General features: G+C 32.9%; 2 protein-coding genes and 1 non-coding gene across 8 annotated transcripts; 1 reads left to right on the forward strand and 2 right to left on the reverse strand.

Annotated features, from left to right (window-relative positions):
- Positions 1 to 6919: 6919 nt before the first annotated feature.
- On the reverse strand, positions 6920 to 15591 carry LOC103492062 (protein BONZAI 3). Of its 5 annotated transcripts, XM_008452256.3 has the most exons (18): positions 15220 to 15434; positions 14990 to 15107; positions 14636 to 14829; positions 12753 to 12800; positions 12412 to 12557; positions 11864 to 11912; positions 11713 to 11769; positions 11414 to 11590; positions 10803 to 10937; positions 10649 to 10710; positions 9892 to 9988; positions 9698 to 9812; positions 9333 to 9409; positions 8819 to 8956; positions 8526 to 8690; positions 7734 to 7847; positions 7464 to 7560; positions 6920 to 7365 (listed from the first exon to the last, which is right to left on the reverse strand). In XM_008452256.3, the coding sequence occupies exons 3-18, from the start codon at positions 14798 to 14800 to the stop codon at positions 7220 to 7222; spliced, it is 1788 nt and encodes a 595-aa protein (XP_008450478.2). In that variant the 5' UTR covers positions 14801 to 14829; positions 14990 to 15107; positions 15220 to 15434; the 3' UTR covers positions 6920 to 7219. The 5 variants fall into 5 exon arrangements, with proteins under 5 accessions (XP_008450478.2, XP_016902432.2, XP_008450473.2 ...); XM_017046943.2 differs by lacking the exons at positions 14990 to 15107; positions 15220 to 15434 and adding an exon at positions 15443 to 15591; XM_008452251.3 differs by lacking the exon at positions 14990 to 15107.
- Positions 15592 to 31516: 15925 nt separating this feature from the next.
- TRNAL-AAG (transfer RNA leucine (anticodon AAG)) lies at positions 31517 to 31597 on the reverse strand. Its single transcript has one exon. It is a non-coding gene; the product is annotated as a tRNA-Leu (tRNA).
- A 4491-nt stretch (positions 31598 to 36088) lies between these two features.
- LOC103492079 (probable serine/threonine-protein kinase PBL17) lies at positions 36089 to 60547 on the forward strand. 2 transcript variants are annotated; one of them, XM_008452275.3, is made up of 7 exons: positions 36479 to 36628; positions 38386 to 38553; positions 42067 to 42365; positions 52729 to 52864; positions 58907 to 59043; positions 59259 to 59382; positions 59725 to 60547. In XM_008452275.3, exons 3-7 carry the CDS (start codon positions 42069 to 42071, stop codon positions 60099 to 60101), a joined length of 1071 nt encoding a protein of 356 aa, XP_008450497.2. In that variant the 5' UTR covers positions 36479 to 36628; positions 38386 to 38553; positions 42067 to 42068; the 3' UTR covers positions 60102 to 60547. The 2 variants fall into 2 exon arrangements, with proteins under 2 accessions (XP_008450489.2, XP_008450497.2); XM_008452267.3 differs by lacking the exon at positions 38386 to 38553 and having other exon boundaries at positions 36089 to 36628.
- The last annotated feature ends 498 nt before the right edge of the window (positions 60548 to 61045 follow it).

Below are 61045 nucleotides of genomic sequence, written 5' to 3' on the forward strand. Positions count from 1 at the left end.
AAGATAGAGGTATGTGGGAGACTACTGAGAGGATGTTGGGTGGTGATGTCAACAAGATAACCTGGGAGCAGTTCAAGGAGAGCTTCTATGCTAAATTCTTCTCTGCCAACCTGAGGTATACTAAGCAACAAAACTTCTTGAACCTGGAGCAAGGCGACATGGCTGTGGAGCAGTATGATGCAGAGTTTGATATGCTATTACATTTTGATCCTAAAATGTAGTGAGGGATGAGGCTGCTAGGACCGAGAAGTTCGTTAGAGGTCTCAGACTAGACCTCCAGGGTTTCGTTCGAGCCTTCAGGATAACCACTCATGCTAATGCACTGCGCATGGCAGTCGATATGAGTCTGCACAAGAGAGCTAATCTGTCCAAGGCGGCAGAAATAGGGTCAACCCCAGTTCAGAAGAGGAAGGCTGAGTTACAGCCTGCTATAGCCCGCAGAGGAACCTGAGGTCATGAGGTCTTTTCCAACGACATCGCCAGGAGCTTACTGCTGCACGAAAGACTTTGAGAGAGCTATCTGCCTGTCGTAGCTGTGGGAGATCTCATGGAGGTTGTTGCTAAAGAGATAAAAAGCCCTTTACAGCGGAAGAATTACAGAGACCAATTTTAATTAGAACCTTAAAAAATACCAATACATTAGCAAAATTACAAAAATAATTTATATGGCTAAACATGCTTTGAAGAAAATACAGAGAAGAAGAACTTATTATCGTTGACGACTCTGAATCTACCAAATACCAATTTGGGCACCACCACTTGAAAACCTTGCTATTCTCAATTAAGATGGCTTATGGGAACCAAAATTGGATTAGGGAAATGTTTGCAGAGAAAAAAATTTCTAGAGAGAATGTGATGATCAAAACAAAATCGCAGAACTCCTTCTATTTTGTTACGCAAAGAATTCCCTATTCTTCAGACGGAAGAAGTGGGAAGTTGAGAGAATAAATGGGAATGTGGAAAAACCACCCACGTTTCCTATTAACTTAATAATTATTAAATTAATATATATTAAATTAATTAATTACTTTAATTTAATAATTAATTAAATCATATTTAATTAATATTTTCGTTTAAATCATATTTAAATGAATATCTCTTGCATAACCTATAGTTTTAATTTAATTAAATCAAATTAAACTAAACTATTAATTAATTCTCCAATTAATTAATTTCTAAATTAAATATCTTATATTTAATTTAATCCATAATTTGAATCATGTTCAAATATAAATTTCTCTCATAACCTATAGTTTTAATATGTATCACATACAAATTAAATTTTAACCTATAGTTTTAATATGAATCTAATTCACATTAAATTAATATTTGAACTCATTCAAATATTTTATTCTCTCATAATATAATTTTGAATCATATCCAAAATTAAATTTATATAATAAAGTCTAATTAAAATATAAACTTTATATTATAATGCATCTACATACATTATATTAATTCCCAAAGTAAATTTGAACATTTCAAATTACAACCATTATATTAATTCCCAAAGTAAATTTGAACATTTCAAATTACAACCAATATAAATAAATCTCATTACTCTTTATGAGCTAGGAATGTGACCTAATTGACCTACAGATCAGAAGCTACAACGATATGAGATTAATTAGCTAAACTCATTAACCACATTAATCAATATTCGTTAACTGTATGTACACTCCACTAAAGACTCACAGCTGAACTCTTCTCACTGTAGATATATTTATGCGTCCATGGATATAGACCAATACCAGTAAGTTAGTCCTTTACAAGTGTTCGTAACACCAGCTGGGTCAAATTGTCGTTTTACCCCTGGATTACTTCTAGTCCTTAAATATCAGTGCTCCTTTAATGAACAACCTGTTTATGGTCCAACCACTAAACAGAAACCCCTCTCGTGCCATAGAGAGGGTAAGGCCCTTTGTTCAAGTTCCGGAGACACCATTTAAGGGAACACTTATCTACTTACCCTAAAGGTGGGAATGAGTGAATTCCATCTTGTGTGATTATGTTTCCAGCTCCCCATTCGGTCTTATCCCCAAAATGATAAGCATATTGAGTCAGCAATTTGGCCACTCTCACCCGCACAAATCAAAGGACAATCTCTCGCAAGCAGAAGTTCATAATACACTCAGGATTAAGACTAAGTCACCTAGGTCATCCTAATGAAATAGAAATCCAACTAGTTAACGGAGTTACATCTAGTGATTACTATTTCGTGGTCCGGTCTTATGCAAACTCATTGCATAGGATACCCTCACTCACATGTCACATACATGAACGCTTGGATCAATGTGTTTGTATCAAATACAAAGTGAGCCGTATCCATAGTGTTAACAGGATAAGTTACCCAACCTTAACCCTATACTATAGACCATTTAAGCTGATCTTGAACATTGATCCCCATATGTCTCTACATACTGTTCAAGACTCATCAAACAGCTTAGTATGTTAGTTTATTGGATTTAGGTTATTAAGACAAAACTAATAATATAATCAATAACACTTATTGAAATTATAATAATAAAACACTTTATTAATAACGGTCAATTGATTATATTTACTATCTACGAGTTTTAGGACATTAAACCCAACAGTTACCTCATAGTTGACTCAGTTGCCAGTGCAGTCGACCTTGAGACAGAGGATTATTGTTGCTTAGCTAAATGATTCATATTTGGTTTAGAAGTGTCGCCTGGTAGAAGTAGGGCAGGATGAAGAGTTCTCTATGTCCTTTGATAGTGGACTTATGTTTGAGAGGCGTTTGTGCGTCCCAGCAGAGAGTCCAGTTAAGACTGAGTTTTTTACTGAGGCCCGTAGTTCCTCATTCTCTATGCATCCTGGCAGTACGAAGATGTACCAGAACTTGAAGCGAGTGTACTGGTGGCAAAATATGAAGAGAAAAGTGGCAGATTTCGTTAGTAGATGCTTAGTATGCCAGCAGGTAAAGGCACCAAGACAGAGGCTAGCAGGTTTGTTGCAACTCTTGAGTGTGTCAAGGTGGAAGTGAGAGAGTGTGTCGATGGATTTCATTACAGGACTGCCTAGGACTTTGAAGGGTTATACGGTGATTTGGGTTGTTATTGACAGGCTCACAAAGTCAGCTCACTTTATTCTAGGGAAATCCACTTACACCGCTAGTAAATGGTGACAGTTATATATGACTGAGATAGCGAGACTGCATGGAGTGCTTGTAACTATCATTTCTAACAGAGATGCTCGTTTCACTTCAAAGTTCTGGAAAGGGCTTCAGCTTGCTTTGGGCACGAGGTTAGATTTCAATACAGCCTTTCGTCCTCAGACTAATGATCAAATAGAGAGGCTGAACCAGATTTTGAAGGATATGCTGCGAGCTTGTGTTTTGGAGTTTTCAGGGAGTTGGGACTCTCATTTGCATGTGATGGAGTTTGCCTATAATAACAGTTACCAGACTACCATTGGCATGGCACCGTTTGAGGCTCTGTGTGGTAGGTGCTGTAGATATCCTGTATGTTGAGGTGAAGTTGGTGAGCAGAGAATGTTAGGCCCTGAGTTAGTTCAGATTACTAATGCAGTCATACAGAAGATAAGAGCTCGTATGTTGACAGCACAGAGTAGACAAAAGAGTTATACTGATGAACAGCGTAAGGATCTCGAGTTTGATGTAGGAGACATGGTGTTTCTGAAGGTAGCGCCTATGAAGGATGTTCTGAGGTTCAAGAAGAAGGGGAAGCTAAGTCCACGTTTTGTAGGGTCATTTGAGATACTTGAGCGGATTGACCCTGTAGCTTATCGTTTGGCATTGCCTCCAGCATTTTCTACAGTTCATGATGTATTCCATGTCTCTATGCTGAGAAAGTATGTTGCAAACCCGACACATGTAGTTGACTTTGAGCCATTGCAAATTAATGAGAACTTGAGTTATGAGGAGCGACCGTTGAGATTTTGGCAAGAGAGGTCAAGATGCTTCGTAATAGAGAAATTGCATTGGTTAAAGTTCTTTGGCGAAACCATGGAGTTGGAGAGGTCACTTGGGAGAGAGAGGATGACATGAGAGCCCAGTACCCCGAGCTGTTCGAGAAATTTTAACGCCCCAAAGTAGGTAATTTTAAGTTTATTTATCCTAAGTTAAATTTTGGCAACTATTGAAATTTTTGGTTTTATATGATTTAAATTGTGAAAATCCTTGATTCGTGGAATTTGATTTAATTAGATACTTTGGAAAAATATCTAATTAATTGAGTTTAAAATTTATGATTGTTTTAGTTGGTTTTAAGGTAGTTTGTGTTAGGAGATTTGTATTTGAAAGAATTTTAATTAATTATGTGTTTGGGTATATAATTAATTGAACTTAAGGCTAAAATAATTACATTATGAGGGTAATATAATTATTTAAGGTTATATTTTATTTTTTGGAAAGTTAAAGGTGATTAGATTGGAGAGAAAGGGAGATTTTGAGTAAAAAGAGGAGATTTGATGCGTTTTAAATGAAGTGAGAGAAGATTTGGTTGGTTTAATTGGGAAATAAGGAAGAGTGAAAGAAAAATAATAATAATTTATTATTATTATTAAATAGGCCTCGGGAAAACCACCCTTCATCATCTCCCTCATTAAACTCTAATCTCATAAACCCTAGCCCCAAGGACTCGTCGTCGCCGTTGCCACTTTTCTGTCCATCAGCCATCGCCGTCGACTCCGCCCGATCTCCTTCATCCTTACCATTCATGTTTCGCCAGCATCCGTAGCCATCAGTGTTTTGTCGCTCTCCGTTAGTGGTCGTCCGTCGCGTTGGCCCAAGCCGCGCAGGTCGCCGTTGAAGCCTAGTCGCATCATGTGTGCGTCTACCTCCAGTCGCGAGCCGCCCCTGCCCGAGTCGTTTCCTCCTCCAGTTGTGAGCCACCTAGCCAATTTCTGCCATTTTCACCTTTTCTGTGGTAGGTTTAGAGTGGGTTTTGGGTTGGTTCCCAGCAAAGATCGATTCTGGACCCTAAATAATTTAATTATGGATTTAATTGAATTATTTTCTATGATAGATCAATTGGAAGTTGTACAGTAGAATTTTCCTAAACCAATGATAGATTTGGATTCATCTTCAACTTTGGGTAAGTTGAAATAATTGGAATTTGATCCTTAAGCGACAGTTAACTAATTTATTAATTTTAGTTATTGGGTTCCCTTGTGTTTAGGACTGGGCTGTTTAGAAAGCTTGATCGTGACTGTTAGGATAATTTTATTAAGCTAATCTTTAGGTAAGAGATTTTCCTACTAGACCTTCGTATTGAAGTGAGAGCTTACATGAAATTCTTTTATTATGCTTTGATGTAGCTGGTATGCATAATATGATCATGTGTATGGTGAACGATAGTCAGGACAATCCCATGATTTTGATGACTGATAGGTCCAATTGAGATATGCTATGATGATAATAATTGAAAACGAATGCTACGATTGATACTTATGCCTTGTTTATGATGATTTGATGGTATGTTCATGCTATGGATTGGGTGTACTGTTATCGTTATCTATTAGAGTCGTACCCACATAGGTATCCCTCAGGATCACCACCTTTTTTATGATTGTGTAGCTCGACGGAATCACTAGTCTAGTATGACATAGACATGATTATGAGTGATTCGACGGGATCACTCACAGCCAAATTGTCTTAGTATTTCCTCCAGGTACACTATAGACCAGTTTTTCTGGGTGTTCCTTTGGGTTCACTGAAAACCAGATATGTTTCTAAGGGATCACAGATTGCACATGTTCGGGAACGTGCCAGTTTAGGGGTACTATTTTACAGAACTCTAATAGGAGTTTAACAGGCACCTAGCGGGACTAATAGTGAGTCTCTTATTAAGTATATTTGTATACTCACTCTTTCTTATTTAATTTACAAGCAGAGATAGAGGTAAGGGTAGAGGGAAGCTGGCAAATGACAAGAAGTGACCGTGGCGAGCCATAGGGAACACTTTTGCTTCCGTCCTATGTTATTCGTTCAGATTTCAGTATTTATGAGTTTGCTTTTGTTTACTTTCTCCTTTTAAAACTAGTTAGAGCCCGAGTTAGAATTTTATTTAAATGTATTTCTACATACTTTTTGTTTATGATTTTAATGAGTAGTTTGAGGTTTTGTTTTATTTTCTATTATTAATTTAAGAAATTTTATTTATCTTCTAATTAGAAATAATCTCGACTTATTATAAGGAATTGGGTTGTTACACTTCATAATCCTAAAGTCTCTTATCTTATTCAATTGAACTGTCATTTCTTTCTTGCTCAATATGTCTAACTTCTAGAAATATTTACTTCAAAGTCTTTCCTTATGCCTTTAATGGCTACCACCAGTGTCCAATTGGGTTTGAAATTTTGTGAAGTTTGAAGTTTTCTCAACATCACAAATAAGAACTTCTTTGGTGGGTTTTATGACCATAGATCAGTTCTCTCTGTCCAACAACAAGCCTAGGCACAATTATATAATTACAAGAATGCCCTTTCTTTAAATGGAAAAAACCGCTTTTTATTTTATACTTCTTTACTTTTGTTCTTTCCTCTATGTTCCTCACCTTTTTCTTCATTTTTCATCTCTTTCTTCGAGCGGCCCTTCATCTCCGCATTTCTTTGCCTGAAGTTTTTCTCCGGCATTCCATTCATTGCTCATCCGTTCGTTACTTCATCAGTTATTCTTCTTCATCCATTTGTTGCTTCACATTTTGGTTCTACAGCAACACCTATCTCCGTCTACCAACCCGTTTAAATCAATACTCGAATGATGATGAGGACTAGGAGGAGGAGGAGACAATGTGGGTTGACTCCGGTGGTCAGTTTTCTACTGTGATTTGCGAAATTTTAATATTATATTATATATTTGTTGACTAAACAAACAGACCTTTCTAACTAACATAGTTATAAAAATTATAACAATTTATAACAATCTTATAAGTTTGAGAACGATCTCAATCTTTTATCACTTGGAATCCAATGTCCATATATGCAATTACAAATACCCCACCATAGGGGTGATTTTGGCCTTTTGCAGTTAGCCATCACTATTTACAAGGAGGGAAAAAAAATAATAATTGTTTTAGCAAATGGAAGAGATCATTTACACTTGGGTTGAAACTATTGCTGCGTTTTCCACGGCAATAATGCAATAAGCTTTTTTTCCTTTTTTTTTTTTTTTTTAAAGCTTGTTGAGTAGAAATGATTATATATCTTATGGTGCAAAACTTAATATAATTACTCAGTTTTGCATTGAAGTTGAAGCATAGGGTTGAGCTAAATGCAAAGGAGTAGTAGTGGCGGGTTTGATATCTCTATTGCGCATGTAACTCAAAAACTGTTCAGGCAACTCCTCCAAAAGTGCTTCAACTAAAGATATCTCTCCACCTGCCATTAATTTCAACCATATCCAAATACATTACTCTACAATTTAAGAGAAAAAGTTGTTATACAGAAAACATCACTATAACGTTAGTCTAACTTACTATGTACTTCTCGCATTGAAACAAATTGTACAATATCCCTTGTAGCTACACGACCTGTAGAACTCTCCAATCGGTGTCCGTTATCCGCATCAAGAACCTATAGCATAGCACCATGTAAATATGCTTTTAAGATTCTAATAACTTAATAACCAAAGTGAGATGGTTTTCTTTTTCTTTCTTTTTTTTTTCTTTTTTTTCTTTTTTTGTTATTTTTCTTGTCAAACCAAATGGTTGGAAATGATTAGTAAAATTAAAAACATATAAAATTACCTCCATTTGTTTAAAAATTGCCCCTCCAACTCCAACTATAAGAATTGACAGTGGAAGATCAGATGCCCTCACCAAAGCTTCCGTTGTTTCTTGAAGATCAGTTAAGACTCCATCCTACCAAAATAGATCATAAAAGTCAAAAGTATTTTAAAACTAAAATTAAATCAAAACTACACTATGTAGTTTCTATTATACTCTTAGGACCTAGTAGAGAAAGAAAATGTTATTAAAATAAAGTTGTTATTATTTAAAATCCTTTTATTAAAGGGTTTAAAATGCACTATCAAAAAAGTGCTTTCATTAAAAGCTATTTTGAGTACTTGTTATACACTTTTTTTTTTTAAATTGCTCATTTTCAAAATTAAACACTTAACAGTCAAATAATTCACACCTTCAATTGTATAGTTTGAAACCAAAGACATACATATTAGAGCACACTTTGCATAATTTGCATAGTATCAAAAGAATTTTTAACCACTTTACAAGTTTCAAATTTTCAATACTCCTACTACTTGAAAAGCCATTCTTCTTAAAAGAAAATTAAAAGTTCAAAGGTTTTCACAAAACTTTAAGACTAAAGCTTAAACCGGTTACACAACTTTGAAACAAGTTGTGTATGATTTAGGTGGCTTCAATTCTCTTCTTCTCTCTACTTTTAACTTCAAAAGAGGGTTTCTTTTTCTGAAAAATAAAATATAAAATCAGGGGAAAAAGGGGAAATTTCCTGAATGTTAATTGCATATGATACAATATGCAATTAACAAAGGACATTCAAGTTGATTGGTGACTTACCGTAATAATCAGCAGCACAAAGTACTTGTTTATGTTGGCAAATAGAGAGTGGGCGGCAATTTCTGCAGCCTTATTGATCACTTGACCAAATAAAGTAGGTCCAGCCAATGAAACATTGTGAAGAGCATTTGCATATGCTCTCATTATACCTTCCACTCCTTCCACCTATTAATAAAGCTGATGTTCAATTCAAATGAATGGGAAATAAAAGCAAAGAAAAGACAGACATAAAGCTTAGAGGCTTGAAGGTTACAATATTGAAAGTAGAAGAACGAATATAGAATTGTAAGAACCTCGGGTTGAGTTGGAGCTGTACTCAAGTTGAAACAATGCGAAATGTTGCCATCCCGTGTTCTTGCGCCAAAGCCCCAAGCTGGAAACCGACAATCAGTGTTGTAAAATTGAATTACCTCCCCTACTTCCTTTATGGCCTGCCATAAGGTCAATGGTTTGAAATTCAAATTATATATATTATCTCCTACTACATCATAAGCAAAACAAATCACCAAACATAGAGATTTAAACTTTCAACCTATAGAACAAATAACAAGTTATTAGTGTATATTGAATCTTTGAATCTTCAAATAAGAAGTAAAAAAGAAAGAAGTTTTCAGAAGTATGCAAAAGAATAAAATGTCAAGCCCTTCAATAGTTGCCTGAACATCAAGATTTGCACAAAATAAGACCAATAACTGTAAAAGGCTTTTGAAAAATTAATCATTTACTGTGATAATGAAGAATAGGAATTTAAACAAAGTACTAAATTTAATTATAATTTGAAAGTACAGTTGAAGTGGTGTGGCTAACCTGCTGGTAACTATTCAAACGTCCACTACGGTCAATGTAATGCAACGAATCTGGACTGTAGGGATCTCCATTAGAAGCTGCAAAAAGCGTTCAAAACATGAATAATACACAACTTTAGGAATTCAAAAGATCGAGTTTCTAAATTTGCTACCAAATACAAAGAAGACATAAAACATGAAATGAAACATCTCTTTCATTGATTCCACACTCATTAAAATTTACTAGGATGAGGATGGGAAAGGCATCCATCCCATCTCGCCACAAACTTTAAGAAAGTCTATAACTAATGACAAGGATGACATTGAAGTTTTTACATTAAATTAGACCGAAGTAGAAAGATAATAGTTATTTTTTCTAGAAAGTACCTGTAAAATCAACAGCGACCATAAAATTAAGCTGAAATCCACTGGAAATGTAATCAATAAAGCTGAATTGTGTTTTCTCAACGAAGTGATCTACAAACAGCTGACCTTTCAGAACCTAAAAGAACAAAATTACATTCTATTAATATGAAGAAGAAAAAAATGGATATTGATTCTGGAATTATGAGAGATCAGACCTTCTCATAGCCACCATGAGAAGATGGAATAACAAAATTTGCACCACTTTTTTCTCGGTAAAGCTTTTCAAGATCACCCATCGATTTCTGGAGCTTACTGAATAGATGAAAACATACACATGAAGAAGGACGATAAGTTAATAAATTATAAACATAATCTCAAAAACAGTTACAATTTTATTCGATTACATAAACGAGTCAATTTTAAAATTGAGTCTTAACCAACCAATAAATCATACAAAATCTAGCAAACAGAGAATACTCGAAATCTACTCATAGAGATATGTTCAAACCCTAGTTATTGCGTTTGGCTACACGAATGTCGATGGCAAGCTATAAATCTTCATGTGTGTTTGCATGTTTTTTTAATTAAAGTGCTTATTAGTTATAGATGTCTAAAAATATTGTTACAAAAATTTGAAGAATGTTAAACATTGTTTTAATCAATTAAAAGAACATTGTAAAATTAACACTCATAAGAAAGTCATTTGAGAAATTCCAAAGTTGAAAGAAAAAACACATGACGTGCTTCTAGAGGGAGCATTACTCACTTTATTCCAAAAGTGCATATATACATAAGAAACAATTCTTTTCAAAACATGCCAAACACTGAGTTCAAATAAATAGAAACTTAAATAATAGAATTCCTTCCCTCATCCTAGTTTAAGGAAAATTTTGATTAAATTTTCCTTAATGAACCTACATACTGAAAAAGTAATGAAAAGGGTCTAGATATTGATTAATACAAAATAGTTACCCAATTAATTCATGATTGCCATTGCTATTGAAATTAAAGCACTCAATGACCAATGGGTTATCCTGTGTTTAAAGAAAAAATAAAAAACTATTAAAATTAATATATAAAAGAAATATTATTAAAGAGAATAAGATTCAGAAGGTCATATGCTTGCCTTGTCACCAAACTTCTGCATGCTCAAGAATAAAGGTCTCCAAACAGGATAAAGATTATCTTTAACCACTTCAGTTTTACAGATTGGAATTGAGCCTCCAGTTTCAACAACTCTAGATATTCTCAAGAAAGGATCCTAAAATAAACAATTAAACAAAGAGCATAAAAACCAAGGGAATGGAAACAAAAACAACAGTTAGTTCAACATCAATTTTGAACTATTGAAAGTGGCTTATATCACTAAACAGCACATAGTCAAATGTACTTACAAAAAAATTGAAGGAAAAAGTTACAACTGGTGAACCGTGAAAGTAACACCCTTAACTTAATTTACAAATTTTGTTAAACCAGTGGATAGCCATAAAGGTTGATGACTAAGTGGTACTATTCTTTTGTAAGACTAGTGGATAGCTATGAAGGTTTGTGAACAGGTGATACTATTTTTTATGGATATTTGTTACTTTTATCCTAAATATAGTGTAACTAGTTCCAGACATTTCTTGTTGAGTATTAACGCCGTTATTCAAGTTCAGCAGCAATATAGTGAAATTGAAAGCTTTAAAGTGAACATCAAACTTTAAACAACACGATGAAAAAAATATTAAAACATACGCTTTTAGAAAACACATCTTTATTGTCAAGATGAGAACAACGGAGTACTATTTCGACGACACTTCTTGAAGCAATTGTTTCCTCTGCTCGAACAGTGAGAGACCCACCCAAGTTTCTTGAACCTCCATGCCCATCTTTCAGACATAGAGTTAAACTACGACTCTGTTTGGTTATTATCTGCAATGCCAAAAATCAAAGAGCCAAAACAGAAATATGTAAATAGAATGCAAGAAAAAGGGACTTTAAAAAGAAAAGTTATCTTGAACCATAACTTTTCAACAACCTGAGTTTTTACTTACCTCTGAAAGAACACAACTAGCTTCTCCTAGAAAATCTTGGTCACTCAATTTAATTGTCTGCAAAACAGTATAAACAAAGGTTTAAGCTAGGAATTACGTACAAGGTAATTAATGTAAAAATGACAAAGAATGAAATGAAATGACTGTATACCTTCACAGGGATATTGCAGTATTTGGTATCAATGTCATATACACGAAATCTGAAACAAAAAATGGAAAGCAAAAAATTAATGGTACATTTGGACGAAGTACATATATAATTTGCAGTCTTTAGAAGGAAAAAATAAATGGTGACAAATTCCCAGCCAATAGTCTATGTTTCTTCCTTGTTACAAAATCTTACAATTCAAAATCTATCTGCATGTTTTATCGTGACCTTTGCTGTCACCTTCATTTTTAGTTACGAAGATAGGAATGGAGAGACATAATCCATTATGAAAGTAGAAACTACTTGTGAAAATTCTATCTCAAAAGCATGTTACAGTTTTCACTTTTCCTGTATGTTATATAAGATTTACTGTTCGTATATAAGCATTAATTAACTTTTTGAGTTTGACTTGATTCTGTGTTGATATTTTAAATTAGTACGAAGAAGAGAAATGGATGAAAACATAAATCAGTTACACAAGCACCATAAGGCACCTTTGAGTCACACACTAAATCTCATATCATATGAAAACAACATAGGGAAAAGCTTACATCAATGGCTGCACAGTCTCAAAATGGAATGCAACTGAAACTTTCTCTATCCACTGTGGATTTAGGTTATTCAAAATAACTTCAGTCCTACCTATCTCTTGGAGTACTCCATTCTTTTTTGTGTACACAACCACCATTGGATCACTCTGAAAAGAAACAATAACAACTTCAAAACCACAGTAAACTATGAAATAATACAAAAATAATAATTATTATTATTATTATAAAAAAAATTTAAAAAAAAAAAAAAAAAAACGTTATGATAACAGAAAAAGCTCTTGCTAGGAAGAAATGGAAATGCTTAAAGAAGAACATCGTTTTAGTGGGGGAGGAATTTGTACCTTTGAAGTAATATCACGATCAAGCAATTTTGATGCTGACAGAGAAAGCTGCAAAATTTAAAGTTCATTAACTATGATAAAACAAACAGAACCTATTTAAAATTCTCGCTTTAGTTCTTGCGAGAAGTTGTTATATCATAAAATAAAAATTGTTTAAATATTTGAACATTCTATGCTACTCTAATATAGATGTCACTTCACATGAAATTTAACTTTTTAAAAAATTGAAATTTAGTTTTAAACGAAAGCAACAAGCCAACATATTCTAATATGGATAAAATAATAATTTAATACCACTCCAGTGTTTCATAAACAAATTTTAATCATGTTTTGGTGGGAAGGCTTAAATGAAAATTTTAAGTATATAATAAAGATGAAATTAAAAATTCAAAAAAGAAAAAGATTCTTAAACACTTCTACTGGAAAGGTCCATGGTTTAGGAAGGCCCACATTATCCTAAAAGGCCGAGTTGCACTTTTCATGTTGCTGGGTCCTTCAGAGAATCACAAGCCTTTTAAATATATATAACAAGGAATCATAATCCATCTAAACACATTAGAATATTAAAAATAAAGTCAAAGATTCGGTCAAATGTTAAATAATAGAGAATACAATCTTCATATTTTAATAAACACTGACATTATACGTGAGGATGTTCGTGTAGTATACACGAAATAAAATAACTTACAACTAGAAAATAATAAATAAGTAAAAATAAAACAAAAAGGAGTGTACAATTCTATTCATTTAAACATGACAATTACTAATAATTCATTTAAAATAAATCTAGAAAGAGATAAATTTTATTTTGTTTTGATTGAATTGAAAAAACCACCCCAAAAGTATAAAATAATTGCAATTACACCCACAAACTTTAAATGCTAAAAATCTTCAAACTTTTACAAGATTAGACCTTTAAACTTAGAAATTGGACATCTAAATGATAAAGGCCCAACCCTCAAACTTATACCATTGTTACATTTCTTTAAGTTTGAGAAAATTGTAATAACAACTACCAGCATAACCTTGGAATGATTTGTGCAATTTTTCTTCTAATTTTCTATTATTTGTAAGGCTAAATGTACGTCTTGATACATTTCAGTCATAAACTAACCCGAGATAAAATAATAAAAGTTCAAAGGAATTTATATGAAGTAAGAAGAAATTTCAAGTTGCTTATTGGTTGGGGGCTAAGAAAGGTATTACTTGGGATACTCCCGCACTTGGAAAATATGCAGAGAGAGTTATATCGTGGGAACTTACTCCATTTGGTGTTTCTATTTCAACTTTTGATATCAGTACATGTACACGTACTAAATTACAAACTTAATTTTCCTTTTCAGATTTGCATTTATTTTGTAGTTGAATTTTAGACGTGTAATAAATATTTTAAACTAAAAGAACAAGTTCGATTCTTCTTTTTCTGTACAAACAAGATAGGAAGCAAATGTAAGTTAAACAGTTGAATAGCAATTTTTATGTTTAACGTATATTTGACAAAATAAGATTCTTCCATTCTCAATTTCCATCATATATTAGCTAAAATAATTTTAATAATATTCCAGTGGACAAATTGCAAATTGTAGGGGTGGTAATTGCAATTATATTATTAAAAAAATGAGCTCACTAGGTCATCCAAAATTTAATACTGACCCATCAAACTTATATAATTTTACAAATGATATCGGTTATTTAAATAATTTAGAGATCCAATTGTCCAATTGTATATATTGAAAATTTGGAGGTGTAATTACCATTAAATTTTTTAGGGGTGGATTTTGCGATGGTCCAATATTGATTTATGAAGTGGTACTTTAAGACGCCAAATACGAATTTTCAAAAACAACATAAAGTATTCGGTGGGCCAGCGGGGCAGAATGTACCTCAACTTGGGTGAACAAACCCTGAAGACCATGGGATCGGAAGTAGAAATCAACGGCGTCGTTCTGTCCACCGCCACTGCTGTCCGTCACGGCGTTACCGGCGCTCCGCCGTCCTCCTCCTACCGCCGCCTGTCCTCCTTTCACATCAGAAAAACAACCTCCCATATCCTCTTCTCCTCAATCCGCTCAAAAATCTTCAAACAAACAAATGGAAAATCACAATCTCGTAATAATTTAACAACTCCAAGATCCCCCCCCCCCCCCTCTCTATCGTCTCAAAAAAAAAAAAAAAAAAAAAGAGGAAGATAATCGCAATCGTTTTTTATTCCCTCGAAGAATTTCACATAAACGTACCAAAACCTCTCACTCTCTCGTCAATCGCACCCGCAACAACAATCCAACTTCAAACAAACAGAGTCAGAATCCGTTAAAGAATCGCAATCACAATCGTTTCGTCTCTTCTCCTCTCGTTCTTGACTCCGTTAAAGAAAAACGAAATCAGTAAAATCTCAACAGAAAAAAAAAAAAAAAACCCTCACTCTCAATCGCAAATGGACCGATCAAGTTCGCAAGAGCAATCAAACCTCGAAAGTAGAAAGAAATGGCTGCGGCTCCCCCCCTACAGTCAGCGATTCCGTATATAATAAAAAGAAGAAAAAAAATCCCTTAGAATCCGAATCAAAGCGGGTGTTCACGATCTACAGCGATCGTAATTATCAACTATATTACACGACTTGGATTGTCGTTGAGTAGTCTTTCCCCTAATATTTATCGCAAACAATTGAAATTCGTTTGGAATTTGGATACCTATGAAATTCCACTGCAGGTTTATTTATAAGTCTGAAGCTCAAAAGCCCCATGGGAAGCTTCTTGGAACTTCCCACCAAAATCCCTATATAGTTTCGCCAATGTCTACGTCTTAATTCTAAGCTGCCTAATATATAAAAATAGTCTCTCTATCAACTTTCAATTAATAACAATTTACTCCCTCGACTTAAATTTATTATCTTACTACCTTTAATATTTTATAACAATTTAATTTCTTTTAACTTTACCAAAAATCACTTTAGCCTTTCCATTATAAATATGTAACAATTTAGTTGTTGAGGTAGAATTTAAGGACTAGATAATTTTATAAAATACAACGTTTACACCGTAAAATAGTAAAAATTAACATTAAATTTAGATGAATTTTATTTATGTTGAGACTAAATTATTATGGATTTGAAAATATAGGAACTAAATTATTATTTGAAAGTATAGGGATTGAGTAATTATAAATAAAGTTTGAAAACTAAATTATTATTTCTATCGAAGTTTGGAGACTACAAGTGTTCTTTAACCGATATTTTGTTTGTGCTCGAAACTAATTATGTGGTTATTATTACTAACATGTTCTTGTGTTAATCAAGTTCGATTAAATCAAGCTTTTAGTCAATCGATGGTTTTAGATGATATCAAAGTATATAAAGCTCAAATAGAGATTCAATTTAATCAAGAAATTGGGATCCAATCAATAATAGTTAGCCCAAAAAAAGGTATCATCTTGTGAGGACATATTGATGATCACATATTAAAAAAGATTAAGATACTTCACACTCGTTATAATTATATGATGCTACTCATCTTATTGCTAATTAGTTTTGAGATGAAATTTCATATTATTTAATATTTGAGCGAGTAATTTAAAGATTTTGTGTTTAAACTCTTGCCATGTTTTCTCACACCACTTTTAAGTTAGGGACTAAATAAATCTACCTTTAATATTTGAAATAAATCTACCTTTAATATTTGAAATAAGCGGTGATAATGAGATTTGAATCTATTTTCTCGATATCTATTTAATTGTATGATCTGATTTTGTTTTATATCAATCTCACATCTAATAGTTGTTGTTTTATTTTTTTGAAAAATTGACATATAAAAGTATATTTTTTATAAAAAAAAATATGTAATAAATGAAAACACTACGTAAATGTTTGGTAACGTTCCTATTCTTTGTTTTTTGTTCCTTGTTTCATGTTTCTTCTTTTTTTAGAAGAAACAGTAATGCGTTTGATAACTGTTTCTATTTATTGTTTTTGAAAAAAAGAAACAGAAACAAAAATGTGTTTGATAACTGTTTCTTGTTTACTGATTTTCTTCTAGATTTATTTTTTATTTTTCACATCTACTTCAATTAAACATTAAACAAAAATATAGGTTTGTCCATCAAACATAAAAAATAAAATTATCAAAAGTTTATTCATTTAATACGAAGAAGTATCAATGCACGAATAAAAATAATAACATAAACATAAAATTATATTTATCTTTCAAATGTTGCCAAATTTGATTGGCAATATCATCCTTACTCAGGCCATTTGTCTTAGATGATGTCGATTCACTTCTTAATCCATCAATTTCAACAACCTCATCATTATTTCGTGACATCTAAAATTTAAGTTTTAAAGTAAGTTATTATATCTTCGATATTCAGAATTGAAAGAAACAAAACAAAATTTAACCTTTAACTCTACTACCTATGATGTTTTAGAGAAAAACCCACGACGAAAATTCATATTTTCACAAAGAGGAAGACGAAAACTATGGATCCGACGAAGAGGAAGAGTTCGAGTTGTCGAGGAAGACGATGAGAGGTGAAGAGGAAGACAGTGGACAGAGAAAAACAATGAGTGAAAGAGGAAGGGGATGATTATTTGGGGAAGACGATGAAGTTAAGAGGAAAATGAAACCAATAAAAATAATTAAGAAAAGGAAAATGAAACAAATAAAATAATTGAGAAAAATGAAAAGGAAACCAATAAAAATAATTGAAAAAAGGAAGATAAACCAATAAAAATAATTGAGAAAAAGGAAAAGGAAATCAATAAAAATAATTGAAAAAAAAGGAAAATGAAACCAATAAAAATAATTGAAAAAAAGGAAAATAAAAAAAATAAAAATAATTGAGAAAAAGGAAAATGAAACCAATAAAAATAATTGAGAAAAAGAAAAAACTAATAAAAATAATTGAAAAAATGAAAGAAAACAAATAAAAATAATTGAGAAAAAGGAAAACAAAACAAATAGAAATAAATTGAGGAAAAAAACCAATAGAAACAATCGAGAAACGGAACAGAAGAAACTACTTTTTTTTGTTCTCAATAATTCCTTATAAAATTAGAAAGTTTCTACCTTTTTTAATAACGAGAAACAAAGAACGTTATCAAATACCTCTGTTTTTTAAAAAATGAAAACAAAAACAAAAAACAGGAAACAAGTTAACAAACGGACCCTACATCATCCCTCGAACATTTATTTGGTGATTTTTCTTTCAAGATTGCACAACAAATATAATAATAGCAAAGGAACGCGATAATCATAACCATTTAATTATGACAACGTTGACAATTAATTTGTAATATAAATCTATTATTGAATTGTTTATTTCAAAACGAGTTTAGTATAATTACAAAAATTATCCTCAAGGATGGGAACTTTTGTTTCCCACCCCCACAATTATTTTAACGAAAACAATATATTATTTACAAGGATGGTTCAATTAGTTGAATTATTAGGCTTCAAATAAAATATATTTAAATTCTCACCTTTAAAATAGAATTGCCCGTAACAAAATGATTAAAAATTTACGGTTCCTATAACAAAACAAGAAAGATCTATGATATTATTTTTTTTCATAAATTTCATATATGCTCTTGTTGGTTTTGAATATTACGGGACAAGTTGTGTACTTCTGCATTTCTTCTTTTTCTTTTTTGTGATTTATTCATCTCCTCTTCTATATTTTCTTTCTTCGGCATTTAGATCAGCATAAGATATTATTATTTAAATCTTATATTTCATCTTCATCATCTTCGATGAGATGCTTTGAAGTTATTTTACGATTGTTTCAATATTATTCTTCATCTCTCTCACCTTTCACAGTGAGAGCAACCCCACCTCTTTTAGTAGTTTCTTTCAGTCCTTCCATTCATTGAGGAAGCGATACCAATGGGAGTTTGTCATTTCTTCATAACTCTTCATTCGTCATGCTCCATAAAGCTGTTGACGAGGGAAAAAGTCAACAAAGGAGGAAGGATATGTGAGACCATAAGGTAGTAGCTAGGCTACGCTACAACGAAGAGAATTGAATTTAATAGGATAGTCATAAGCAGAGATCACCCCCAATTTTTCAGTGATTATATCAACTCTCTTTCATAATACTCATAGGTGTCGCGCCTCTCACAAGGCGGAGAAGATAGGAAGCTGCATGGCTCAAAGATAGCTCTTGTAAAAGAGGAAGAAAAAGAAGACAAGAGAACTCGTCTTTCGAAGCTCGGAGCCTCCAGAGTCTTCCTTTCTTTCAAATTCCTCCTTCTACATCTTCCTATATCTTTTTTTTTTCTTATTCCTATGCTTTCCTCTTCTTATATCCTCTTATTATTTTAAAACCAGTAAAACATTTCCTTCAACTTATAGCTTCATTTAATGTAGGGCTTTGAGAATATCAAGATCGTTTAAATAACATATGAAGCTTTTTTACGATCATTTAAATTTCAATATCAATAGTTTGTTTTTGGTAAGAATTCTATATTTCATTATCAAGATCATTTTCGTTTTTGTTTTCATTTTCGGTAAGAATTTTAAATTGTTTAGAAGATTAGTAAAAAATGTTAACCAAGAACTATGTAACGTTGCATCTTTAAATGATTTTGTGTACCAAAATCTAAACTATCGTGTATATTGTATTGTAGGATCATTATATTTGAAGTTTTTCACGATTATTTACATTGGACTACATGCTTTCTTACCATAACCAACACGATCCCTTACCATAATCAACACGATCGTTTACCATTATCAACACGATCGTTTAAACTATATTAATTCATTGCACAATCTCGTCTATCCTTCATTGTGATTATGGTTATCATTTTTTATTTTTTCTTATTTTGTTAAGTGATAGATGTATATCTCTATCTACCTCTTGTTATTTATTTGTTATAATAAATGGTGGGATGAGATATACAGAGATAGATATATATCTCTCTCTATAGGAAAGACAGAAATAGGAGATATGCGTATATTTTTGTTTATTTACGAAAAAGACAAAGCACAATGAAAAAGAGGATCGTTTATTCATACATAGACGATCTCATATACAGATCCGATGATCGTTTAGATTATATTATATGATCGTTTATGTCTGAAGATCTCTCGTAATCGTTTAGAGTTTATTATTTGATCCTTTAAATTTGAAGTCTTTTTCTTTATTGTTTAAAATGAACTACATGATTGTGTATCGTCATGATCTAAACCATCGTTTAGAATAAGATTATTTGCACGTGTGTGGTTGATTAATCATGTGTTAACTGCGTATTATTGGTATTTCACATACTGAGTTTATTGGATTCTTATTTTTCTCAAAATTATTGTATAAAGTGTAAATATATTATTGTTTTATATATATATATATATATATATATATATATATATATATATTTAAAAAAAAACCAATTATTTTTAAATTGAGTTTATAACACGGCCTAGAGTTGTTTCCTTCTATATTCCTCTTTGGGAAATTGCTAGATACATATTTTATTATGGAATCAATAGATGAGGTCGACCATTCAAAATGAATATAATATATCAAGGGAGAGTTATTAAGATCAATATTTTAACAAAAGCAATTATTCTTTTGATTAATGAAAACAGTGGGACCCACACAATATTTTTAAGTCACGAGTGAGATTCACGTGCTAATGCACGTGTTCTTTTTATTGTTTAATTTTTCTTAGAAGAATGGAGAATGCGTAGAAGTCAATCAATTAGATATTAATGTTGTCCCAAAAGTTAATTGTGTCTCAAACATACCTTAATTATAAATTATCGTAAAAATTGAATAGAAAATGAGCAACAACAAAACGATTATTAAATAGGACTATGAAAATAAAAACAAACTATGTAAATATATGTTTGAATTAAATAAATAAATCATTTTTATTTTTATTTAAGCTCTTTTGGTTAATTAAAATGGTTTAAAATACTTTTTGAATTTTGAACCACCCCAACCATTTCAATTACTTTATCTAAATAACTTATTTTTAAAATTAAACATTTTATAGGTTAAACAAAACACACATTAAGTAAAATCTAAATAATTAGTGTGACCATCGTTAACAAATCTATCGTAGAAATGATGCAAACGTCAAATTTTAGTCTCGATCATGTGTTCATTGTTACTTTTTAATAATTTTATTTTTATCTATTAGTATTATAATTTGACAACATATACATATATCATATTCATAAAATTTATTATTGTTCTTGAGTTGATTTTAATAAAAACAAAATTTAATTTAAGATTTATCAAAGGTAAATTGTCAAAATAGAACATTTGACAAAATATAAGTAATTAATTTTATTTCCAATGGTTTTGTTATCTATGAAATATAAATAGTTTGTCAATTTTTAATTTTTTGAAAAACCATTTATAAAGGTTCAAAATGTAAAATGGAACAAAAAATATATTTACAAAATAAATAGTAAAAAAAGTTAATTTTCATAAATATAACAAACTACTAAAATATTTATCGGTAAAGTCCATAAAGTTCCATTTTTTAAATATTCTAGGTTTGTCCGTCTTTCTTCTCCTCTTTGCTTGGATTTTTTTCTATTGTTTTTTTTTCTTTTTTTGTGTTGCGATTTCTTTCCTTCGTTTTCCTTCGTTTTTCTTCTTTTCCTCTTTTTTTATGTTGCTTAGATTTAGGTAACCAAATCTGATTTATTTCTATCATATTTTTTTCTTTTTTCACTCCGATTTCTTTCATCTAAAAGATCATGTATAAAAAATCTTGAAAAAATCATTTAGATTGACTTCAATCTAAACGACCGTGTAGCAAAAGAATGAAAAAAAATCGTTTAGCCAAATCTAAACAACCGTGTACTAGATAATCTTTAAAAAATAAACAATCGTATAAACAAATCTAAATGATCGTGTATCAAATAATCTTGAAAAAAATAAACGATCGTATACCAAATTCGTTTATGCAAATCTAAATGATGGTGTACTCAAATCTAAACGACTAAATCTAAACGATCATGTAACCAAATTTAAGTCTAACCAAATTAAAATAATCGTGTACCAAACAATATCAAATTTAAACGATTGTTACTAAATATATTACACACGTAGTAAACGGCATAATTGACGAAATATTTTTTATGCTTCTCATCGTAGACCTGTAGATCTTTTAAATTTACGAAATTATTTTATAAAGGGTAAATATTTGTTCGCTTTATAATATTTTTGAAAAAGTGCCTAGAAAAAAAAAGGGTATATAAAAGAAAAGAAAAAGGGGACAAGGAAAGAAAGGTGGGAGACCTTGACTATCTTTCGTGGAAAAGGATATTTGAACAAAAAAAAAAAAAAGGATGGTGCGTGTAAAGCAGATGGCGACTTCCCTATACGCGGCACGCCCTACTAACTTTTCATTACCCAACGCCCCCTCTATTTTTATTTCAATTCAAATTTCACAATAATTTGTCATACCTATTCTTTCTTTCTTTCTTTTTTTTAATCCTTCCTTTTTTATAACAAATTTTTCTTAACTTTATGTATTATGTTTGATAATATTCATCAAAATTGTTGGTTGTTTTGTTCATTAGTGAAGTTTATGTTTTGGTGAACTCCTCAAAGACACAAACTCTTTTATTGTTTTTTTGGTTGTATTTTCTATTTCTTTTTTTTTTTTATCAAATTAACTAATAAAATGTGGTTGTCTTGTAAGGGTTATATGGTTGGTGATCTAGATTTTATTTATGCTTCCAAGTTATTTATTCAGTTAAGTATTGTTTCACAAAGCTGCTCTTTGGATTTCAAGATTCAAATATTATAAATTTTAAAAATAATATTATGGTATTTTTAGTTTATTTAGATTCAAAATTTTAAAATTATAATATCCTAGAACTATACTAAATAATGATTATAAAATATATAAGATTTCATCTTATAAGTTTAATATTTTTATTAAAAAAAAATCAAAGTATAGATCATGTAATGCATTATAAATTATATATTATTACAGAAACAGTATATATATATATATATAACTTAATTATAAGCCCTAGTTTGATAATAATTTCGTTTTTGTTTGTGATTTTTAAAAATTAAATCTACAAACATATCTTTTATCTCTAAATTTCTAGTTTGATATCTATTTTTTTATGACAATATGACTCATATCACTACATTAAATTGCAAAACTAGCAAATTTGAAAGTGGATAGTTCTCTAATTGTTGTATGATATATTTAATTGCTTGTCATATTTGCAATACGCAAAAAAAAATTATGGATTTGTTGTTTTTTTTTGGGTCATTTAGTACAATTTAAAAAACAAAAAAAAAAAAAAAAGTTTTGAATATAAAAGGGGAAGGGGAGAATTTTTCACTTTCTTCTTTGCCCCAACTCTTCTTTGTTAATGCCCATTTTACCCCTATTCATACTCTTACATAGCCTTTAATTTTACGTTCTTTCATTGCTTCACTCACATCTCATGCAAAATTCTAACTACTTTTAATTTCACGTTATTTAATTTTGAAACCTTAGCAGAAAAACACACTCACACCTCATGCAAAATCCAAATCAAATCATTTCCAACCTAACACACTTTTGACAAATAAGGGACTATATCTCTCCTAGTAATTTGGTAATCACCAATTTTTTTTATTTGTTTTCTTAACGGATTTTGATACTTTTCATGCGAGACCACATGTGTTTACGAGGGTTTCTTCTCAAATTTAGTCTTTTTCTAATGTCTTTAATTATGAACGGTAGCCAATTCTAGATGTTGAGATTGAGATTGTTTTCTATATTTGTCCTTTCTTCTCACTAACACTTCGATGGTAAAAACGTGAGGATTGAAAAGTTTAAGGAACAAACCATAAGAAATGATAATGCAGCATAATCACCGTCTAATAACATGAGGTAGTAATAGAGATATGAAGAAAAGAGTTAAAAAGTATGTAGGAAAAAATTATTAAATTAATTTAATGTTATGTTTTTTTTTTAATTATTATTATTGAAAGCTTATGGTATATATATTTATTATTATATTCATATAAATTTCGTTTAATTTGTTGTTGATAGAATAAATTTATGGGTATAGGGATTCCGTGAGACAAGGGTATAGTAATGGACTGTTTTCTTAAATAATAGAACAAATTAGGAAGATAGAAATATGGACAAATATAATTAAGGTAAAATTGAGATATGGAGAGAAGTTAGAAAACATTTAGTGAGATTATTATATGTATATTAATTCAATTTAATTTGTTGTTGACAGAAGAATAAATTTTGACACCATAGACTCTTTTTTTCTTTCTTTAATTAATAAAATAAAATAATTTTACCACTATTCTCTAATGCAATTAACGAATATTTCTCCTATTTTATTATTTTTTTTCTTTTTACAATTTGTGAATTAGAGGTTAGATGATAAATATTTTTTTTAAATAATAATAATAAATAGCCAGCAATTTTTTACATTAATTTTTTTTATAAAAGTTTGGCTTTTATTTGGTTTTTTCCCCTCCAATTTACTACTTTTTGAAAAACTAAAAAGAAAATTACTCAGTTAAATAAGAGCTGAGTTGTGTTATTATGTCATATTAATATCAAATTTTATTTCTATTAATATTATATATCATAGTCACATGTCAACTCATTAGTCATCTAACATTCATGTCATGTGTTTATTAAATACTCAATTTTAGTGGTCATGTAATTCACACTTGCTAAATTGCATGAAAATAATGGCATTATTTGATGGAGTTATAAGACAAAGCGGAGAAATTTGAGATTTTTATTTTTCCAATTTTCAAATTTTCTTATTTATTTATATATTATTTTAATATTATATTTTTTCAATTTTCGTATTTTGGTTGTCCCTTATTTTTACCCTCAATTTTAAAATTTTTATTTGCATCGTATTTTAATTTTATTATTAATATATTTTTATATACATTTCTAGTTATAGTTTTATATTTCTACAAGGATTCATTAAAAAAAAAAATTAATTTCTTAGCTTTAAAATTTGTCTAAAAAATATATCTGTTCATTGCAAATTAACATGAAATGACAAGAAATATGTATGATTTTACATTATTTTAAACGGCTCTATTTTGTTTCAAATATTTAATAATTAAATTAAATGAAAGGTGAATCAAAATTTTGTTCATCAAATTAATATATAAATTTATGTACAAAAAAAATCAAATTAAACCTGGTGCATCACACAAATCTCCCTAACTAGTCATAAGAAAATGAAAGGAAATATATTTCATATCTCAAAATCAAAAAGGATATATATGAATGAATGGATACCTAAATTATAGTTTAGGCGTGTTTGTGACAACCCACCAATACTAAGAACACAAATTAAAATTAATCAAAGGAAAATAAATTCCATAGACTCATATGCAAATATTTTTCTTATATAAAGTATTAAAGATAGAATAATCTCTCTCTCTCTCTTTAATATTGTTTTTCCTAACATTATATTATTTAAATGTAATGGAATAGTTACAAAATACATGTTTTTTCTTTTTAATATTATTAAACATTGACTTCATATGAATTAAGTAATTCATCATTTTGTTTTAATAGTAACCAATCTAATTGTACACAATAATCACAACAATTATTATTATTTTACACTTATATTAGAATTGAGTGTTTAAATTATAAAATATCGATAACACATTTACGTAAGTCGGGTTTTATAATTATTATAAGTATTTTAATTAAGGATGAATTTTGATGGGTAACAAAAAGAAAGGGAAAACGAAAATATTCACAAAGAAAAAAGGTAACAAAAAATTTAAATGTGCTATTATTGGAAATTTGATAAATTTCGATGTGTTTTTCTTTTAAAAAATATAAAAAAGAGGCAAAATATTTACGCTCTATGGAACAATTCTAAAAACGAAATAGACTCAACCATGTCGTCAACAATGCGCGCGTAATATATTTGCGATCGTTTAGATTTGGTTATTGTTTGATATGCGATCGTTTAGATATGACTACAATTTATACGCGATTGTTTAGATGTGGCTACAATTTATACGCGATCGTTTAGATATAACTATAATTTATCTTTTCAATTCCATCATTTAATTTTGTTACACGATCGTTTAGATATGACTACAATTTATACGCGATTGTTTAGATATGACTACAATTTATATGCAATCGTTTAGCTATAGCTATAATTTATCTTTTCAATTCCATTATTTAATTTTGTTACCCGATTGTTTAATTTTGTTACGTTTAAATTTGGTTACATGATAGTTTAGATTTGGTTACACGAACGTTTAGATTTGATCACCCAAATATAAATGATTTTTTTTTCATAATTTGGTATACGATTTTTTTAATTCTCTTGCTACACGATCGTTTAGATTTCTTTACCCGATCGTTTACTCTTTTTTACGCAATCGTTTACTTTTTTTTTACACAATCGTTTACATTTGGCTACTCAATCAAAATGATTTTAAAGATTTTTTTATAGACAATCTTTTATTTTTTTTACACGATTGTTTACATTTGACTACTCCAATTTAAATGATTTTTTTAATACAAGTTTTTTTTTCTTTTTACACGATAGTTTACATTTAGCTACTCCAACCTAAATGATTTTTTTTCAAGATTTTTTATACACGATCTTTTAGATTTTGCTATTTTTTGTACACCACGTAAAAAAAGAAAAGAAAAAAGACGATGGAAAGAAATCGCAATAAAAAAAAAGAAAAGAAGGAAAATGATTGAAAGATTAAACGACATAAATAAAGAATTGAAAAATAAAAAAGATGATGGAAAGAAATTACAAAAAAAAAACAGAAAGAAGAAAGATGAAATTGAAAGAGGAAGAGAATAAGAGAAATAACAAGAGGAAGACGAATCGCGAGGAAGAAAAGAAGGATGGAAGGACAAACCTGAAATATTTAAAAAATGACTAACTTTTTTAGTTTTGTTATACGGGCCATAGATAGTTTGGTGTTTCCTTACATTTACAACAAATTTTCTTCAATTTTTTGCTATATTTGAAAATATCTTTATTTCTTCACTATTTCTTTTAACACTCAATTTTGTTTATGACCGATTTAGCATAGGTTTAAATATATAAAAGTTTAGATTTAATAAGATAAAAGGCAATGCATGTAGAAGTGTCAAACAAATGTTTAAAGCGAAAGATTGTTGAAACTTTGGATGACATCATCAGCTGATGTGGATGTTGTGACATATGTGCCATACCAAAACTAATGCAAAATTTCTTGGTAAATCACTTTTGTTTTGTCTTGGGGAAAATTTTGGCCATCAATTTCTTTTTCCTTTTTTATTGATGACCAAAATATGTGTCAACGGAATTTTCTTTTCAAAAAATAGGAATGGATAATAGAGTTGGTTAAAATGGTAATGAAAATAGACTTAGAAAAAAAAAACCTACACCGATCAATTTTTTTTTAATACAACAAGTATCAATGAATAAAGAATCGAACTTTGAGATGAAAAATCAATATTACGCTAAACACACGTTGGGTAAAGAAAAAATTATACCAATTTCAAATATTATAAAATAACTAATTTTATACCACGATTGAACTTTGTATTATAAAAATTATATATTTGTCGTAAATTGGTCGAAAAAAATCCAAGGTAGGTAAAAATCAAACAAAGAATCACTACAAGAAATCGGGATTTTTCCGACGCCGAAAAACGTCGGGGGAAGTGAAAATATGTCGGGAAAGGATCTTCCGACGCAGTCCTCGACGTCGGGACAAACGTCGGGGGAAGTGAGTCGGGATAGGCTTTCCCGACGTTGTGTTGGTCACGCATCGGGAAAGCCTCGTCTGCTTTCCCGATGCCATGTACTGCGTCGGGAAAGCCTCCCCCGACAGGCTTTACCGTGCAGCTTTGTTAAGGAACCAGTTTGCCGACACTATACTGAAAGCTCGAGAAAAGCACTTGAAAATGTTTGTTAAACTTGAGATTTTTCTTGTTTATCCAATGTTAGGCCAACCCTATGATGCACAGACGCACACATATTCATTCAATGAAAGTTGTTTCAATTAAAAAAAATATTCATTTAAGATATATTTGTTTTGAAAGTCATTGACTGACTTAGCTACAGGGTGACAAACGGGATCCTGAAAAAGTGAGAATGGAGAGAGAAAAACTTGAAAGATAGAAAAGAGAAGGTTGGCGGCGAGCTACAGACGGAGGAAGGCTGAAGCTGAAGTTGCAGTCGCGGCGACGGACGGCGGCGATGGACGACAACGAAGATGGAAGGGACGACGGTGAGCTACGGACAGCGACAGTTTCTCTCTTCTCCAAACTCTTTCCCTTTCATTTTCAGTTCTGTGTAAAACAGAAATGAAATAAATAAGCAGGGGATCTCTCGACGCCCTAAGTAGTGCATCGGGAAAACCTAGAACTTTTCCCGACACACTACTTACGGCGTCGGGAAAACCTAGGTCTTTCCTGACGCACTACTTGCCTTTCCCGACGCACACTTACGACGTTGGGAAAACCTATGCCTTAGGAATACCCCTTATTTCCCACGTGAGGCTTGTCCCGACGCATTACTTACAGCGTCGAGAATACCCCTTATTTTCCGACGTCTTGTGGCCGACGCATGAATTGTGCGTCGGGAAAACCTCTGATTCCCGACGTCTTACTTTATGCGTCGAGAATAGCTTTTTCTCCCGACGTCTTACTTTATGCGTCGGGAGAACCTCTTATTCCCGACGTCTTTTATGCCGACGTCTTTTTTGACGTTGGGAAAAGTCCGATTTCTTGTGGTGAATTGAATTGCAATTGCCAAAAGGAAAATTGACAAATATATATAAGAATTAAAATCAAAATATTAGTATATGTAGTATAATATAATAATGCAAAAAACAGTTGCACACCCAATAAGATTTAAAAATTTGTTCCATTAACCTAAAAGTGTTTCCTATTATGTTTATGCAACAGACTAAGACCGAAATGAGTCTAGAATAGAGGATTGACTAGGAATTTTGCCCAAAGACAATAGTCTAACAAGAAAAAAAACAAAACTCATTGACCAAAACGGACCTACCAAAATGAGTTTAATTACCCATGCTTTTATTTGGAAATTTCTTTTTCTTTTGGTAACCCTTGTTTAAAGTGTTTCTTTCTTTAATTGCATGTTTGGTTCTCAAATATTTAAGAATAACGTGTAATAGACTTTGAAAAATCCTCTCGACTTATTAAAAAATTCACTATTTAAATTCTCAAGTTTTTGTTAAAGAGATCTTTAAGACATCCAACTAAAATCAATTTCAATAATAGACTTAATTTAGGGTCTTAATTAATCTTTAATGAATATTAAAATCCCACAATAAAGATAAAAACACTCACAGAAGCTGACTAAACCAAAATCAATGAGCGACGACAGCAGATGGCAGTGGTAGACTAATATGACAACGCAAATGGCTACAATCGGACAAGGTTGCATAATGAAGCATGGCGGCTAGAGTTTCTTAGGAAAAAAGATGAACATTTTCTTTTTTCTTTTCATTAAATGTACAAAACCTTAAACATTTATAACAATTAATAATAATAATAATTTTTTATTATTATCATTTTCTCTTACCAAAATATATAACAAACATATATAATTATTTAAACTCTTTCTTTCCTCTTCTAAATAAATCCATTGTCTTTTCTTATCCAATCAAATCAACCATCTCTTTCCTCGTTAATTATCTAATTTTTCTAATAATTATAATTATATTTCATGATATAATTAACTTTACTTTTTATATAAAACCAAATAATTAATATCATGTTCTACCAAAAATTTAATTTTTTAATTAAATATACATATTCATATATATACTCAATTAATTCCAATACGACTAAAACCAAATTTACCTTTCAAGATCCCAAATTAGTTTAAATTTTCAATTTTTTTAATTAACCAACTCTTCTCTAATAAAACACATATCTTAAAATGTCATTGATTCTAACCAGAATTATTTTAATTCAATAATTCAATTTTAGTTCTAATCTTCAAGATAACATCCAACTAATTTAACATAATTAATAAAGCTTCTTAAATATTTTGGATGTTACATTTCTTTTACCAATAATTATATTTCAATATATAATCATCAATTTTCTACTCATTAATTATATAACCAAAACTACATGATTAATGATTAATGACATTCTCCACCAAATTTCAAAATCTTTAATTAAATGTAACATCCAAAATTTTTAAGGTAATATATATATATATATAATTTAATTAATCCAACACATTACCCAAATAAATTCCTTAACTTCCAATTCCAATTAATCTAACACTCATAATAATCTAATCATAAATTATTTAAGATAAATTAAGCAACAAAATTACCTTAAATTTTTTGGGTGATATATTTTTTATATGTGCTTTTGAAACAAATTCATTTTATCAATATACGATTAGTTCAATTCTCATTTCATTTATGTCTTTCATCTTCATTGATTGCATGAGTAGCTAAATATCTAAAGGGGTCTGGCCAGTAGAATGAGAATTGTGATGATGTGCCTAGTTTGTTTAGTTTGTTTAACTTATGTGATGATGTCATACTTAAACACGTCGAAAGGTTGATTCAAGTGAAGGTAGTTAACTACTCAAAAGAGTAAACGAAGACCAAGTCAAACAAAGATAGGAATCAACTTAGAAACAAGAGTACACCGCTATCACATTTCATTACATCATATGCATCTAGAAATAGAGTATTTGTGATATGTCGGTGTTAAGAGAATGTCTACCTTATTTAGTATGTGGATGTATGAATGAATCTAAGTTTGTTAATGGATTTGAGAAAACTTTTTGACCTTGCTTTGCCGCATACAAAGATGTCCATGGGGCGAGGCGGGGCAGGGACAAGGATGCCACTCTCCGTCCCTATCCTTGGCCCCTATCCCATTCCTCATCCCCACAAATTTTCTCGCAGGGAACAGGGTGTGGATTCCCCTAGGAAAATATTTTTTGCTTTTGTTTTTTTAATAAATAAATATAAATATAGAAACATACATACAAATATACAACATATTTCTTTCCTGGCTGGGCGGGAAAATAGGTGGGGCTGAGGATGAGGAATAGGGGTCATGGCCATTCTCGTCCTCGACCCCAAATTGTCAATGGGAAAAAAGTAATCCCTACTCCCTCCTCCATTTCCAGTGTATTTAAGGATTCCCTTTCTCGTTTGGGGTGGGTTCATGTGGGGCCCCCGTGTCCGCTAATAGTTGCATACTTGTAATCAACGCCTTAAAGCCTTAGAGCACTTTCAACTCATCGACTGCATACCACTTGGGCTGAATAGTTTAGAGTAAGTTATAACAAATCTCACATCTTTAAGTATTATTTATTTAACAAAGAGAGTAAGACTTAAATTCAAAATCATCAACAATTTTTTCCCTATGGAACTCTCCAGGACCTACTTTAATTTGCGTCGGGAATAGACTAGAAAAGCTTGTAAAACACAACTATCAACGCATACACTTTATCACATAACATAGTATCTCAACACAACTATTTACATATACAACACAACAATAATAAAAGGATTAAAAGAAATAAAGAAAAAGATAATAAAAGTAACACAACTATTCACGTATACAACAAACACAGTAATAAAATGATTAAAAGAAATAAAGAAAAAGATAATAAAAGTTTCTACTTCCATCATAGTAACAATCTAGAAGTTCATTTTGCAAGAGAACTAAATAGGGTATTGAATTTGGTTGATGTTGCAGGTGTGCTTAACCTCTATGAGCTTGAGAAAGGAAGATATGGGTGCATGAACGAAAATAAAATTATTGTTGAGAGTGGGATTTGAACCCACGCCCTTTCGGACCAGAACCTTAATCTGGCGCCTTAGACCAACTCGGCCATCTCAACTTTGCTAACAATTACATACATATAATATTGAGACTAATGATAATCTACAACTAAGGAATATTAATGAAGAATAAGTCAAATATATAACAAATGACAAATATAGCAATTTTTTTTTGTCAATAGTGTCATTTGTTTTATGTTTATTCCTAAAATACCCTTAAACGCTGAAATGAATTTATGGGCAATTTTTTTATATTCTCCACTTCTTTCAGTTTTGTACCCTTATGAGCTACACGGTAAGTATTCTCTCCCTCTACTATTTTTTTTCCTTCAATTTCCGCCAATTCTACTATGTGGTTTCTTCTACGTGTTTTCGTCAATGTCGGTTATGCTTATGAATTCTTCACCATCACTCTTTTATATGTTATGTTGGTTTTGTTCCATTTTACTCAATTTCTTCACAAATATGATATAAGTTGATTTCATTTATGATTTTATTGTAGTATATTTTAAGTTCAAAATCATTTTACTTTCAAGGTTTATTGGATTACAAATTTATGTTCTAAAACTTGTAGTTTAGTTGGTAATTAAAATCATATTCTATTTAATAAAGTTGTTATTGATAAATTATTAGTAAAATTGGATACTATGATCTTAAATCAAATAAACTAAGGTCTCAAGTCTATCTTGAGTAAACATAAACTTTATATAAAGACATAAATGTGGATTGAGTTCGAGTATATAGCCTAAACGATATAATAGTATATGGATAAGGTTGAACGTCTTATTTTGTAGACACTATAGATGCGACTCACTTTGTGGTTAGTACAAATGATATGATCCTGAATCGTTAATGTGAAGACATGAAAGTTAGAGACATAATTTGTAAAGAGTTTACATAAGGCTAAAACTATAAAATAGTCATTTTATGTTATAATATCGTTGACTGTGTAAAATTGATTATTTCGATTATTGATTACCTAGGTAACTTAAACTTAATCTTAATCTTAAGCTAGCTATGAACTTCTGTTCATATGGGATTTTCATTAGATCTGCATAGGTGATGGCAACTCAACAACGTTGGCCCAATAAACCTCTCATTTTAGAGATAAAAACGGGCTAGGTAGATAGCTAGGAACATAGGGTGTAAGGTGAAATTTCAATTAATCTCATCATAAGGTTAGTAGATAAGTTGTTCTCTTAAGGATTGAATCCAAGTCTTGAACATGGGACTTCGCCCTCTTATTGGCCCGAGAGGGATTTAGTTTATTGGTTGGATCTTAAACCAATTACTCAATAGTGAATTAGTAGGACTTAAGAAGTAAGATGAATCTTAAGGGTAAAACGATACTTATACCCAATTGAGGTTACAAACAACTTATGAATGATTAGCTTACCAATCATGGTTATATCAGATAGACACAAATATATATATATATATATATAGTGAGGGGAGTGCAATTACAAGACTTTAGGAGAATGACTCATTAGTTAACAAATGTTGATTAACTCGGTCTAAAGAGTTTAGCCAGTTAATTTCTGATAATTAGAGTCCATAATCTATAAGATCTATTAGGTTTCTTTGCTAGCTCATATGGAATAGACTAAGAATAATATGTTGATTTAGTTTAAATAGATCCAATTAGGAAAAGAGAGAAAAATTGACAAGTATATATATGATATAACAATTGGTTTATAGATAAAACTTTTATATTTAAATCACACTTGATTTAAATATCAAGAATATGAAATGAATTCATATTCGAAAGCTTATAATTGATAGAAATGGTCAAAGTTGTAAAAAGTCAAAGTCAAAATTTGACCCGCGACAAATTTAAATGTAATTTGAATTTTGAGAAAATAAACGTGGATTCATGCTCATAAGGTTGAGATTAGTCGATGAGAGCAAAATGGTAAAAAGTTAAAAAAATTGATTTTTGGTTTGTGACTTTGATTAAAAAATGAAAATACTAAAATACCCTTGATTTAAGTTAGTAGGAAAAGTTGGGTAATCCCACTAATGGGATACATGGAAAGTCATAGTGATGACACCTAGTTCACTAATTTTTCACAAAAATCTTCAGCGTCCCTCGCTCACCAAAAGTTGGTTCTTCCTTCGATTTCTATTACTTTTTCTCCTTTCAATCTTATACTCACCGGGTCCCACAATCGACCCGTTCTGAGTCTAGAGGATAGCGGGTCAAAATTAGTGGTTGTCCTGGATTTGTGTTCATGAGGAGATTACAAGAATTGGAAAGCTTCAAAGGTATGTTTCCATTTACCATAATTTCATTTTACTAGATTGTGATAGCATGTTAATTTCTAAATGGCTTAGATACAATTAAAGTAATTTAGATCCTAATTTTGCTGCGTATGTTTATGTATTCCATCATGTGATATCAGAGCATGCTTAATTTTATTTAATTGCATATGGTGAGTGTCAATTTATTAGATAAATTATGGACTCAACCAAATAGATACATTATGGTTTTGGCAAACAAAATTAAGCATGTGGTTTGTAATAATTATTGTAATTGATTGAATTTGGTGGCTGTTTAATTTTTTTCCAAGGGCTCGCAAATTATCTAAAGTCATCCATTTGAATCTAGGCTGTACTACACTAAATATATATTATTGTAATAAATTAGTTTTTTATAAGAACCAAAATTAGTCCATTTTATTTATTTTTAATTAAATTATGCATTTGATGTATGTTTTAATTAAATTTAAATTTTATGTACAGAAAGTTTGCCATATATATTTAAAATCACACCATGGAGGGTGTGTAAAATACATCTTTCAAAATCATAACCCTTCTATTCAACCTCACTAATTCTTAAAATTTGGATGATATGAGAATCACCGAGCATTCTAGTTTCAGGCTCCTCAAAAGGAGAAATTTTGAACCAATTTTTGTCATAGAAGACATGTCTAATGGCTCCGACATCAACCCACCATCCTTCAAAACTTGGAATCGTAGATATATCGTCTATCATAACCACAAATGGATCCTCGATAATATTGGCTTGTGGCACAAATCTTTGTTTAGGAAGTCTGCAAATTCGATTAATATACCCACTTTTGTCACAAGCAAAACAAATTGTTTGAAGTGTTGAGAGCATTTGCTTCGTTCTTATTCACTTGGTTTGGATTTCTCTTATTAGAATTGTGAGATTTATTATATTCTTTTTCATAAGATTCTACTTTGGCTTTAAATGACTATTTTTAGGAATATGACTATTAGATAAATTATCACTAGAAGAAATTTGGTTTACTTTCGTGAGACTTTTATTGTCAGCTTGGATCAAAGCATCTTGTCCTCTTTCCTACTCTTCCTCCACACGAATGATAGTAATTAATACATCTAGAGAAATTTCCTTTTGCTTATGACATATTTTTTGAAATTTTTTCCATGACAGTGGAAGTTTATCAATTATGTCTGCAACAATAAGATTGTCTCCAATCTTAATTCCTTAATTTCTTTAGATGTTACTTCAACCACTATCATTTGAATGTCTTGAGCTTGCTCTATCACGATTTTTTCATCCACCATTTGAAAGCAAAAGAAGCGATGTGCAACATACTTTTTCGTTGCAACTCCTTTAGTATCATATTTATTTCGCAAGGCTTTCCATATTTTCTTGTAGATGTGAAAATAGTATCATAATGATCATAAAACAATCAGCGAGATAATTTAAAAGATAATACCGACATTTGTACTCATCTTTTTCATATTTATCAATTTTTCCTTGGTGTTCCATGAACTATTCAACATTCATACTTTTAGTATCAATCCTTCTTGGGCTATTTCCTGAGAGGACATACATCACTTTGAGAAGGTTAACATTTTCCCTTTCCATTTTTTAAGTTGGGCTCCCTTAAATTTAAAGAGCTTGTTGAGATCTACGAAATTTTCATTTGGCTTCTCAACAGTAGACCCCATGCATCTTTGAATCTCCTTAAAAATGATAGAAAATTACAAATAACAAAGGAAAATGAAGAAAACAAGTACCAATCAATTAGGTTGAGATACATATAGTTTGCTCTCTTCAAGGAAATTCAAGCCCTCCCCATGATACAACAACCCAATTAAAACATTGTATAACTCAAACCACTCTCCATTGAATGGTTGATCTCAAAGCTACAAAACTAAGAACATTCTTCTTTCAGTCAATTACTCTTAAAAGAGTTAAAAGAAAGAAAAATATATGTTGAATCTTTGTAAAAAATATATGTTTAATCTTTGTTGGTGTGTATGAAAGAGTGGATGGAATTTTACATCAAATATCTAATATACATAACTATAATAATACTAAACTCATTATGTTCTCTTCCTAGACTTTTTCACTAATTAAAATATTAAAAAAAGTAACAACAGATGAGCAATTATATAATTAAGGCATGATTTGTTAATCGAGAAATTGCAAATCTTAACTAATGTTCCTCCCAATTTTGTTACAGACCAAAGATAGTATGTAAATTCAAATTTCATGCTCTATAATAAGCAAACACATGTGATAAACATAGATTCCAACATTCTCAATGCTTTGAAGAATAATTTCAAACCAAATTGAAAAAAGAAAAAAGACAAATAAAAAACAGAATTTTTGCATTTGGCTTTGCGCCTTGTACGCTCCCAACGCGAAATAAAAGGACTTGCAATCTCTCTTTGTGCTTTCTTGGATCGTTCTCCTTGTAGCTAACTTTTCTCCTCCATTATCTGTGTTTTGTATATTTTCTTTTCTGGAGCCGATCGTCTTACTACTGTACATTTTTGTCTGTTTCCGGGAACTCGATCAGAATCCGGTGAAATCCACTCAATATCCTACTACCCATTTCAGAATTTGGGGAACCAACATTGAATTTGGTCCCAATTTGGAACGGTCGGTCATCAGTTTGTAATGGGGCTTTGACAATTTGTAGAAGTGGGGTTTCCGTATTCAGGAATGGCAATTGCTGGTGTTGTTTTGTTTTGCCAATGATTATGGGGTTAAAAAGTGTGGCCGGTTTCAGGTTGAGTTCCCATGGGAATTTGTTTGAGCGGTGAGGCAAAGGGTGATCGATTGAGGGGTTCGTCTAAAAGGAAGTCAGGTAATGCTTATGAATTATGTTGTTCCTATGAGTTTTCATTTCATGTGATTGTGTTCTGTTTGCGGGTTTATATCTTCATCAAATGAATGTTACTCTGAACTTTGAAGTTTCATACATTCTGGATGTTGTTGGGTTGGTTCTATTGAACAAATGATTTTTCTCTTGTTGCTATTTGTTGTAACTTTCACATTATGACACATTCGCCTACAGAGGAAAAATGTTCAGCCTAAAACCAAGACCAATGCAATAGGACTAAATCAAAGATTTTAAACGTCTCCAGATATTATTGGATGTTTGTAAATATTGACCTCACCGAAACTCTTAGCGAATTATCGTAATGACTTATATGGATTTGATTTATGTCACCGTCTTCATATTGAAAATTTCTCTGCTCCCTTTGGATCTTAATACCCAATGGTGGTCATAATCGTGGCAATCAAAGCATATTTCTCTTGCATGTAATATATCTGCCCAAGAAGTCTAGAAATGAATACACATAGAGGACATTAATTAGACATTACCCAAGTCAAAGACACATTTATGAAAAGATATATACACATATATAGTTAAGTAGATTTGGTATGTATTGAACATCTTTAGTGGTTCTATGTTTGAATTTTTTTCGTTCCTTGTAATTTTGATAGTTGCAATTCATTCTTCAAAAGAAGAGTTGAACTATCTTACGTAGACGTTGATAATCTATTTCTTGTGATGGGTCGGTTCAACTCCATTTTTGACTGAAATTGACATGTTGGATTAAGGATAGTGAAGAATGACTAAAAAGCTAACTTGATAAAATCTACAACCAATTTGAGCCAACTGCTTGCACAGTCGAATGAACCAACTAAAACAGAAGCATTCTAAAATAACAACAAAAAATGATTGAATGGACTAAAATTTACCCAACTGTATCATTTCTTTCTTTTCTTGTTGCTTGTTTGTATGTTTTTTAATTAAACCAAATCCACCGATATTAAATAACCAACTGACTAGGTTCAGTTGGCTTCCTGTCACTCTCACACTCTTGAGAATTGGATTCCATGCAAATTTTTTATCATATGATGTTTAGATCTCTCTCCTGGTGTAAATTCGAACACACACACACACACATTAGGATTACAATCTTACATTTCTCATATGACAATGGAACAGCATCATATAATCCCTCATTACACATGTTGTGTTTTTCTAATTTCATACCATCAATAAGTTCTGATTGAGTGTTTCTCATTAGAAAAAGAAAATAGAAAAAGAAAATATTGATCTCATTTAAAAATTCAAATATGTCTAGTCTACACCTCTACAGTCTAGACTTTATGCAATACATTTTTGAGAAAAAACCGGATGTTTCTCATTAGGTTTCATGTATTTTCCCTTCGTCTTTTTTCTATGCCAATGCATTCCTGAGAGAAAAAGAATAATGAATACCTAATCCTTTAGTTTTTGGCAGTATTATTTTTCTATGCCATTGTGTTTCCCAGTGAGAGAAGAAGGAATGCCTAATCCTCATCCTTTAATTTTCTTCAGTATTTTTTATGATTTATCTATGCCACTGTGTTCCCAAGTGATAGAGAATTGTGAATATCTAATCCTATACTTGAAAGGCCCAGTTCTTGAACCGTTGGTGTCTATTGTTTAATATGTGTCTGATAACAATCGCAATCTATCAAGAGCTGTATCTAACATTAGGTGTCCAGTATAATGATTTGGAGGTAGCTATTTTCTGTGATTTAAATAGATACTCAATTTGAATGCAGTTCCAAGAAACATCAAAACTAGTTTAGGATTTGTTCTACAAAATGGAAATGCAGTGGATACAAGGACAGTCAAATCCCTCATGCCTTTTTGACAAAGTCACACCATTGAAGTTAAAAGAGGAATTTCTCTGAATGTACTCATCGGTGATTGGTACTAAAGCTTCCCAGGTACTTCCAACCAAGTGAAGATTTGGAAGAACTCAAAACATGATTCTCAAAAAATTGTATGCACAAATATTATTAATACAGCCAAGGGAGTCACATGGTATAATGGAATCGGACCTCCCTCACTCAAAAAGGGAGCTAGGGGTAGATTCTCTCAAGCAAAGGAACAGAGACCTCATTTTAAAATGGCTATGGATTTACCCAAGAGGAAAAAATGCTCTGGAGGATTGTGGTCGCAACTATTTATGGGGTTAAGCTCCGTGGATGACCTAACAAACTGGGTGGATGTAGAACTGAGTTGACATAGAAAAAAAACAGGAATGATTTTATTCATTTTAAAATTTAAAATTTAATTTTATCTTTGTTTTTGAAGTTAAAATTAGTAAATGGCCAGTGTATTTGTTTTTGCTTTTTGGGAGGATACCTGGGTAAGGTGGTCCCTTTCTCTATGCAATTACTGAATTTATGCACATTGTTTAAAAAGGTAGCTTTTATAGTTTAATATGTTGTGTTTGAGCTTCAGGCTTTGAATTTAGAGGTTAAGAGATGATTGTTTGACAGAGAGGTGGCTCATCTATGCTGAAAATCTGGACGTGGTTTGGATTGGAACTAGCCAAGAAAAAATCTCGTGGAATTTAGGACCAAATTGCTTGTTAGCGATCATCCATCTTACTAATCCAAAAGCCAAGTTGAGAAGTTTCTCGTGAGTTGCATCTGGACTTTCAAGATTCATCAGAAAGTCGAGTTCTTTATTTGCCCTATTCTTTATAGGAGTCTGAATACTGTTGATTAGTTGGAGGGAAGTTTTCTCACTGGACTTTATCACCCTCAGTCTGCTGTTTCTGTATTGATCTTGACCACTTCTTCCTGACTTCCTCCATTATTCTTTCGCTTAGTGGGCTTAGTAATTTACTTCGTCTGGATTTCATTATCCCTCATTTTACGGGTGAATCTTTGGCTTTTTGGTTCTTGGTGGCATGATGTTAAAAAGAAAAAGCTTAGATCTTGTAGAATCTTGCAGTGCAAGGTCTTCTTTGGTTTATTTGGAAAGAGAGAAATCAAAGAGATTTTTTAAGACGATGGATTTGGTAAACACCCGGGAATTTTCGACACTTTTCGAGATCAAAGAGCTCAAATCCTATAGAGCATATCTGATGATAATAGTTGTTAATGGATTCTTTCTGTGAAGGTGTATAATCTACTACCTCTTGGTGGTTCTCAAACCACAAGAAGTTATTTCGTAACTAGAACCTTGTCATAATGCTTAATGATTGGATTGGTAGTTTGTTGGGAGGGGGGTTTTCTCTAACCGTTACCTCTAGTTTGTTTCTTTCTTTTCTCCAACACATCGTCTATTTCTTATCTAAAAGAAAAGAAGAAAAGTATTAGGACAAAAATGGAGCATAGAGATGCTAACAACTGGACGAGATAATCAGATTGGTCAACTTCTTAAAAATCAGGATACTACCGTGGGGTATGATTTATTCTAGATATATATCAATGCATATTTTCGACATGATACACTAGCATTGTAACCTTGGAGTTGGAGAAGTATCGTGATAGAATTCAAATATAGAGAAACCATGGAGGTTACCTATTTTCTTTCTTTGCTTGAGGGATGCAGTTTCAGGGTGGGGCAGAAGGGACGTTTGTGCTTGGAGTCCTAACCTGAGTCAAGGTCTTATGTTGAGTCCTTCCTCCTCTAGGGAATCTGTTTTCGATGTGGTCTCGAGGATTAAGGTTTCTAAGAAAGCCAAGTCTTTTATTTGACAAGTCTTACTTGGTTAGGATAACACTATGGATAGGATTGTTAAGATGAGGACTATGCTTTGTTGGGCCTTTTTGTTCCTTGCTTTGTTGAAAGTCAGAGGAAGACCTTGATCATCTCTTTTGGGACTATTAAATTGCCAATTCACCCAAAAGTTTAAGCTTGTGATTGAAGACAAATTTAATTATATATCGCTAACACTCCCTCACACTTGTGGGCTTGAAATATTTGAAAAGCCCAACAAGTGGAAATCAATTTACCTCACTTGTGGGCTGAAATATTTTGAAAGGCTCAACAAGTGGAAATTAATTTTTAATTGGGAAGGAAACGACAATGCAGGGGCTTGAACACAAGATCTCCCTAGACCACTTGCTTTGATACCATATGGAAAGCAATTAACTCCAACATGAGGCTTACATGGAAACCTGAGAACTAGGAGAAAAACCACAAGGGACTGCTAGTATGTGCATGCTGTGTGGAGTAGTTTTCTATAGGAGTTTGGCCAAAGACATTCATGCAACGATTGAGGAGTTCCTCCTCCATCCACTCTTCAAAGAGAAAGAGTGTTTTTTGAGAGTAATGATCGAGTGTTTCGTGGTAGGGAGAGGGACCATTGTGAGGTTTGAGCTTTGATTAGATTTCATGTGCCCCTTCGGGCTTCAGTTTTGATTACCTTTTGTAAATACTCCCTACGTTACATTTTAATTAGTTGAAACCCCTTTTTATTGGTGGAATGCTTTGGCAGGCTAGTATGCCCATGTATTCTTTCGTTGTATGTGTATATATATATATTTTGAGATATAAATTATAACTTTACTACAAGATAATCTAAGTTTTTTGAGGTACTTGGACCCTCTCAATCTTGAGATCACACTCAAGCCCTAATTCACTCACCAAAATATTGTTTCTCTTCTCCATTCCCCTCCCTCTCTATTTATAACCAAAAAGTATAACAAACTCCCTAGCTAATTACTAATATACCTTTGATACTCCAATAATACCCTAATACCATTCCTATCATATCTGTGCGTCCTAGAGTTTTATGAAAAGACAAGGAAATAAGAGGCAATTCTCCCTTGCAAAAGAGTTTTGAGCTAACCCTGTGGAAAGTAAACTTTGGAAACTCAATATATTGGTCTGGATCGCCATTATTGTGATGGATTAAATTCAGCTGAAATCCTTAAGAAAGGATGCTTTTACTTGACTATTCCCGAGTTTGTTGCTGTATAATTAAAAGAGAGTCAATCATTTTCCTTTTCGTTGTTTTCATAGAAGGAAAATGTGGGAATCTTTATTTCAAGATTACAAGATTGCTTGGATATTCAATTTTATTGCAAAAAGCAACTTGCTTATTTTTCCCCTCTGGAAAAGAAATAAAAGTATCTTTGGTGAAAAAAAATCCTTGTGAGAAGAAAATTTTGAGATGATTATACTTTAGTGGCTTCTTGGTGCGTTCTTTTAGAAAAATTCAGGAATTATTTATCGTTTGGCATTAATTCTTGTTGGGATGGAAAGTTTTCTTGTGATTATTTTTGGGTTTATGATATCTTTGTATTAGGAAGTTTTTTGTAATGCTCTATGGTGGGTGGTGCATGTTATCGAGAAAGGGTAAGGTAAATGGTGGGATCAAATTGTGAAACCATATATAACTTTTTACGTTATTGATAAACTTTGCTCTCTTCCAAAAAAACAAATTTACCTTACTGATTTTTTTGGCTCATAATGTGTTTTTTCACATATATTATTAGAGATGGGTCATGAATCTTCTTCTGGACCAGAGAGAACCACAAGTGGGCGTTCCATGGTTAATAAGCATATTGATGTTCTCCGCGAAACCCCTGCTTATAGTGATGTTGAAATTTTTGCATATGAGGAGACGAAGTTGGCCACAAAGAATTTTCGACCAGATCTAATTCTAGGAGAGGGTGGTTTTGGAGTTGTATACAAAGGATTTATTGATGAAAACATAAGACCAGGTTTTAAGACGATGCAGGTTGCTATTAAGGAGCTAAATCGTGAAGGTTTCCAAGGTGACAGGGAATGGCTGGTATGGTTCTTTTCTGCTAGCTTATATATTTTCCTAAACTTGAGTTGCATACATTGGTTTTGACAGTGTGGTGCTATGATAATAATTTCTTTCAACAATAGCAAAATACTTCATTAGAAGTTTGAATAATTCACAGAAAAATGTGCAGAGTGTTGCTATTTATTTGCAGAATTATTAAATTAACGTTGTACTCTAAACTTTCATGTTTTTTTTCTTCTTTCTTTTATAACCATTTACAAAAATTTCATTGAAAATATGAAAAGAGAGACTATTGCTTAAAGGTTACGAACTCCAAAAGGACTAGGGAGATAGGCAAAGACTAATGATTTTTTTAGAATAAATTGGCGAAAACTAGTGATAGGAATGTGATTGGTAAATAATTAGAGTATTAAGGGCATACTAACAAGCTTTTAGAGAAGTTTGGTTACAAATATGGTAAGTGAGGAAGGAGGAAGATAGAGAATGCTTTGTGGAATGACCAAGCTTGAGAGTACTCACAAGATTTGGAGGGTCCAAGTACTTCGAAGACTTGGTTTATCTTGTATTTTTTTTCTCTCTTATAATTAGACATATTCAGGTTTTATCAATTTGGTATATGATGTAGTAGGATTAGGGTAAATTGGGGTATCTTGGTCAAATCCTTGATTGATTAGGATTAAAATTAGTTTCCTTGATTGATTAGAATAATAGGGACTAGTTTCCTTAGCTTATTAGATTTACGATGAGGATTAGTATGTTTGATTAATTATGATTAGGATTAGTTTTCTTTTCAATTCTCTATAATAGAAGGATTGCTCTCTTGTATTGACAAATTTTTATTGATAAAAAGAACTTTTATTACTGAAGATTTCACTCCTTTTATCTATTAGCCTACATCAAGATCAGCGCTATTTAATTCTGGCCATGGAGTTTGTTGCTAATTACGAGAAGGGTTGGACTGTCTAATTTCGATTCTGGATTTACTCCTAGATTCATGTGAGAAGATCTTTCTCTATTCCCTTCTAAATACAGGAAAACTCAGTTTCAAAGAGATTAGAGAACATATTCCTAGATTCAAGTAAGAAAAGCTCTATTCCATTCTAAATATAAGAAAACATAGATTCAAAGAAATATGAGAACGTCTTGAGTAGGAGTTGATATCAGAAAAGATAGAGTGGAGAAGGAAAATGTGGCTGAGGCTGATTTCGTGGATAAAATGATTGAATTGTTAGAGGTCGGGGAGAAATACACTGCAAGTAGTGATGAAGTAACCAACCTATTAATCAAAGTGTTCCTTTGTGTGATGTGTGATTGGGAAAATAAGAGTTTCCAACCTTCAAAGGCGAGGAAGGGAAAGACACGAACAGTAAGTCTTGCTTGGTTAAACATCATGTTGTGGAGAATTCAACACTAAAGATGGAAGAGTTGAGAGCAGAATCTCCGACGAGAAATCATCGACGATTGGTGCTGAAGATGGAAATTTGAGGGAGGCACCGACGGGGGAATACAAAAAAGGGATGGAGGGAATGGAAATTTGAGGGAGGCACCGACGAAGTGGGCTATAATAATCAACTCCTTGTTCGGGGTAAGGTTTAGTTTTAGTTGAGGATTAGGATTAGGATTTAAAATAACCCACGTCATTACACTATTCTTCAACCTTAGGGGTATTTGTTTCAAGGGTTGGGAAGTTCGTCGACCAACTTTTGGACACCACCTCTAATGATCGTTTCCGCCCAATCTTCGACCTCCATATCTGGTGACTCCATCGGCGAACTTTCGACAACCAACTCTCGCGACCATCGCCAACCAATCTCCGGTTGCCACCGATCAACCTTGAAATTTTTTAATAAAAAACATTTTAGGGTTTAGGCTAATCTTCGGTGATCGTCGTCAACCATCTTTGACTACCTCCTTCGGTGACTCTACCGATGAACTTCCGAAAACCAACTTCGGAAAATGTCGCCATCCAACCTTCTGTTGTACAAATCAACTTAATCTTTTTTAACAAAAACATTTTTAGGGTTTGGGTTAATCTCTAGTGATCGTCGTCGGCCAATCTCCAACCACCACCTTCAACTCTACAAACAACTCTTGACAACCAACTCTAGCAATTGTCGCATCGATCAATCTTGAAAATTTTTAATAAAAATATTTTTAGTATATATGACAAACAAAAGAAATTTATATATATAAATACTTCAAAAAAATAAAAAAATAAAAAATAAAACATGTTGTGTTGTTATTTTGTGAAGTTTTTATCAAAAGTGCATAGATAATTTTTGAAAAACCTTTTTCCAAGTCATTCCAAATACACTTTTAGTTTAATTAAAATAATATTTTTTAAAATACACTTCTGTTTTTTTTATCCTTGCAAAATTATTTTATCTATTTGTTAAACTTGTTAATAGTCATATATGGAGATTGTATTTAAATTTATTAGATGAACAACCTAATTAACAAGATTTAATTAAATCACATGTAATTTCTATAAAATATGTTATAGTATAAAATTGAAGAAGACGTGCATCCTAACTAGTAATAAACTAGTTTGTATAAATAAGTGGAAAATACAATTCGAACTATGTTTAAAAAAATGGTATTTTGTGTACCTAATATATCTATGCCAAAAAATAATAGTGAAAAATAAAAATAAAAATGATATAACATAGACTATAATAATCTGTACTTCAAACACAGACTATAAATACTTTATACCCCAAACACAGACTAAAAATACCTTGTATCCCAAACACAGACTATAATAACTTAGAATATAATACTCTGCACCCTAAATACCTATTGAAAGCAATAAAAATATGAAACACCGACTTACGTGGAAACCCGAGTACCAGGAGAAAAACCATGATATTTTTGTCCTTATTATTTTTTTAGAATTTACAATAGGTGCGATGAGAGAAAATAAATAGAATACACAAAGATATAAAAAAGGAAAAAAGGTTTAGGGTAAATCTTTCCATAAAAACCCTATGGGCCAAGCCCTAATTCTGAACTCCCCTTAAGTTGGGACGTAAATGTCAATGAGGTCCAACTTGCTAACACAAAAGTTGAAGTTTGGTTTGAGAAGCCCTTTGATGAGAACATCAACAACCTGTTGGTTCAAAGGGATGTACGGAATGCATATGCTCCTACTGTCAAGTCTTTCTTTGATGAAACGCCGATCAATCTCAACATGTTTAGTTCTATCATGTTGAACTAAGTTGTTGGCAATACTAATGTTGAACTAACTTGCTAACACGAAAGTTGTTGGCAATACTAAAAGCTTTATTGGTGTCTTACACTCCTGATAAAGATTAGATAGGACTTTCTGGAGCCAAATTTCCTCATATATTCCTAATCTCATAGCTCGATAGGCCTCAGAGCTGCTCCTAGCCACATCACTTTGCTTCTTACTCTTCCAAGATAATAGATTGCTCCAAACAAAGGTACAATAACTGGAGGTAAACTTTCTGTCAACAACAGATCATTCCCAGTCCGAGTCAATATATGCCTCAACGGTCTTTCTTTCTGTCTTTCTAACATCAACTCTTTGCCAAGTGTCGTTTTCAAGTATCTCATAATTCTATTGACAACTTCCATGTGTTCCTCATAGGGAGCTTGTATAAACTGACAGACAACACTTACAGCAAAGGAAATACCTGGGCGAATATGGAATAAGTAAATCAATTTACCCACAAGGCGTTGATATTGTTATTTATCAACTGGAACTTGATCATCAGAGTTTCCTAGTTTACAATTGAATTCAATAGAAGTGTCAGTAGGACGACATCCTAACATACTTGTCTCGGTTTGCAAATCAAGGGTGTATTTTCTCTGAGACACAGAGATGCCTTCTTCAGATCTGGCCACCTCCATTCCAAGGAAATATTTCAGATTTCCCAAATCTTAGATTTCAAATTCATCACCCATTTGTTGCTTTAGTTGACTGATTTCTGCTTGATCATCTCCAAACAAAACAATGTCATCCACATATACTATTAGAACTGCAATCTACCCTGTCTTGGAAATCTTTGTAAACAAAGTATGATCAGAACGTCCCTAACTGTACCCTTGAGACTTGACAAAAATAGTGAATCTATCAAACCATGCTCTAGGTGACTGTTTTAGCCTAAATAGGGATTTCTGGAGTTTACACACATGCTGATCAAACTGGGCTTCAAATCCAGGCAGGGGCTCATGGAGACTTCCTTCACTAGGTCTCCATTAAGCAAAACATTTTTAACGTCCAGTTGGTATAGAGACCAACCTTTGTTCACAGTAAAGATAGCATAACTCTAACTGTATTCAACTTAGCAACTGGAGAAAAAGTTTTTGAATAATCAACACCATAGGTTTCAGTAAATCCCTTTGCAACTAACCTTGCCTTGTGTCTGTCAAGAGTTTCATCTACTTTGTATTTGAGAGAGAACACCCATTTGCATCCTACAGTTTTGTGTCCCTTGGGTAGAACACAAATCTCCCAAGTTTTATTCTTTTTTCAAGAGCCTTCATCTCTTCCATGACAGCATATTTCCATTCAGGACGCTATAAAGCAGTGTAGATATTTTTCGGTATTATGGTAGAGTCAAAACTTGCTGTAAAAGCTTTGAACTAGGGAGATAGATTATCATAGGAAACATAGTTACAAATGATATGTTTAGTACAGGACCTAGTACCTTTTCTTAGAGTAATGGGAATGTGTTAGGCCACCGATATTGTTTAAATATAATAGGAGAAATAAAAACAATAAAAACAACAATATTGACCCACAAGAGAATCTAGGAGAATTTATAGGAGGAGAGAATAATGGAGGAGATCTTTCTCGTAAGTTAGTTAGTAAAGCAGATTAAAAGGGAAGAGGGAGGAAGGAGAATGGGGAGAAAAATTATCGGAGAAAAGTTGGGGCCGCCGTCTTCTATGCTCGGGAGAAGCAGAGGGTCACGCCAAGTCCTTTTACTATTTTTTTTATCGTTTATTGCTACGGTTTCCTCTTAGTTTTTCTTGTTTGGTTTTGATTTTGTTTAGAGTGTGTCTCTAGGAAGTAGAAGAAGTGATTTTCTTTCAATTCTATATTGTAATTCTTGAGGCAAATCAATAAAATAAGATACAACTACAGTATCTTTACAGAATATCAAGAGAGGGATTATACTCATCAAGTTTCCCTAGATGACGCTATTCAACTTCATTATTGTTGGTTCCTGCTCTGACTTTAGTCTCATCACCACAATTCTTTTCTTCCACATTTTCAAGAATAGCAATATCAGACTTGTCATTCTCACTTATCTTATTATTAGTAGAAGGTTTAGTAGGGTTTTTCATACCTTGATCTCGAGGAGGTTCAGAGTCTTGGATTGGAGCTGGCGGCTAACTAGTAGGGGACCTAACTTCCTTTTTAAGATTTCTCCTATAATACGTTTTCCAGGGAACTTGGTTTGTGGGTAGGACTGTGGGATGAGGATCGAAGTCAAACACGGTACTAGGAGTAGATTCGATAAACTCTAAGGTACAGTTAGACTTTTCACTCATACGCTCCCCCTAAAGATGGCTAATGGGAAAGTAGGGTCGGTCCTCATAGAAAGTAACATCTATAGTGATAAAGTATTTCCTGGAGGGCAGATGAAAACATTTATAACCGCGTTGATCAAGGGGATACCTAACAAACACACATGCCTGAGCCCAAGGGGTAAATTTGGTTTGATTAGGGTCAAAATTATGGACGTAAGCGGTACACCCAAACATACAAAGGGGAATCTCATAAATTAGACGAGTAGAAGGGTAGGACTCCTTAAGACAATCGAAGGGAGTCTGAAGGTGGAGGATACGAGAAGACATTTTATTGATTAAATAAGCTGCTGTAAGCATAGCATCTCCTCACAGGTATGGAGGAAGGGAAGTAGATAGCATAAGAGAACAAGCTACTTCCAGAAGAAGACGGTTTTTTCGCTCAACCATCCCATTTTGCTGACGAGTGTAGGCACACGAGTTTTGGTGAACAATCTTCTTGGAGGCTAGGAACTCATTAAGGTTATGGTTTTGGAATTCCCGACCATTATCACTCTGAAAGAATTGCAATTTTTTTATGGAATTATGTTTCAATAATGTGATAGAAGTTTTGGAAAATGGAGGAAACCTCAGATTTATCGTTGATAAGGTAGACCCAAGTAAGACGGGTATGATCATCAGTAAAAGTTACAAACCATCGTTTTCTAGATGAGGTGGTGACCTTGGATGAACCCCAAACGCCACTATGGGTAAGGGTAAACGGTTGTGTGAGTTTGTATTGTTGCGAGGGAAATGAAACTCGATGTTGTTTTGCACGAATAAACACATCACGAGATAGAGAGGAGACATTAATTTTAGAAAATAGATGGGCAAACATAGATTTCATATAAGTAAAGTTCGGGTGACCCAATCGAAAATGTCACAACATACAGTCATGTTCAGAATTGCTAAAATAGGAAGATAGTAAACTAGTTCTAGAGATACTACTATCGGAGGCATCAAGGATGTAAAGTCCCTGCTATGCCAGGCAGTGCCAAATGTCCTCCCAAGTTCAAGTCCTGAAACTAAACAAATTTAGGGAAGAAAGTAGCTTTACAGTGCTACTCACGGGTGATCTTACTGATAGATAACAAATTGTAAGAAAACTTAGGCACATGCAAAACATTTTGGAGAGAGAGATCGTCAAAGAGAACAATTTGTTCTTTGCCAGCAATTGGGGATAAAGAGCCATCAGCTATCCCAATTTTCCATTATCGACATAGGGGTATAAGAGACAAAATGCTCCGAAGAACCTGTCAAGTGATATGTAGCCCCTAAGTCTAAAATCCAGGGATTTTTCCCGTCAACACTGATAAGGCTAAGGGACTAAGGCATACTTGCCTGAGCAATGGCGTCCAGAGTAGGGGGCTGGTTTGGCTTGCAATTGGGCATGTTAATTGAGAGGTGCTGGCAGTCTCATTAACATAGGCATGTCCTTAACTCTATTTCTCGTTGGAGGAACATTTCTTACCTCTTGGGGAACGACCATGGAGTTTCCAACATTGATCCTCGGTGTGTCTTTGTTTCTTGCAGTGCTCGCATACAGGGATGGGTCAAGGATCGAGCACTAAAGGCAGTTATATAATTCGAAGGAAAATTAGGGAGCAGAATTACTAGTTTCTTGGAATACATCGACAAATTGGTTGGTTTGGAATGCATCGAAGACTCGCTAACTTCAACCCCCGATTTGTTATGGATACCATCAATCCTGTTACCATAGGGAAAGGGTTGTTGTAAAGGGTCGACAGGTATCGGCATGTGAACGAACGGATTTGACAATTTTTGTGGTGGCTGTCCGTAACCGGAGGGCATGGCGGCTTGTGGGGCTGCAGCTGACTGGAAGGGTATGATCGTTGGATAACCGAAGGCACGTGGAAGAGACTGGGCTGGGTGGTGAGATGAACGGATGGCGGCGAATGGGCTCATGCACCTGACAAAGGCGACGCGTGAGGTAGATTCTGATTGTTTGGCTGCGTGGACGACAACAAGGGCGAGCCCATTGTGACCGCCAACGGCTTCTAAAGCTGTTGGAGTAATTTTTTCAGGGTGGCATCCACGGTGACAGCCACGGTGGTGGCTTCTAGTTTGGTTTGGGTTTCTCATGAACTTTTTTCTAGGGTTTCGTTGTTGCTTTCCTCTGAAAACATATTGAAAGCAATAAAAATACGAAACGCCGACTTACATGGAAACTCGAGTACAGGATAAAAACCAAAATATTTTTGTTCTTATTATTTTATGATAATTTACAATAGGTACAATGAGGGAGAATGAATAGAATACACAAAGACAAAAGAAGGAAAAAAAGTCTAGGGTAAATCTTTCCATAAACACCCTATGGGCTAAGACCTAATTTTAACACAGACTATAATAATCCACCAACTATTATAACCCATAGATTATAGGGTAATTATAATGGATAACAATTTTTAAAATAATTATTAAGTATGTAGCAATATTTTTAAAAAATTGCAAATATAGCAAAGTCTATCGGTGATAAGACTTTATCATTGATAGACTCTTATGGTTTATTAGTGATAGACCAACATTTGCTACATGGTCTATCAGTGATATACTCCTATCATTGAGAGATTTTGCTATATTTGCAATTTTTTTAAAATGTTGCTATATATACTTCATTATTTTGAATATAATGGCTATATTTACAACTATCCCTAGATTATAACAACCACAGATTATAATAGCCTACTCTGCGGCCCAAATGGCCCTTTATAATTTAACATATTCGAGTTCTGTCGTAGTGAAAAAGCTAAAGAGAAATACAAAATAACCTTAATTCGTGAGAAATGATAATAACTTATAAACTTAACAAAGAACTAATACATCAAATTGAATCAAGAGGATGTATTTTTCTGGAAAGGAGACAACCTCTTTATTAATGTATTAATAATGAGACAATAGCTTATAGTACAAGAGAATTATACAATGAGCATGTAAACCATGGATTAGGAGGTGCACCTAGGCATCTCAAATAGGTTGACACCCCATAGCACTCGCATCATATCCAAACAAACTAAGAACCAAAATAAAACTCCAAAAGCAAAACAAAACCAAAAGAAGTACAAAGAAATACAAATAAAAGGACTAAAAAGACTAAAAACAGACTAAACATCCATCTAAAGAAGAGGCGACCAATCAGGCTTATATTTCGCACTGAGTCGATCTCGAGATCCTTGGAGAAGGAACACCATGAGGAGGCTAAAATTTTGATGACTCCAATGAGGTCTTATGCTGAGAAGCTTGCTCTGAAAAAATCTCTAGAATCTTCCCAAACAAAATTGTGACAACAATGTAAACAAGTTGAGAATGAGCAATCAAAAACAGATACTGTGAAGAGTCACTAGCGGCAGAGCATAAAGTGCATAAAGTGCAGATTGAAGGAGACAAGCAGTTATTAAACATCTTCCTTTTTAACAACCCTAAATTCCCAACAGCCAATTTTAAAATTAGATTATCAATTCGACGTAGACTTCTGTATTCCCATAGTGATTTTTCCAGCTTTTTATTAAGAGGAATGAATTAACTCAAAAATTTCCAACAGGATCCAACGGCCACTATCTTTGGTCGAATATAACCCGTACTTTCATGTGTGACTAAAGCCCTATAAGAATCTGAAACTCACTCACTTCTTCGACCTTCAAGTTTTCTTGAAACAACAGTTCCTAAACTACTTTCTGCTATATAGCTAAACATCTTCTTCTTCCTAATGTCAAACTGCCCGTTGGAATTCATCTTGTCATACTAAATTACCTCCAAAAGATCAAGGCTCCAAAATGAACTCTGTTAAAGAAATAAGTTTCAACCTAATACATAATCTCTCTAAGATCATACAGTTCATGTTCATTTGTGATCCAGAAATCTTTTTACAAACTGTTCAAAAGCATCAAAAGTACAAGAGAGCTCCACAAGGATTTGAAAAATCTAGATCAAAACTTTACTTTTTGTTACTTGTAGTAAGACAAAACCGGGGTTATCTTCTTTACCTGCTTCCTAAGTACCAATCTTATTTATCAACTCCTAGCACCCTTGAATTCCCAAAAGGACTTTCAATGCACAACCACATCCAAGACTACTTTCAGTTCTGGAAATGAAGTCTATAGAACTCAAAGGAAAGATATACCACAAGCTTTGATGATGTCATGCAAGTGCTGTGGGATTTCTTCTCTGAATTTCTGGAGAGAAGGTTGTTCTTCTTCTATTCCTTCCTCCACAAACAACTCGTAGACATCGCTGACTATGTTCTCCAAAATCTCAGAATCTTCGGCCTCTTCCCCTGCTTTAATCTCTTCTAGTTCCTCACTACTGAAATCTCCATCAAGAGCGGAGGGTTAGTATTGAACTGTCCGTAAAAATTGGGATAGACTTCTGAAAGCTCCATCAAGTATTGGCGAAGAGTCTCAATCTTCCTTCTAACAAACAGCTACATGGTTTTTATTTGAAGCTACTAAGTCAGCTGATGGGTTTAAAGAAATCACATTCAAGTTAGCAAAGCATATAATGCCAACCAAGGACAAGTCCTGAATCTATGAGCTAGTTTCAGATCCTCACACAAAGCTTATGCAAATGCACATCACTTATGAAGAACAAGCTTTGAATAAGTTAAGGATAATGATTACAATGTATATAATTAATACACATTCCCACTGATTACACATCTGACATCACTGATCATAATGTACATAGTTTCCCGTTTTCTTCTCTGTAACGTTCTTATTAGTCCACAACTTGTGAGCTATTTTAACAATATCAGTAAATGATTTACTAATTTGAAAATAATTGATTGTTTTTTAAAATAATATTATTCTGACTTGTAACCCTTGTAAACCAGGCAGAAGTTAACTCTCTGGGGCAACTTAGTCACCCTAATCTTGTGAAGCTAATTGGTTATTGCTGTGAGGATGAGTACAGGATATTAGTGTATGAGTATATGGCTAATGGGAGCTTGGAGAAACACCTTTTCCGCAGTAAGTTTTGGTCTACGAATGAAATAAGCACTTAACTATACCTAATCATTATATTTCTGGATTTTTCAAGTGTTATAATTTTAATCACCAATGCTGTTGTATGAAGAGCATGAATTGGGTCAAGTTAGGTACTTAATTAGCCGCTTTGTGTCCACTGTGTGATTTTAGATTATGCTGTTAATTTTTTTTTTTTTTTTTACTTTTCAATATGACAAGAAGCTCTATTGGCGAACTTGAATGCTCTTATCAATGACCAAGTGCTGAAATGAATAGTTGTTCTTTCCATTGGAAGCCTCTTGGGAGATTCTAGATTCATTATTAGCCTTACGTTAGGAACTCATTGCCTAAGTTAAAGTAAGTCTACAGCAGGACTTCAAACATATGCACAATGCCCACTGATCAGAAAATATATGTTCATCCATCTCCTAATCTTGTAAAGAATGAAAAATGAACTTCCGAAACTTTTGAACTCTCCCAATTAGCCAAATACTGTAGCTATAGGTTCATGTTGGACTGCTGAGCAGTGAGCAGTTGAATAGTCTATGGCATGTCCGAGATGACTTCATGCCAGGTTGAGTGGAAATTATCTTGTTAGATAAATAATTGGTTATTTTCACGATGAGAACATCATGTAAATAGCTTGAACATATATCAAACTCTTCAATAATTGTTCTCTTTTATTACTAGAGTGTGGTGAAATTAAAATTGGTGCAACGGCTGCTAGATATATTAGACTAATGAACCATAAACACATAAACAGGTCTGGTCACTTATAGAGTCGAGATTTGCGGATGACTTGATGCCTTAAGGAACATATTTGAGGGAGAAAGTTGTTGAAGGTTTTGTTTTATATAGTATTATTATCTTTTTGATAAATACTGAAAATAGTCCCTAGAATTCATTGTGAAGGAATAGGAATGCCATTGCCTTCATTCATCCATTGAGAGGGAGAATGTATGTGTGGTGGGGATCAAATAGGGGAGGAGGAGGATGAAGGTCTCTCCTTTTTTTCTAAGTCTCTCTATTCTCCCGTTGTTTGCCCTAGACCTTTTGCTGGTTTAAATTGGTGCCAGTCTTTACCCAGGATAAGCATCTTGAATGTTTCTTTTTTAAATTCTACAATTGCGGAACGGAGGATCAAACCAATTGGTTTTTGGCATAGTAATTGATGCCTCTATCTAGTGTGCTGTAGAGATCAAGAGTCCGGAAACATAAATATTTGAAAACATGGGTTTCAATGAAAATAGATTGGTATTTCGTGTTTTCATACATGTGTTTAGACTCTAACTTAAGCAATTGTTTTCAATGTGTTTGATAATATATTTTTGGTCAAAATACCATTTTGGTCTCTATACGTTGAAGTTTGTTCAACTTTAGCCTCTATACTTTCAATAATCCAATTTTCCAATTTTCGTTCCTATACTTTCAATAAATCTTAAATTTAATCCTATTTTTACCCAAAATTGATTAAATAATAATAATAATAATTTTCATGCAAGAAAATGAAGTATGTGAACATGTTTACAAAACTTATAGTACAAAGTTATAGTTAATTAAAGAGTTTTTGTTTTTAAAAGTCAGCAATAAAGTTTTTAAGGTTTATTCAAATTTTAGAAACTAAAATTGGACAATACAAGGACTAAAATTGAACAAACTTCAAAGTATAGGGACCCAAATGGTATTTTAACCTGTATTTTTAAACCAAAAACTAGTTGCAGTTACCTACTCTATTTTAAATTACTTTATACATGTCTTATGTTAAACATTTTGTAGAATTATTATTTGTAAATAATTATTATTTATAATTCATTACATGATAAATAGTACATATTTAATTAAAAAAAACATGTTGAGTTTATAACATGAAATACTATATTTCTAAATGTTCTTATCTCTCTTTAATATAATTAAGCCTTTTAAAATTTAAAATTCAAAATCTAGATACATGGAAAGCATAAAATGTTTTCAGAATTTTCACTATTTGGTTCACAAAATCTAACAGAATTCAAATTGTCTTTCAAACACATTTTCTCAACATAGTGAATTTGAAAAACATAAAACTGAATCCAGATTGCCTACCAAAATGAAGGTTGTTTTTTGCCTTGCTTGGTAAAACCACCCAATCTTGTTAGATTCTCCAGACATTCTATTGAGAGAAATGCAAGTTCATTATTTCAACATTAATAATAGAAAAAGGTTCTATTTTTAGAGAAGAAAAAGGTTCTATTATTTGTGGTAGCAGGGGGTTGATTTCAGGGAATGGTAACTGGGAATTAAACGAAATATCGCATTGAAGAAGCCCAGGTGAAATGCATAAAGGCATTGCACTGTTTAAAGAAGAAATTCATATAACGCTATCAAGGATTGAGCAAAAAGGTAAGATTAAGCATAAATTATAGCCGAAGACAAAAGGAAAGCCTATTAATGGTGCCCATGGCAGAATTTCCTTTGCATTCCAAAAGAGACAGTAACAGTATGAGCATCTGTTGACGGTTCAAGCAATCTTAATATCCTTGCTCTGGTGTTTCAATTGTGTTTGTGCAAACTTGGGTTACCTACTTTTTGGTCAAATAACTTAACAGTTGGAAGTGGTTGCATTTTGCTTGGATGGTGAGGTCTGCACTTGGCGTTAATGGGAAGAGAGGTGACCACCAATTGAGATTGGGAAGGATTCAAGTCATTGATCCTGAAGTTGTTCCATCCAACTTAGGAAGGGTTGTGTGAGAAATTTGCCACTGCGACAAGAGTAAAGGATAAGAGTGGTGGACAGGCAGAAGGGATACTGGAATTTATTTCGGATAGTATGTTAATAGGCTTAAAGAGGAAATTTGGACTGAGCTTTAAGGGTTACAGACCAGTGGGCTGACTGAAATAATGGAGACGGCTGAATGATTGGAAACAAAAATCAATCTATGCTAAAATAAGAAAGGAGTTTAGCGTTTTTGTTTGGTCGGGGAGTTCAGTATCTTTCTCCTTCGGGTTCTGCGGTCTTTGTCCAATAGGGAGACGATGAAGGTGCTCTCTCTTCTTTCCTTGATCGATAGTTTTGACTTTAGGCTTGAGAGGAAGGATGTTTGGGTGTGAAGTCCTTTCCTTTTGGATGACTTCTTTTGTAGGTCTTTCTTCAGATTTTTATTGGATATGTCTCCTGCTGTTATGTCGGTCTTCGATGTGCTATGGAGGATAAAGATTCCAAAGAAATTCAAGCTCTTCTTTTGGGCAAGTTTTGCATGGGCGTGTAAACACTACAAATAGGCTTATGGGAAAGATGCCTTTGCTAATGGGCCCTTGGTGATGTATCCTTTGCCGGAAGACAAAGGAAAGCCTTGATCACGTTCTGCAAGAGTGTCAATTTGCTAGATCTATGTGGAGTTATTTTGCACTTTCTCATTAGATGGATGTTTATTCGATGATCGGAAAGTCCTCCTCCATCTGCCTTTCAAAGAGAAAGGCCTTTTTCTTTGGGATGCTGGGGGGCATATAATTTTGTTGGATTTTTGGGAGGGAGAAACAATAGAGTGTTTCGTGTTGCGGAGAGAGATCCAGTAAGGTTTGGTCCCTTGTGAGATTTCACGTCTCCTTTGGGTTTCGGTTTTGAAGTTTCTTCTTCTTCTTCTTCTTCTGCTTCCCTTCTCTCCAAATAATGAAAGATCTGGGTAGGTAGTGGTAATGGGTTGGTTTGAACCTTTACAGGTAGCCCAAATTAGTTTGATTGAAGATGGGGAAACAAATGGCAGAAAAACTTGTAACTCCACTCTATTTGGCCCAAGGAATTCATGAGTCCATGATTAACAAACGTCAATTTCATTTCTTACTTCCTCCTAGTTGTGGGTCCCACAACTAGACAACTTCCGCTACTCATACTATAGTATGCCATTCCAACATTTTCTTCTGTTTAATGATAACTGTTATGATTTTAGTCTCTTTCTCTGTTTAATAATTATTTTTATTAATTCATTTTAATTATCTTGTTGCTTTTTACTGACATTATATATTGGTACAATCTTATGTTTATGCATGCAAGTGTTGAAAAGGATGTTTTAGATCTTATTGAGCAATCTTTCATGGATATCAGAATGAACTAACTCGAAGGAGGAATTTGCCTGTTTATCTACTCTAGGACTGTAGCTAAGACGATGAAATTTGACGAACTAACCTGAATCATAAATCAATGAAGACAAGTTATGACACTAAAAACAAAGCTTTCTTAAGACTGAGAGAGATAGATGACCAAGGTGATAATGCAAAAGGAGAAACAAATGCAGAACAAGCAATGTTTGTTGATGTTGATTCTTGGTGATCAAAACTAGCATGCCCTTTCCTAATAATCTTCTTTGTTACAAGATCCTGAGATCCTGAAACAAGCAATAGCTAGGATAGAACGAGACACAACTATTAAAGCTATAAGTGATTTGACTAATAGAGATTAAGTTAAATGACAACTGAGGTAAATATAGGATAGATGACAAAGAAAGGGATGGGTGAGATTTATATTGCTAGATCCAATAACTGAAGACTTTGATCCATCTACTAAGGTAACACTGGTAATGAATGTAGATGACAAAATTGTAAAAAATAATTTGGGATTACTTGTCATATGAGCAATAGCACCATAGTGTATGACCTATTGTGCAGAGGAGGAAAGGTGACAACGATTCATGTTACCTGAATTAACAATGATTGTCATTGGGGCACATGCAACTGATGAAGGAGATGCTTTCGATGAGTTTTGGTACTTATTAGGTTTAGTAGAAAAACCATGCGTAGATTGAGCCCACAATTAAACGAAATTAGACATCACTATGGGATCTTGTTCGGCCACAAGAACTACAACCACAGCAACAAACCACACGAGGAAAAAAAACAGCCACAAAAAGAGCCAAAATAACTTCTCACACCTCTGACGAAAGAGATCCCTATCCTCTCTTGGTACTGTCGAGCTACTAACTCCCTCCTATACAAATTCAACTTCTTCGTCATCGGTACTGAAACGGGTTTTCACGTCTCTTTTCAAGTAAGAAATTGGGACATTACTATCTAGGGATTAAGAGTTTAAAGCCACAAACGAGGCCTTGCTCAAGAGATAATGGTTTGCACCTTGAGGCTAGTACTGGGGATCCTATACCCTTTCTAGGTTCAACTTGAAGCTAGCGTGTCATGAGAGCAATCTCGTGATGTGGGCTTTATCAACGGTGCAATTCGGTTTCTAAATCTAGCAGTGCCATCCATTGGTAACACAAGATGTTATAGAGCGGGGACTGCACGTGGGTAATTCGTTGCTCTTGTAAAGTCTTGGCAGAAGGTTTTTGAAGGCCAAACCGCACAAGTCGAAACGAAACGAAAACAAGCAATCGGAATTGAGACAAAATAGGACAAAATAGCCTTAACGCCTAGAAACAGTCGAATTTTTTTCAAATATCGTCATACGTAAATGGATTAAATGAAACCAAGGCACAAATTGACCGTAAACCAAGATTTGAGACGAACCCAATCAACGGAAACCCAAACGAACCCAAATGAACCTCCCACACTCTCTGACGTGCCAATGGGTGGTGATGGAGCAAAACCCATCTGGTGGCTTGTGAACCTCACATGGGGTTGTTTTTCAGTGATGAAAAAGACAGACCTCAGCAGCGGTTCTTCTGGGCTGGGTGGTGTCAACAAACGGTCACTCAAACTGATGACTGAAATGCAAAACCCAAAGTTTGTCATAAGCACAAACCCTAACGTAACCGTCAATCAAATATTCTAAACCCTACACAACTCTGATACCATGTTGAAGTTAGAACAAAATATGAAATAGCTCCTAGAATTCAATATATATAGGCATACATGGAAACCCTAAATAAAAACTAAGAAATTAAAATAAAGGATAAGACTAATAAGTTCCTATTATATATATACTATAACACTTTTGAATATGACCTTTACGTGTTTCAATTAAAATAAATACTTTTGCAGATTGCTAGATACCCTTCAATCTGAGAAACATGCATGTTGACTAATTCTCATTTCCCTAATTGTTCTTTTTTATGGTGTTAGGAGTCGGTAGTTCACTGAGTTGGGCGAGAAGAATAAAAATTGCATTAGATGCTGCAAGGGGACTTGCGTTTCTTCATGGTGCAGAAACACCTATCATCTATCGTGATTTCAAGTCATCAAATATCTTGCTTGATGCAGTTAGTTTCTTTCCCTATCATTTTGTTTTATTAGTAGGACAATATTCTTCTATAGGGTCAGTAGTTAAGTTTTTCTGCTACAAATTAGCAAAGCAAAAGTTTGACATCCAATTCAACTTTCTAGGCGAGTCGGTACTAGGGATGAACAAAGAAGAATTTGTGTTAATTCAGTTCTTTTTAACTTCTTTTGCTGAATTTCAAGTAACCTTTATCAGGACTTCAACGCAAAACTTTCAGATTTTGGCCTTGCCAAAGAAGGACCTATGGGAGATCAAACTCATGTGTCAACAAGAGTGATGGGTACATATGGATATGCCGCTCCTGAATATGTAATGACGGGTGAGTTTGTAGGAACCTAATACAAAAAATTGCATCGCCTGAAATTTTTTATTCTTTTGGTATGGTGTAATTGAAGAAGAATGTTTGCATATAAATGTTTAGTTGGAGTAGTTTAGTCACTGATAAGCATCTAATCTCAGTCATGATTGCAAGGTAATGACAGACCTATGTGAATAAATTACTTCCTTTATTTTATCAAGTTCTTTTTATTGAAGAGAAAAAAGATAAAGAGTGATTTGCTGGATGTATTCCCTTCTTTCTTCTAGTTCTTGAATGCAAAGGATGAACTTAAGTAGGTTGCTACTCTTTCCACGAATTTAGTCCATGTATTGACATTACCAGGACATTTAACTGCCCGAAGTGATGTCTATGGATTTGGGGTGGTTCTACTTGAGATGCTTATTGGGAGGAGAGTAATGGACAAGACCAGACCGAGTCGAGAGCACAACCTGGTTGAGTGGGCTCGTCCACTCTTGAATCACAACAAGAAACTTTTGAAGATATTGGATCCTAGACTAGAAGGACAATATTCAACTAAAGCTGCAATGAAGGTTGCTAATTTGACTTATCAATGTTTGAGCCAAAATCCAAAAGGCAGACCCCTAATGAGCCAGGTGGTAGAAATGCTGGAGGGCTTTCAAAGTAAGGAAGATACGCTTCCTAGTGAAGTCGGTCGCGGTCAAATTCTCTATCAGCACACACCTAACAGTACACAATAGATCTTCTGGATGACCAAAAACCAATGAAAGAAAAACCGAAGGGCAGTGTGGAAACACAAAAAGCAAAGTGGACATCAGAAAGACCTCGATCTCTGTCGCTGTCCCCAGATTTGATTTCCCATGAAAAATCAGCATCTTTTGAAGTTGAACTGGTTTTTTGTGTTGATTGAATAGATGCTGAAAATGTGCAAAATCTTTTTTACCTAAATTCCTAAGAGCATGCCTGGGAGTATACATATATACATATTATATACATATGTACACAATATATATCTATATATATATGGGTGTAACATGTTCACGTTCTGTACTGTTTTTATTCTCTCTTTGTTTTATTATTCATTAGCAAACACTGTTCGCACAACACTGCTTGTATATCTTGTGGAGTTAGTTGATTTGTACTCGTGACCTTTCCAGTTTTAGTAATGAGATAATCTTTTGTGGTACTACGGAGTTTATGCATATTGTGTTTTCTTTCTCTTTTCTTTTTTCTTTTGGATAATAGTATTTATTTTTCATATATATTAAATGAATAATGTCTATATGTAAAATGTCTTTTTCTTTTTTCTTTTTGAGTATAAATTGGGACGTAGAATTTGAACCTAATTTTTTTTTACTTTTTTTACGTACAAAGGTCAGTTGAGTTAAGCTTCTGTTGGCAAATGTCATATTTAATTGTTAGATAAGTAGACTCATTGATCTCGATTTTCAACATAAATATTAAGATCAAATCTTAGTGTGATAGTTGTGACTTTTGGGTTTGATTTGTTTCATTTGGATGACTTTTGGGTTTGATTTGTTTCATTTGGATGTCTTTCATAGATGTCCTTATACTTTGAATTTCCATAAAAGGCTTCTAGGGTTAATTTCGGACCAAAGTACCCCTTATATATGGTGGGCAGCTGGAAAGAGAAATGGACATTGAGAATTTTTTTTCTTCATAT

Source organism: Cucumis melo, chromosome 5 (assembly GCF_025177605.1).
Source record: "Cucumis melo cultivar AY chromosome 5, USDA_Cmelo_AY_1.0, whole genome shotgun sequence".
NCBI lineage: Eukaryota > Viridiplantae > Streptophyta > Magnoliopsida > Cucurbitales > Cucurbitaceae > Cucumis > Cucumis melo.

Coding starts and splice junctions, on each gene's coding strand:
- LOC103492079 (XM_008452267.3), top strand. CDS start 36,562: ATGGGAATTTGTTTGAGCGGTGAGGCAAAGGGTGATCGATTGAGGGGT. Junction 42,366..52,728: donor AAGGTGACAGGGAATGGCTG/GTATGGTTCTTT, acceptor CTTGTAAACCAG/GCAGAAGTTAACTCTCTGGG. Junction 52,865..58,906: donor GGAGAAACACCTTTTCCGCA/GTAAGTTTTGGT, acceptor TTATGGTGTTAG/GAGTCGGTAGTTCACTGAGT.
- LOC103492062 (XM_017046943.2), bottom strand. CDS start 14,800: ATGGGAGGTTGTTTTTCTGATGTGAAAGGAGGACAGGCGGCGGTAGGA. Junction 9,989..10,648: donor GGCAATCATGAATTAATTGG/GTAACTATTTTG, acceptor TCATCTATTCAG/TAAGCTCCAGAAATCGATGG. Junction 8,957..9,332: donor GTTTGAATAGTTACCAGCAG/GTTAGCCACACC, acceptor ACCTTATGGCAG/GCCATAAAGGAAGTAGGGGA.